The sequence below is a fragment of the Bos mutus genome, chromosome 16 (assembly GCF_027580195.1).
Source record: "Bos mutus isolate GX-2022 chromosome 16, NWIPB_WYAK_1.1, whole genome shotgun sequence".
NCBI classification, from domain to species: domain Eukaryota; kingdom Metazoa; phylum Chordata; class Mammalia; order Artiodactyla; family Bovidae; genus Bos; species Bos mutus.
Genome location: NC_091632.1, coordinates 31,933,745 through 32,005,435, shown reverse-complemented (window position 1 = coordinate 32,005,435; position 71,691 = coordinate 31,933,745). Strand labels below are relative to the sequence as shown.

Genomic DNA, 71,691 nt, shown 5'->3' with positions numbered 1-71,691 from the left:
ATTTGACCTCACATCAGGGATCTAGGATCCCACACAGTTTGTGACCAAAAACTCAAAACATAAAACAGAGGCAACATTGTGGCAAATGCAATAAAGACTTTAAAAATGGTCCACATCAAAATCAGTAAGTAAATGAATAGAGTTGTAAAAAAGAAATGAATTTAAAAAAAAAAGAAATCCTTATTGAGTGTTACCACTGTATACCAAGCAGGATGTGGGTCTCCTCTGGGCGAACCAAAGATAATAATAATTGCTACTGTTTAGGGATCAGACACTAAACTGGGTACCCTATGTGTGTGAACTCACTGTAACCTCCAGCCACTCTGTTGGGGGGTGGGGTGTGGGGAGTGTTATTTTGTTCCCATTTGACAGGTGAGAAGTCTGAATCCTAGAGGGCGGTGAAGCCATGTGCCGAGTTGCCCAGTTCCTATCATGGACAGTTTGAAGAAGACCTGTCTGTGCACTCCAGTGCCCAAGCCCATGATCACCACCCTGTCATGGTGGTGGGAAGAAAGTTGACGACCTAAATCCTTTGGCTTTGCCCTCAACCTTAAGATGGGTCTGCCAGGCCCGGTGAAAAGGAATCGGCTTGTCATCACCTCTCTCATCTGTAATCTTTAAAAAAAACTCAACAAATGGAAGATGGATTACTTGACGAAAAATTCTTCATTCCAGAGAGAAGGTTATCAGAGGTCTGACAAGCTTGAAAAACAGAGCTCATTAGGAGACCATCTGAGGCCAGATTAAAGGAACCTCAGAAGCTCACCAGAAGACCACACCAGACCAGGTTAAAGGAATGCAGGTTCTGCACACACCCTGATCCTTATCAGCAACCCCACCCTTGACCCATTGCTGTTAAACTCTGCCAGGGTCCAGCCCCTGCTGATCCAGGGAGTTCTAAGCGGGGACGGCATCTGAGAGGATCAGGATACAATAGTTTCAATTAGATATTAATTAGAGATGTAAAGAGTAATAGAATGAGGATAGCTCAGCAGGAAAATTCAGCGGACAAAAGAGGCTGAGTAGCTTGGTTTACGAGGGAAACCAATAAAACTTCAAGACAAGAAGTTTGCACCACTTACGTAGGCTGCAGGCGTCCTTCCGTTCTCCCAAAGGAGAGGAAACACAGGCCTCCCCAGTCGGATCTTAGAAGCCCAGGCATAATTAGTAAGCATGGCGGGCTCCACGCTCCAGATGGAGACTCAGCCAGAGTTTGAGAGAGAGAGCGACATGGGGAGACCAGTCTTTCGAGGAACTGATCCCAATTCTTTATTTTCCATGGTCTACTTTTATACACTGAGATGTTATGCAAAAGTCACGTGGGGTCAGCACTCCTGACTTTTATCAAAGTCAGGTGCTTCATACAAATGTATACAGAGGTCTTAGGGGTGTTACATCATCTTCTGGCCAAGGGGCCTGCTGACAATTTATGACCCTCTCCTTGTGACAGCGGTCAGTCAACCAGGACACTTATTTCTCCAGGGGTGATTATTCTTAAAACAGACACCACCCAAATAAAGTTACATTCCTATAGGGTGACAGCGGTCAGTCAACCAGGACACTTATTTCTCCAGGGGTGATTATTCTAAAAACAGACGCCACCCAAATAAAGTTACATTCCTATAGGGTGAGGGTGTAGTGGGTTTTAGTTAAGGAAAGAATTTACTTAGCCTAAGGTCTAACATGATTAATATCAAAGGTTAATACTTATTTCTTCTATATATTCATTAATGTGTATAAGGGCAGGGGATGTGGAGACTTAGCAACAAACATTGGCTCAACAAATGAAAAACCCTTCACCAATACAATTTCTAATCAGCCCACTATACTTATACTAATGGTTTTCTAACTTTTCTAAGGAACCTGTTTTTAGAAGGTTTAAAGCATCTCGTGCCTCTCACGGTTGGGAGGCTGTGAGCAATCACATGTGGCCGGACAAGCCTGTCAGGCAGGCTAGAGAGCCTTCAGAGGAGTTTGTAGGCTAAAACACTCTTGTCATGCCCAGGAGTTTTTATTAACTGGAGCTCTAAGTTAACTCCTTCTCCGAAAGAGGTGGTGGGGGACAGCCCCCCGTAAAGTCAGAGGTGTAGGTGAGAGCACAAAGTAGTAAAGTAGGCAGGCTCTGGTTATGGGGGTAGATGCTCGAGGATTTCCAGGGGGACTCCTGAGGCTCGATCCCACCTTTGCGTATGTCGAGCCTCCTTCCTCATGACCTTTGCCACGGGCGGAGTGCCTCACGCCGGGCCCCAACAAAACTCCTCACCAATCACTCTCAGTTGGAACACACAGGTTTTGAGGGCATCAGCCCACTGTGTCCCCCTTTGCCTGGTAAAGTAATAAAGCTATGCTATTTCACCCAAAACTCTGTCTCCAGGATTCAATTTGGCATTGTTGCACAGAGGCTGAGTTTGAGGCATCAATCTCTTTGTTGTAGTTGTTCAGTCACTAAGTCCTGTCTGACTCTTTGTAACCTCATGGACTGTAGCACACCATGCTCCTCTCTCCACTATCTCCTGGAGTTTGCTCAAAAGCACATCCATTGAATCGGTGATGCTATCTAACCAGCTCATCCTCTGCTGCCCTCTTCTCCATTTGCCTTCAGTCTTTCCCAGAATCAGGGTCTTTTCCAATGAGTCGGTTCTTCGAATCAGGTGGCCAAAGTATTGGAGCTTCAGCTTCAGCATCTGTCCTTCCAATGAATATTCAGGGTTGATTTCCTTTAGGATTGACTGGTTTGATCTCCTTGCAGTCCAAGGAACTCTCCAGAGTCTTCTTTAGTGCCACAGTTCAAAAGCATCACTTCTTCAGCATTCAGCCTTCTTTGCCATGTGGCAAAGCTCTCTATAGTCACCAATGGCAAATGGCTCCCCACCAGAGACTTAGAGATGGTCTTATGCTGTAGTCTTCTTATAACTGAAAACCAGAATTGACATGCCATGAGCTAGTGGTCGCAGGAACCACCTCAGTATGTGTGGAAGGGGACATGGTGAGAAATTCAGGAGAAAGAGAACTGGGGGGTGTCTTGGAGGCCAGCTTCCACATGGTTGTGAAATAGGAACACTGGCATCTTTAGAAAATCAACTTGTGAAGCCAGTAATTACTCCCCCAGCTTGAGATCCCCAGACTGCAGATCTCGGGAGGTTTCAGGAGTCGAACCCTTTCATGCCTGATACATGCTCCATGGATGGGCTCCCCTCCTGTTCATTTAAAGTTGAGCTCTGAGTGGTGGGGTCTTTGTCTTGTCACCCATTCAGCCTCACCTATGCTGTTATGAAAGCCAACATATTTCATTAGTGGTTTGGATACAACATCTGAACAGCAAAAGGCATGACTGGTTTCTCACCCCTCCCTCCACCAAAGGACTCTTTTTAAAAAATATTTATTTATTTGACTGTATCAGGTCTTGGTTGCAGCACATAGGATCTTCATTGCATCATGCAGGATCTTTTGTTGTGGCATATGGACTCTCTAGTTGTGGCACACAGGTTCTGGAGAGCACGGGCTTAGTGGTCGCAGCAAACAGGCTCTCCAGTTGTGTCATATGGGCTCTTGAGCACATGGGTTTCCGTAGCTGCGGTGCTTAGGCTCAGTTACTCCATGGTAGGTGGGATCGTAATTCCCCAAACAGGGATCAAACCTGTGTCCCCTGCATTTGCAAGGAGATTCTTAACCACTGGACCAGCAGGGAAGTCCCTGAAGGACTCTTGAGGAAGGAACCTGTTAAAACCTGGGACTGTGTTGTGTTTCATGTAGCAGCTGAGGTTGTTGCTGGGGGCTGCTGCTTATTTGGTTTCTTACTTAAGATCTTTAAACCAGGTATCTAGGGTGAAGGGGGAAATATACGAAACCTAGGGTCATCCAGGGAGAAGGCAATGGCAACCCACTCCAGTACTCTTGCCTGGAAAATCCCATGGATGGAGGAGCCTGGTAGGCTGTAGTCCCTGGGGTCTTGAAGAGTCGGACATGACTGAGCTACTTCACTTTCACTTTTCACTTTCATGCATTGGAGAAGGAAATGGCAACCCACTCCAGTGTTCTTGCCTGGAGAATCCCAGGGACGGGGGAGCCTGGTGGGTTGCCGTCTATGGGGTCGCACAGAGTCAGACACGACTCAAATGACATAGCAGCAGCAGCAGGGTCATCCAGACCTAGTTTGAATTCCAGCTTTGCCACTTTCAGTTTGAGTGTGGGTTAGTTGCTTTATCTCCCTAAACTTTATTATTGCATAAAAAATGGAAATAATGATACCTAACTCACAGGACTATTATGGGAATTAGATTAGATATCGTGTGAAAATGCCTCACTTGGTTCCCCAAACTTAGTTACTACCTAGGAAATGGTGGTTGACATGGAAACTATTGTACCATATAGAGAAATAACCCTAGCTATTTTATTTCATGTTTTTTCAGCTTTTTTGAAATGTAATTGTTTTAATATAAGAAAATGGTCAGTTTTAGCTTAAAAATGTTCATATTAAAAAGTTTTCTTCAGCCTTAGCTGGGGTTTTATTACACTCTAGAGCTTAAAATATTCTGTGGACCCATTTTTTCAAGGAAGGTATTGGAAAAAGCATGATTGAGGTTGTAAAAATTCCAATTTGCAGTTAACTTTCCAGAAATGCGTCTCTTCCCTAAGTGAGGAGCATGTGTATCCCAGATGAGATGAAAAATTCCCTGTTCCCTTTTTGTCCCTCCATTTCCTCATAATCAGACACTAGTTGTCTTTTGGAAAATAGTTGCCTGTTGACAGGCACAATTTCTCAGAATCAATTGCCTCAAAAGTTCTTTTTCTGAGAGTTGCATTGGCAAGGTGCTTTCTCATCAAAGATACATTTCTATTTTCAAGGCAGCAATTCTGCCTTTTTTTTTTTTTTTGAATATACATTATCATTCTGTGAAGAGGGCTCCCTCCCTGAATTCTGCACTTCAGGATATTGAAAATCCCCACAACTCCAAGGCAAGTATCACCCATCAACAGCTCTGGAATAACTAATCAGGAGTGGGAGATGGAGCATCACCATGCAGAATTCATTTTCTTCTCTTACAGGGCTCGTGATGAAGCTGAGAAAAAGGCCTCGAGTCACCCTCTGTGTTTATGTGTGTGTGTGTGTGCCTTACATTTGCAGGTGGAGGGTAGACCAGATGACCAGAGGGACTTAGCTTGGAGGGCCTGGAAATGGGATGGAAAACTAGTAATTAGGTGTCATTTCTTATGAAACATTTCCCATATTTTCTTCTCATATTTTCAGGTGATAAAATCCACCCTCCACTGAGGTCATTTGCTCCCTAAAGAATCAGACAGCTGGCCTCCTAATAGACACTGGAAAATTTCCAAACGTAACATCTCCAATCTGACTTAAGTGGCTCTGCCTTAAGTGCTTCTCTCAGTGATGGTTCAGAGCATTTCCACGATAAACAATCTACCTGAAGATTAGACTTCGTTGACTTTTGAGAACCAAGCACTCACACCTGTGGCTCAGAATTATACCTTCCCTTGCCTTCCTCTCCTTCTGACTGAATACCTGGTCCAGGACTGGTTTAGGGCTCTGTGTGCACACAAGAGGTGCTTAGTGAATGCTTACCAAGTGACATGGTTCTTTATACTCACACATATATAGCTTGTTTAGCTTATTCTGTTCCTTTCCTTGAGTGATTGCAGCTTTAACTGTGTCCATTCACCTTTCCATTCCACCACCCTGGTCACTTTTGAAATCTGTTCCATCTCATTCATTGATAGGCCTGAATATACCATGCGTGTAATCTGCTAGATGTTCAGTCGCTCAGTCATGTCTGACTCTTTGCGACCTCATGGACTGCAGCACACTAGGCTTCCCTGTCCTTCACTATCTCCTGGAGTTTGCTCAAACTCATGTCCATTGAGTTGGTGATACCATCCAACCATCTCATCCTCTGTCATAAACTGCTAGGGAGAAGACTAATGTCAACAAAAAATTAATCAGAAAGCTCTGAGAACTCTTCCATCCCTTAGAGGCAAAGCACAGTTGTGTAGGTTTTTGATTCAGAGGGCTGTACATGAAATAAAATAAAGTTTGCACAATACACATTTGTAAGTACAAAAGTGGTGAGTCATCATGACTGCTTTACAAGATCAAGAGGAAATATTTTTTAAGGACTTGTCTTCTTGATGATTAGGAGAATATTGCTCTTTATAACTGAGCAGGTATTTCTGTTAATGGCGAGGTTTGTTTTTCTATATTTAAATTTTTCTTGCCTTCAATTATAGTTCCTGAACTCAAGTTTTGTTGCTCACTTCTCAAGAGCCAATGCTCAAGAATCAAGTGTTGGTTGGAAAGGGAAGTCTGCTTTATTCAGGAGACTGTCAACCTGACACCTTGTTCACCTTGGTTTCTCTGGGGAAGAGAAATCAGAAGTGAGTGTGTTCCCTGGGACATCGTTGAAGTCAATTTCTGATCTCTTGAGCAGATTGCAAACTGCTAGTCATTAATATCATGTTTATATTACTTGGTTAATTGACTAAAAGTTAGACATCAATGAAAGGAAAATTGATTAAAAGTTAAAAATCAACGAAAGGAAAATTAGCTAAAAGTTAGAAATCAATGAAAGGAAAGACTATAATGAACCCTCTTTTATGTCTCTGGTGTTTTCCCAGACAGCTAGCACACAGTTCTCCAAATCTTTGAACATCAGCTGTATACCTAGCTATTCAATTCAATTCTGACATTATCTACATGGAGATCTTAAGTCTCTCCTGAATGTCTCTTTTTCAAAACATTTATTTATTTATTTTTGCTGAACTAGTCCTTCATTGCTTTGGACGAGATTTCTCTAGTTGTGGTGCGTGGCCTTTTCCTTGCAGAGGCTTCTCTTGTTGCGGAGCACGGATGGGCTCTAGGGTGCTCAAGCTTCAGTAGCTGTGGCACCTGGGCTTTGTTGTTCAGCAGCATATGGGAGCTTCCCAGATGAGGGATCAAACCCGTGTCCTCTGAATTGGCAGGTAGTTTCCTATCCACTGGACTACCAGGGAAGTCCTCAACTGAACTTCTGATTGACTGGCTATAAATCTGGATTCCCATGACTCCCTCAGGTTTGACAGTTTGATGGAACAGCTCATGGAACTTGGAAAAACACTTCTGTTTACCAATTTATTATAAAGGACTGTGGATCAGATCATGAACTCCTTATTGCTAAATTCAGACTTAAATTGACGAAAGTAGGGAAAACCACTAGACCATTCAGATATGACCTAAATCAAATCCTTTATGATTATACAGTGGAAGTGACAAATAGATTCAAGGGATTAGATCTGATAGAGTGCCTGAAGAACTATGGATGGAGGTTCATGACATTGTACAGGAGACAGGGATCAAGACCATCCCCATGGAAAAGAAATGCAAAAAAGCAAAATGGCTGTCTGGGGAGGCCTTATAAATAGCTGTGTAAAGAAGAGAAGTGAAAAGCAAAGGAGAAAAGGCAAGACATACCCATTTGAATGCAGAGTTCCAAAGTATAGCAAGGAGAGATAAGAAAGCCTTCCTCAGTGGTCATTTGCAAATAAACAGAGGAAAACAACAGAATGGGAAAGACTAGAGATCTCTTCAAGAAAATTAGAGATAGCAAGGGAACATTTCATGCAAAGATGGGCTCGATAAAGGACAGAAATGGTATGGACCTAACAGAAGCAGAAGAAACTAAGAAGAGATGGCAAGAATACACAGAAGAACGGTACAAAAAAGATCTTCAGGACCCAGATAACCATGATAGTGTGATCACTCACCTAGAGCCAGACATCCTGGAATGCAAAGTCAAGTGGGCCTTAGTAAGCATCACTATAAACAAAGCTAGTGAAGGTGATGGAATTTCAGTTGAGCTGTTTCAAATCCTAAAAGATGATGCTGTGAAAGTGCTGCACTCAATATGCCAGCAAATTTGGAAAGCTCAGCAGTGGCCACAGGACTGGATTTCATTCCAATCCCTAAGGTAATGCCAAAGAATGTCCAAACTACCCAACAATTGTACTCATCTCACATGCTTAGCAAAGTAATGCTCAAAATTCTCCAAGCCAGGCTTCAACAATATGTGAACCATGAGCTTCCAGATGTTCAAGCTGCATTTAGAAAAGACACAGGAACCAGAGATCAAATTGTCAACATCTGTTGGGTCACTGAAAAAGCAAGAGAATTCCAGAGAAACATCTATTCCTGTTTTATTTATGCCAAAGCCTTTGACTGTATGGATCACAAAAAACTGTGGAAAATTCTTAAAGAGATGAGAATACCAGACCACCTTACCTGCCTCCTGAGAAATCTATATGCAGGTCAAGATGCAACAGTCAGAACTGGTCATGGAACAACAGACTGATTCCAAATCAGGAAAGGAGTACATCAAGGCAGTATATTGTCACCCTGCTTATTTAACTTATATGCAGCATGAGAAATGCTGGGCTGGATGAAGCACAAACTGGAATCAAGATTGCCAGGAGAAATGTCAATAACCTCAGATATGCAGATGACACCACCCTTATGGCAGAAAGGGAAGAAGAACTAAAGAACATCTTGATGAAAGTGAAAGAGGAGAGTGCAGAAGTTGGCTTAAAGCTCAACATTCAAAAAACTAGGATCATGGCATCTGGCCCCATCACTTCCTGGCAAATAGGTGGGGAAACAATGGAAACAGTAACAGACTTTATTCTTTTGGGGCTCCAAAATCACTGACGATGGTGACTGCAACCATGAAATTAAAAGATGCTTGCTCCTTGGAAGAAAAGCTATGACCAACCTAGACAGCATATTAAAAAGCAGAGACATTATTTTGCCAACAAAGGTCCATCAAGTCAAAGCTATGGTTTTTCCAGTAGTCATGTATGGATGTGAGAGTTGGACTATAAAGAAAGCTAAGCGCTGAAGAACTGATGCTTTTGAACTATGGTGTTGAAGAAGACTATTGAGAATTCCTTGGACTGCAAGGAGATCCAACCAGTTAATCCTAAATGAAATCAGTCCTGAATATTCATTGGAAGGACTGAAGCTGAAACTCCAATACTTTGGCCACCCGATGCGAAGAACTGACTCATTAGAAAAGACCCTGATGCTGGGAAAGATTGAAGATGGGATGAGAAGGGGATGACAGAGGATGATATCATTGAATGGTATCACTAACTGGATGGACATGAGTTTGAGCAAGCTCTGGGAGTTGGTGATGGACAGGGAAGCCTGGCATGCTGTCCATGGGGTCACGAAGAGTTGGACGTGACTCAGCGACTGAACTGAACTAATAAAGGACAATCCAGAAATAACCCAATGGGAGAGATGCATAGGGCAAGGCATGGGGAAGGGTGTGCAGAGCTTCTGGGCTCTCTCTGTGAGCACCACCCTCCAGCAACTGATGGGCTCATCAACCCAGAAGCTCTCTAAATCAACTTATTCAAAAAATTAAAAAAAAATTTTTAAAGTCGTGTTTATTGAAGTTGAATTTGCATTCAGTAAAACTCACTCTGAAATTTGACAAATGTCATCAGCACCATAATCAAAGTGTAGAACTGCTCCACAAACTCCCTCCACCCCCAAATCCATGTGCAACAAGCTCCTCCACTGTTTCCTGTCAAAGGGGTCAAATTTAATCATCAAATGATTTATTATAGAAAAAAACTGTAAGCAAAGAAACCCAAGGTTTTAAAAGGATACTTGGAAACATACAATGTCTAGAATAGACAAAAGAATGGGATTTAAAAAACAACCTTTGTAAATCAAAGCAGCTGACAAAGTTGTCTTAAGGCCGTTGTAGAATAGCTAATCTAGTTACCATGTCAAGCTTCAGGCTGGGATTCATTGGCAGAAAAATTATTTTAAATAATGGAATTGAATTCTACAGAAATTCTCTATGAGGCAGATATATATTCTTACATATTCTTGGTGCTTTTTCTAAAGTTCACTCCAGCTACCACCATGAGAAAGACAGTAAGCAAAAACCTCTGTTCTGTGTGTATTATTGACACCTCTAGTTACTTGGTCTTCTGGTGACCAGTCCCATCCTAAGGTGGTCTAGGGGCCACACCCTAAGTCATTGCATTAGCAAAAACTCAGGTGTGATCTAAAGAGGCTTGTGTCAGAATCGAGTTGGATTGTTGGGCACACAAAGAACTGGAGAACTGTGTGGCATCAGAGAAAACACACCAGAGATACAAAAGAAGATTTTGTTATGAATAACAGAAGACACTCCCATCACTCATGGATTTCCAAGGGTTTTTGAAGCTCTGTGCCAGGAATGGGGGACAAAGTTTGAATATATTCTTATTACACTATAATACCCAAAGGTGATTTTTTTTTTCAGCCTTTCAGCCCTTCATCTGTGCAGCTTACATGGGATGATTTTTCTTTTTTCTTTTTTTTTTTAATTAATTTTATTTTATTTTTAAACCTTACATAATTGTATTAGTTTTGCCAAATATCAAAATGAATCCACCACAGGTATACATGTGTTCCCCATCCTGACCCTCCTCCCTCCTCCCTCCCCATACCATCCCTCTGTTTCACATTGAAACATGTGAAATGTCATGTATGAAACGAGATGCCAGTCCAGGTTCAATGCACGATGCTGGATGCTTGGGGCTGGTGCACTGGGACGACCCAGAGGGATGATTTTTCTAAGGGTTCCCAGGATCTGTTTCCCCAGGATCTCGGCAGATCAAAGGCACTGACTAGGGCTTCTCTGATGGCTCAGTGGTAAAGAAGCTGCCTGGCAATGCAGGAGACACAGGTTTGATCCCTGGTTCAGGAAGATTCCACATGCCATGAGCAACACAACTATTGAGCCTGTGCTCTAGAGCTTGGGAGTCACAACTGCTGAGCCCACGTGCCCTACAGACCGTGCTCCACAACAAGAGAAGCTGTTGCAATGAAAAGCCTGCACACCAAAACCAGATAGTAGCCCCTGCTGACCACAGCTAGAGAAAGCCCATGCAGCAATAAAGACCCCGGCACAGTCAAAAACAAAAAAATTAAAATTAAAAAAAAAAAGGAAAGGCAGACTTTATTTAGGACTGTAGCAATTGATATACGGTTCGGGTTAGGGAATGGAGCCAGTGCTCTGAACCTGCAGAAGAGTGGTGCTCAGTCCCCTGAACTGCTGGGGAGGTGAGTGGTTAATGTGAGCTTGTTTCATGTATTTACCCAGCATGGCCACTCATTAGAAGGTACAGTTACTCGAATAACTGGGTTTGCCTTTTGGTGGGTGATGAGCCAAAAGACACAACCAAGGTAAAGATGTGGAGAAGGAAGGATTTATTCCTTGCAGCAAATAAGGAGAACACCAGGGATCTCTCCCAAAGCAGCATCTCCCTGAACTGCACAATGAGGAAAGTTTTAAGCTAAGAGTACACGCATATTCATGAAAAGGCTTGGGCGGTTCAGAGTCCAAGCTTTGGTTGATGGAAGTCATGAGGGTCAGAAAAGGACCACATCATCACCCCTCAGATTCCAGTTCATCTGGTAGTTGAGCACCTGGGGGTGGGAGTTGGGGGTTTAAGTTCTGCAAAACAGCTCAAGAAAGTGCTCTAGGCTTGTCTTTATCATTGAAACGGAACTCAAGAGTCTTTGTCATCTTTGCTTTTGTTACTTCTCTTGTTTGATAGAAATTTGTTCTCTCATTCCCTCAAGATCATTTTTACTGAGATCTGTTCAAGGACAAGTGTTACGACCAGGCGTAGGTTACAGAATGGCTTAGGCCAAAAATGCCTTTTCTTCAGTCAAGAAAGCCATGTCTGGTTCTCTTTCTCCAGGGGCCCCCTACCTTATTTGTTTATAGAACCTCGGGAAAGGGACATTAGGCACCATCTAGCCTTGGAGTTTCATTTCCGAGATGAGACCAAGGATGAGAGAGCTTTGTGGCTTGCTCCAAATGACAGTGAGTTAGAGGCTGCAGTGACTCCACAACACAGATCTGCTGGCTCAGAGTTCAGAGCTCTGTCTCCTGCCTGAAGCTGGCTGGAAGGTGACAGCCTAAGGTGCCCTGGAACCAGTACATATGCATTCCCAAGAGCCAATCATTAAATATTCAGGAATTTTGCAAGCTGGTTAGTAAAATAGTCATTATTAAAAATCAAATGCTACAAACATATTAAAAATGAAGACAATTACAAGTGTTCATAGCAGCACCTTCCACAATAGCCAACATATAGAAACAACCCAAATGTCCATCCACAGACAAATGGATAAATGAAATGTGGTAGATCCATGCAATGGAATATTATTCAGCCATGAAAAAGAATGAAGTATTGACATGTGCTACAATATGGATTTTGAAAACATTATCATCAGTGAAAGAAGCCAGACACAGAAGACCACACATTATAAGATTATCTTTATATGAAGTATCCTCTGTAAACAAATCCACAGAGACAGAAAACAGATTAGTGTTTGCTAGGGTCTAGGGGTGGAGGTGGGGGCATGGTGATTGGTATGGGATTTCAGATGGGGTCCTGAAAAAGTTCTTTAAATAATGGTGATGGTTACATAACAACATTGGGAATGTACTTACTGCTACTGAATTGAGTATATTAAAATGGCAAAAAAAGGCAATAAATACTCAAAGCTCATCATCTTCTAATTTTTAACTACATTTAATTATTAATATCTATGCTCAAGAGTTTATTTACATCTAAGATGTCTGCATGGTAGAAAGTCTATTAAACAATGTTCTCCTACTGTATATTTATTCTCAGGTCCATATTCAAGATTACCATGAGAAATAACAACCTCAGATATGCAGATGATACCACTGTAATGGCAGTAAGTGAAGAGGAACTAAAGAGTCTCTTGGCAAGGGTGAAAGAGGAGAGTGAAAAAGCTGGCTTGAAACTCAACATTAAAAAAACTAAGATCATGACATCCGGTTCCATCACTTCCTGGCAAATAGAAAAGGAAAAAGTGGAAACAGTGACAGATTTTCTTCTCTTGGGCTCCAAAATCACTGTAGACGATGACTGCAGACATGATATTAAAAGACTCTTGTTCCTGGAAGGAAAGCTGTGGCAAGCCTAGAGAGCATATTAAAAAACAGAGATATCACTTTGCCGACAAAGTTCTGTATAGTCAAAGTTATAGTTTTTTCCCAGTCATCATGTATAGATGTGAGAGTTGGACCATAAGAAAGGCTAAGTGCCAAAGAATTGATGCTTTTGAATTGTGGTGCTGGAGAAAACACTTGAAAGTCCCTTGGACTGCAAGAAGATCAAACCAGTCAATCCTAAAGGAAATCAACCCTGAATATTCATTGGAAGGACTAACACTGAAACTGAAGCTTTGATACTTTGGCCACCTGATGCGAAGAGCTGATTCATTGGAAAAAACCCTGATTCTGGGAAAGATTGAAGGCAAAAGCAGAAGGGGGCAGCAGAGGACAAGAGGGTTAGATAGCATCACTAGCTCAAAAGACATGAATTTGAGCAAACTCTGGGAGATGGTGGACAGAGGAGCCTGGCATGCTGCAGTCCATGGGGTTGCAAAGAGCTGGGCATGACTTAGCGGCTGAACAACAACAACAAACCACACTCAGTATCATCACGCTGGTAGCAAGAGGTTATCGTGATGGGAGTTTGCACCACAGAAGCTGGAAAACCTTTGCAAATCAGGGCTTACTTGGCTGGGCTTTTGAAAAATTTGCATAGACTTAAGAAAGTGATGGGAAAACACTAATAATGCAAAGTGCATTGTGTCTGTGGTTATGACATTGAGACCAGTCAAAAAAGTAAGGAAATATTCTACTATTGGAAAACTGTTACCTGATTCAGCAAAACGGTTGCTCACATAATTAATGAAATATCACATACTCCTTCATTGCTTTACTTTTGCCTTAGTTATTAAGGCAAATGAAGAGATCGATTAGTATTCACATTAGAACTACACTCAGTAGCCAGTGACATGAGTAACCAATTAGCTGAATTAGACAGTGATTGAGAAGTTATTTGTAGTTTGATTTTGCCAAATCATGGTTGAATTGTGACCAGAGGTTTGCTACAAGCTCAAGAGTTCTACAAAAATCAGTGAAAACATTCTGTGAGAATGACTTGGGCTTATGGAATTCAAAAGAAAAGGTATTGCATAATTTTAGAAATTTTTAAAATTAATTAATTTATTAATTTTTGGCTGCCCTGGATCTTCGTTGCTGCACACGGACTAGTCTCTAGTGGTGGGCTTCTCGCTGTGGTTGCTTCTCTTGCTGTGGAGCCTGGCCTCTAGGGTGTCCGGGCTCCAGTAGTTGGGGCTCGCAGGCTCTAGAGTGCAGTGGGCTCAGCAGCTGTGGTGTGTGGGCTTAATTGCTCCACGGTATGTGGGATTGTCCTGGACTAGGGATGGAACCCGTGTCCCCTTCATTGGCAGTTAGATCCTTAACCACTGGATGCTTAGGGAAGTCCTGGTATTTCATAACCTATTATTAGTCATAAATTGTGTGCTGTGTATCTTTTATGTCAGTGAAAATTTTAATTTGTTTATGCATATATATATTTGGAATATGTGGTTTTTTTTTTTGGTAGAGGCAGATGGTTAAACACAGCACATCACTGGCTACAATGTGATTGATAGGGCCTGATTTAAATGGGTAAAGCGCTTCAAAGATTCCCCCAAACGTGACAGTCCCACTAGGGCTATCATAAATTACCATCAAGACCCAGAAACAGAATGTTGGCAGTATGGAGAATAAGGGGAACTGGTATTTTGGGGGGAAAGTAGGATAAATTAAGAGACTTCTTGCTCAGAATTAGTTCAGTTTATTCCCACCTGTGAGCTGAAATAAGAATGTTTTCCCCACTCAGAGAACCAGTCTGCAGTATATTCTTTCAAACTTGCCTCCAAGAATTCAACTGGGAAACCAAGTTGTTTGCTTCAGTGAACGAGAAAAAGGACATTTATTTAGAGCATGTTGCATAAAGTTCAGAAAAAAGTGTTTTGGCACCCCCAAACCTATTGGTTGCTTATGTGCTTGTCAAGAGAAATACAAAATCTTCTAGGGATGTAAGCTTATAGGATTCCCACCAAAGGACCAAAGTCCCCCTAAAGGACTCAGAACTCATCTGATTTATCACACCATCCCAGGAGGGGAGCATTCTCAGTGAAAAAAGGGTGTGTCGGACTTCTCAGCTCTTTCATATTTGAATGAAGAATGGCTAGATCGCAGTTTCCAGGGGTTCAGGAAACTGAGGGCCAGATATTTGTGAAGCTTTTTAGAATAAATCAGGAGCTTCACAGATGCATCCCATCTAATCCTCATGGCAAATTTGAAGGGAGTCATGTTGTTGACATAGTACGTGAGGCAAGGAAACTAGGGTCCAGAGAAAGGAACTGGGACCCGGAGAGAGAAAATGGTCTAACCTCTTACGACTTTAGGAAAATCAGATTTGAACTCAGCTAGGAGACAAGCAAGGGCCAACAGATTAAATAAAAAAGGGAGGGAAATAGCACTGTGGATTTTCTATTGATTTTCAGAAATGAAGAGGGTTGCTTTGGGGAGAAATGGTTAAAACTAGTATCTGGGCGGCTTAGAAAAGTAAAACGTCATCCGCACGGATTAGGCTTGCCTGGAAGAGGCTGAGCAGGGACGTGGTGGGATTCCAAGTGGCCTGATAAGTACCATCCTTGTCCCCACCTGAGTTCCGGATCAACTGAGAAACAAGAGAACTGTCAGTGGATAGAGGTCTGGAACATTAATCTTTATTACTAAGACTTTGGAGAAGGTGGCTTAAATTTGACAGCAAGTGGACAGCCCACAGCGGACGGGCAGATGAAGGTGCCAGGTGAATGCAGAGCTGGGCCAGCGTGGTGCCACCTCTGTGAACCCCCAGCTTGGAGGCACATGGCTCCCAGGAGAGAGAGATGAGAAGGGCTGGGTCAGCCAGGCTCAGTTTCTCTGAGCTGCTCTTCTCTCCCTGTGAGGGATGGGAGAACCGACTGAGCACAGCTCTGTCCAGGTTGCAGGAGACATGGCCCACCATCCGGGGCTGGGAGCTGTGGCTGCCATGGCCTTGGAAGGTCTCTGTGTTGCATGGCGCCTTTCTTAGCCTTGAATCTTCAGCTCACCTATCACGTGACAATGGGCATTCCAGCACCCGGAACTGGAAATTTCTTTCCCACCTGCACAGCCTAGCAGCTAAGGAATGATGGCGTATCTGCCTTCACAGCACTTTCTCTCCATCTTCTTTGGGAGGGTTCTGTCCTTTCTATCTTTCCTGGGCTTTTGTGATACCAAATTGGGACCATGAGTGGGGAAGAGCAGGAGACAGGATGGGAAAGGCAAGCGGGCTGAGGCTACAGAGAGCGTGGAGAGTGAAGGATTTGGAGGGTTCTGGGACAGCTGTGTGGATTTTTGCTTACATGTGAAATCTAAAAGAAATGGTACAAATGAACCTATTTATAAATCAGAAATAGTGTCACAGATGTAGAAAACAAACTTATAGTTGCCAAGAGGGAAAGTGGCGGGGGTGGGGAGAGGGATAAATTGGGAGATTGGGATTGATATATACACACTACTAGATATAAAACAGCGAACCAAAAGAACCTACTGAACAGCACAGAGAACTCTACTCAAACTCTGTAATGACCTGTATCGGAAGAATAGAATCTAAAAAAAGAGTGGATATGTCAATATGTATAACTGATTCACTTTGCTCTACAGGAGAAACTAACAGAACATTGTTAATAAACTATACTTCAATAAAAATTAATTAACCAAAAGAGAGAGAGAGAGTTGAGAAGAGAATGAGACAGCAGAGATATCTAAAAAAGTTTCCCTGGCTTGTTACTTGAGAAATGGCAGCAAGGGTTTAAATTGTATTGTAATTACTTTCAGGTACAGGATGGCACTTCTTTGAATTTGACACTACAGAGACTCTTAATATGTATTCCTGACTTAGGGTTGGGACGCCCTAGGTATTAAAATGACAGGCTTCTACACCTGAAATGGGACGGGAGCTGACAGGGTGAGTCTTGGAATCTCTCTTTTCGGAGCTCATGGTTTCATGTGAGAGACAGACAGGTTAGCAAAGAATCATAACTCAGTGAGGCTAGAGTTGCATCAGAGGATGTGCCAAGGACCAGAAGGACACAGGTGCGTGTAGGGGCCATTCTATCCTGGGGAACAGAACAGGCGGAAGGGGGCCCTGGTGCGGAGGTGATACAGAGCAGGGAAGAGCATTCAGCAGGGAGATAACAGCAGGATAGAGGCACAGAGGACCAATGACCACTGCATTCAGAAGCAGGAGGGAGGCTGGCCGGAGACTGAGACCCAGGATGAGGTGGCTTTGGAACACTGAAAACCTTGATGTGTGTTCAGACTTTCTGTAAGGACAAAGGTAAGCCACTGAAGGTTTTTGTTTTGATTTTAATACCCTTTTCCTCATTCAGTTCAGTTCAGTCCAGTCACTCAGTCGTGTCCAACTCTTTGCGACTCCATGAACTGCAGCACGCCAGGCTTCCCTGTCCATTATTAACTCCCGGAGTCCACCCAAACCCATGTCCATTGAGTCAGTGATGCCATCCAACCATCTCATCCTCTGTCGTCCCCTTCTCCTCCTGCCCTCAATCTTTATAAAATGCTAATTAAACTGTTCTGTATTGGAGAAGGAAATGGCAACCCACTCCAGTATTCTTGCCTAGGAAATCCCATGGACAGAGTCTGAGCCTGGTGGGCTACAGTCCTTGGAGTCACAAAGAGTCAGACACGACTTAGCAACTGAGCAGAGAGCACACTTTTCCTCATTATAAAATGCCAATTAAACTGTTCTATTTTTTTTTCTCTGTATGCATGGCTGTGAAACAAAATTGGGACTATCCTACACATAACATTTTGTAAACAGTTTCTTTTCACTTGATATTTTCCATATCATTGAACAGTCTTCTAACAATAACATTTCTAAGAGCTGCATAGTATTTATTTAGGTGGGCATTGTATGATTTATTTATTTTTAAAATGATTTATTTATTTTTAAAAATTATTTATTCGCTCATTTCTTTCTGGCTGAGCTAGGTCTCCATTGCTGCTAGCAGGCTTTCCCTAGTTGCAGCGAGTGGGGCTACGCTCTTGTTGCAGAGCACGGACTCTAGGGCACATGGGCTTCAGTAGTTGCAGCTCGTGGGCTTAGTTGCTCCACGACACGTGGAATCTCCCCAGACCAGGGACTGAGCCTGTGTCTCCTGCATTGGCAGTCAGGTTCTTCACCACTGGACCATCAGGGAAATCCATAAACTCAACTTTTCAACCTGATTACTGACTTCAGCTTTGTGGTAGGCAGTAAGATCTGTGATATGCCTAACTTGTCCAGTGTGCATCAGGAAAGGAAGGGTTGGGGCATCTGGGGTTCAGAGGGCAGGTCAGTGGGACTGTGGTGGACAAGACCTCCTTCCACCCTCCCCATAGCCTCCTTCTGGCCTCTCATCCCCCATGGTCAAGATCCTAGTTCAGGACCCCATCATCACTCTTGTTTTAAAACACTTTACTGAAATATAACTTACATACCACCAAATTTGTTCATTGTAAGTGTCCAACTCAATGATTTTTAGTAAATTTATAAGTTCTGCGACCATCACCGTGATTCAGTTTCAGAATATTTCCACCACCCCAAAAAGTTTCCTTATGCTTGTGTGTGTTAATCCCCACTTCTACTGTTGTCTGTGGGCAGTTCTGCTTTCTGTGTAAGGATTTGTGTATTCTGGACAATTCATGTGTACGCAATCTTACAATATGTGGTCTTTCTCATTGACTTCCTTCACTTAGCATTGCAAGTGCTCGGTCAGCTGCTCAGTTGTGTCTGACTTTTTGAGACCCGTGGACTGTGGCCTACCAGGCTTCTCTGTCCATGGCATTTTCCAGGCAAGAATACTGGAGGGGGTTGCCATTTCCCCCTGCAGGGGAACTTCCCAACCTGGGCACCCAGTCTTTGTCTCTTGCATCTCCTGCTTTGGCAGGTGGATGATTTACCACTGAGCCACCTAGGAAACCCTCATTTAGTGTAATGCAATATTAATCCATGTTGTACCACAGACCAGTAGTTCATTATTTTTTTAATTACTAAATACTATTCCATTGTATGGACATACCACACTTTGTTTATCTGTTCACCAGTGGGTGAACATTTGGGTTGTTTTGTTTTGGGGCAATGATGAGCAATGCTGCTGGGAGCATTAGCTTAGATGTTTTGGGGTAGATTCGCCTTGTTCCTTCTCTTGGGTAGGTAGAGTCCTCGGAGTCCTGGTGATATAATCACCCCCTTGAATTGCTGTGAAAGAGTCTTGCCATCCCCCCCACCTCAATCTCTATGCTGTCCTCACAGTCTTCTCTCTAAAAGGTACACCCAATTATATTTCTTCCCAGTATAAAACTTTTCAAAGGCTCAGAACAAAGTCCAGACTCTTGGCCTCAAAACGTACTGTGGCCTTCCTGCTGCAGCCAGCTCTCTTCTCTCAAGCCCCTTTCTCATGTTGGGGATCAGGCCTCAGGGTGTCACTGTGTCCCCAGTGTTTGAGTCCCTTTAGGATGAATGCGTTCAGTCATTCCCATTGCTGGGTGAATGCACGGGAATAGAAGCTCAGTAATCAGAGCTTTAAAAATCCTTGTATAAAACCCCAAGACTGACAGTCAGACCCTGGGACAACTGCAAAAGAAGGTCCCAAACTAGTAAACTAGGAATCAGGAGGCCTGGGTTACCTCCCAGCAGTGATTTTAGAGGTTTAGTTGTTGCTGTCATTGTTCAGTCACTAAGCTGTGTCTGACTCTTTTCAATCCCTTAGACTGCAGCACACCAATCTCCCTGTCCTTCAGTATCTCCTGGACTTTGCCCAAGTTCATGTCCATTGAGTTGGTGATGCTATCCAACTCTCTCATCCTCTGCTGCCTTCTTTTTCTTTCAATCTTTAGTAGCCTTTCTCAAACATTTATGGCCAAACTCTAAATTATTTCATAAGACCTCTGTGCTTTTATGCACACAGCTCTTTCTTGTTGGAATAATATTCCTTACCTGGAACAGAATCCCCAACTGTTTGGAGAACTTCTGTTCATCCTTCAAAACCTTAGTCAACTATATGTATAGTAACTGAATCACTTTGCTATACACCTGAAACACTGTAAGTCAACTATACTTCAATTAAAAAAAAAAAAAGACAGAAAAACCAAAACCTGAGTCAGCTGTCACTTATTCTGTGACATCTTGTCTGATCCTTCCCATCTACGTAGAATTATCATTCCCTTCTTTCTCAATACCACTGTATTTTGTACACAGTTTAATTATTATTTGCTTTACAAATCATTAATGTGTCCACTTCTGCCACTGGCTGGCACAGATGAAGTGGATTCACCTATTAATTGTTTGTTTCATGAACTTGGTGTGATGGCTTTGAGAAAATACATGCAAATATATGCAAATTACATGCAAACTCACACAAAAATAGCTCTCTTGTACCTCCACATTTACTAGAAAGAATTCTAGTGGCTTTATACCCTGTTCGGGTTATGTCACGTTCTGTTCCTCATTTACACTCTCAGAAAGACACACCTGGCTGGAAGGAGAGGGTGTGTGTGCAGGTGGGGGTCTGCACATATTGGCAGGATGGTGGCCCCGAGGGCAGAGGTGGCTAGTGAGGGTGGCTTAATACTGCTCTGCAATCAGATACATGTGACTTTACAAAAATAAACAACAATTTCAGACTCTGAGGCTATAGCCAATCAGTCCACCTAATCAGCAGCCATCTAACCACCTCCCATCATTATTAGTAATTAACAGCTCCCATTTGGCCACAAGAGTTGCAAAAAGAGCACAGGGAACTTGTTCCTGGAGTGGGAGTGTCAAACATCCTTGGAGCTCCCCAGCTGTGCAAGCTGACTGTTCAGTGAGCCGTCCAAGGCTAGGTTTCTGTAAAATGGATACAATGACATCTGGTCTGCATCCCTGACAACTGCTTTGAGATCATGGGTGTAAAGGGCTTTGCAGTCCTGTAAATGGTTAATGAGAAGGCTTGGGGTCACTGTCATTATTACTGGGGTGGGGTGGTGGCAGTGAGCAGGGAGCAGCAGCCACAGGGCCACAGAACAGGCATGTAGTACTAGTAGGGTTGAATGAACCGTTCTGTGGTGTAATTACAGATATCTCATACCACTTGAGCTTTCCAAAGCAATTCAGACTTCAAATATTCTTTGCCTGAGTATCATTCGAAATGGCAGAGTCATTCATTTATATAGGCCTACACTCATTTATTCATCAGGCAAAGATATGGAGCAGCTGACCTGTGCTGGGTTCCAAGATTTAAAGATGTAAAAGACACCCACTTTGTTCACAAGGACCTTTTCCTGTAGTCCTTGTTCCTAAGGACCTTTCTTCTCACACCAGAACTCACTAATATCCAGCAGGGGAGACAAACATGTCATCAGTAAATGTCCCAGCACATGCAAGGGACAGTGATAGAAGCCTGGAGAGCAAGAGAGGTGAAGGAGGCTGCACCTGGGAAGGGCAAGGCCACCTAAAGAAATGCACAGTGTCTTGAAGGGCGAGCAGGCACCTGCCAGGTGGACCGGCAGAGGGAATGCCGCATGCCAGAGTACAGGGCATGAAGCCAAATGTGCTCCAAAATCTGATTTAGAAAATACTGTTAATGGTGTCAGATGTACATTTCCCCAATCATACCAACCCGAGCTTCCTTGGTTCCTCCTGATGCTCGTGACATTTATGAACTCATGAGGCTTGTTGGCAGTTATCACACAGTGAGTCCTTGAGTTGTCTGCTCTCTGCTGCTGCGGTGTGTCCTGTCTCTTCAAAGAGATTGTGAGTCACCTGAGAGCGGAGGCAGTCTACTCTATCTTTAGCTCCTCAGAACCCAGGTCAATGCCTTTCTTGTGAATATTAAGCAGGCAACAGACGTTTGTTGCAGGAGGCATCTAAACAGAGGACAGGTCAGGTGTTGCTACTCTGAACACCTGGTTGATGTGTTAACTTGCTAATTTGTACATTATCTCATTTCATCCTCATGGTGACCCTATGAGGTGGATACAATTAGGCTCCATTTTACAGATGAAGTCACTGGAGCTTTGAGAGATAACCTGCAGAAAAGATGCAGTCTAGAAGTGATGGAAGTAGGATTGGAAAGCATCCTGACCGGCTCACAGGCTGATGCTTTTAGCTCCAACTCTATCCAATTTATTGCCCATTTCAGTGGGTTAACAAAGCAGCATGTGTTGGAGTTTTCAGACAGACAGGTAAGTCCTGAACTGTAACCAAATTGTGGTTATCTCTTCCAACGGCTGCCTCCTAAGTTAGGGGCTCCTTGAGCATGGGGCCATTCTTGCTTCATCCTTACCCCCCATACCTAACACAGCACCTATTCTCCCGGGATGGATCATAAGGGACCAGGGAATTGTTCAGAACAATTCTTGAAGGTTCCCTGGAGGAGGCTAACTTTCCTTGAGCCAAATTGCGAACAGAGCAAGAGGCAAGCAGGAAAGAGAATGTGTGTGAAGACTCGAAGGTAAATGCAATAAAGTGCTGTGGGCTTTGATGGGGTGGAGTGTAGCTAAAAATGTGTTTGGGGGAGCCCAAATTCCCAGGCTACTTCAAGCATACAGCTGGCACTTTGTGTTCCACATATGAATCCCTCTCCCTCCATGAGACCAGAGCTGAGGTCACCTATGAAGGGATGAAGGTCCTTGCTCCCTCTAGGAGGTGGGTGGGCATCTCCAGGTGAAACACCACTGGGAGCTATGGAGAAACTGGTGGCCTAGTGGAAAAATATCATTTGTAGATGGAAATTAATCAAGCATTTTCCAAATGCCTATTATATTTTGGGGCTGATTCTAGGAACTGGGGCAATGTAGTGTCCTCATACTGTCCATGGGGTTCTCCAGGCAAGACTACTAAAGCAGAAGCTCCAATACTTTGGCCACCTGATGGGAAAAGCTGGCTCTGGAAAAGACCCTGATGCTGGGAAAGACTGAGGTCAGGAGGAGAAGGGGGAGGCAGAGGATGAGATGGTTGGATGCTATCACCAACTCAGTGGACATGAATTTGAGTAAACTCTGGAAGATAGTGGAGGACAGAGGAGCCTGGTATACTACAGTCCATGGAGTCACAAAGAGTTGGGCATGACTTAGCACCTGAACAACAACGACAAAATGTCCTCTTAGAAGTTCTATTTTAGTGGCAGGAGGTAAAGTGAATAAGTAAATTATCTAGCAGGCTAGGTAATATCAGGTGGTAAGGAATGCTCTGAAGAAAACAAAACTAGGTGGTAGCACAGAAGTGATGCAGGGGGAGAAGGAGCTCAGCGGAGGCCAGTCAGAGGAGGTGACATTTGGGCTGAGAATATCTGAATGACCAAATGGCACCAACCATGCCAAAAGCTGGGCGTGGAGTGGGGCAGGAAGTGTTCCAGCCCGAGGGCACAGCACATTCAGAGGTCCTGGGGTTGGAACAAACATGATAAATTAGATGTACAAAAAGACCAGAGTGGCTGGAGGGTGGTGAGCCAGGGGGAGAGGGGTCCAAAATGGGCGAGAGAGGCACGTGGGGCAGAGCATGCAGGGTCTGGTAGAGTTTTATTCCAAGTGCCAAGGTGTATTAGCTAGCTCTTGCTGTGTAACAAATGCCCCAGAAATTTAGCGATTTAAAACAAAACAAAACATAAAAACAGGCTTCCTTGGTGGCTCAGTCATAAAGAGTCTGTCTGCCAATGCAGGAGACATGGGTTCCATCCCTGATGTGGGAAGATCCCACATGCTGTGAAGCAACTAAGCTCATGCTGCTGCTGCTGCTGCTGCTATTAAGTCATACCTGACTCTGTGCGACCCCATAGACGGCAGCCCACCAGGCTCCTCTGTCCCTGGGATTCTCCAGGCAAGAACCCTTGAGTGCATTGCCATTTCCTTCTCCAATGCATGAAAGTGAAAAGTGAAAGTGAAGTCGCTCAGTCTTGGACAAGCGATTATCAGGCTATCAGGACAAGCCTATCGGGCTCCTCCGTCCATGGGATTTTCCAGGCAAGAGTACTGGAGTGGGTTGCCACTGCCTTCTCCAACTAAGCCCATGAGCCACAACTATTGAGCCTGTGCTCTAGAGCCCGGGAGTTGCAACTACTGAAGCCTTAGCACCCTAGAGCCCATGCTCCCCAACGAGAGAAGCCACTGCAATGAGAAGCCCAAGCACTGCAACTGGAGACTAGCCCCCCAACTCCACAACTAGGGAAAAAAGTCTGTCCAGCAACAAAGACCCAGCACAGCCAAAGACAAATAAAATTAAAAAATAAAAATAAAACAAAAACCAAGGACTTCCCTGACAATCCAGTGGTTAAGACTCCATGATTCCAACATAGAGGGTGTGGGTTCGATCCCTGGTTGGGGAACTAAGATCACACACACTGCATGATGTGGCCAAAACAAAAAGATCCCTCAAACATTTTAATCTGATGGTTTCTGTGGGTCAGGAGTCTGACAGGCCTTCGGTGGGTCTTCTGCTTAGTCTTGTTGACAGGCTGCAGCGAAAATGTTTACTGGGCTTATGTGGTTGTTGGTAGGACTCAGTTCCTCGTGGGCTGGTAGACCTGAGCCATCTTTAGCTCCTTGCTATGCAGGAGTCTCCAACATGGCAGCTCGCTTCATCAGAGCACATGAGCCAAAGTGACGGCAGAGAGGATCTGATAGCAAGGTGGCAGTCACTGTCTCTCATGATTGAGTCACAGAAATGGCATCCCTCACCTTGGCCAAACATGTCAGGAGCAAGTTATACGGGTGGGGGGAGAGTTAGGGAGTTCGGGACGGACATGCACACACTGCTCTATTTAAAATGGATAACAAACAAGGCCCTACTGTAGAGCACAGGGAATTCTGCTCAATGTTATGTGGCAGCCTGGGTGGGAGAGGAGCTTGGGGGAGAATGGATACACGTATGTGTATGGCTGAGTCCCTCTGCTGTCCATCTGAGACTATCACAACATTGTTAATCGGCTATGTGAAAGTGCAAATCGCTCAGTCCTGTCCGACTCTTTGCGGCCCCATGGACTATACAGTTCATGGAATTTTCCAGGCCAGAATACTGGAGTGGGTAGCCTTTCCCTTCTCCTGGGGATCTTCCCAACCCAGGGATCGAACCCAGGCTTCCCGCATTGCAGGTGGATTCTTTACCAGCTGAGCCACAAGGGAAGCCCTTAATCGGCTATACTCCAATATAAAATAAAAAGTTAAAAAAAGAAGCAAGTTACAAGTCATGCCCTCATTCAGGGATTAGTGGGGATCACTGGGGGTTTCCTTAGAAGTCTGTTTACCACTCGCAGGAAGCCATGGGGGTGTCTGGACAGGAAGGTGATGTGGTCCAGTGTATATTTTCAAAGGCTTACTTTGACTTTCTGGAGAATGAGTGGGGATTGGGCAAGGCTGGAAGCAGGAAAGGCCAGTGGGGGCTTCTGTAAAAGACGATGCCTGTCTGGGCGAAGGAGGTCCCAGCGGAAGCAGAGACATAGCACCAAGGGGCCTTGTCAGTGGACAGGAGGTGGGTGTGAGGGGAGAGGAAGCCTGAATGAGTTCCGAGCTTGCTGTGACCTGAGCGTCCTGCCTGTGGGATGATGGTGCCCTTGACTCGTGGGATGTGTGCTCCGTGTTTTTCTCCTGCGGGAGACAGGGTGGCACCATCTCCATCCTCCTTAACCAAGGTCACACATTTGCTGGATGGCTGGCCAGCACTAGGAGCAGCGGCCGTGAGCAGAGAACAGATGTCTCCTTGTGCCGGGCTGAGGGACTGACCCCGTGTCCTTGGTCTCATTAGTCTGCCCACGCTCAGGCCAACCAAGCCAGGATGCTGGAAGCTGCTCACCTACAACTGGGCTCGCAAAGTCAGCCAGAGCTGGAGAGGTCTAAAGGAGTGTGTGTGTGTGTGTGTGTGTGTGTGTGTGTGTGTGTGAGATGCTACATTTGGAATAAGGTTCAGGGCAGGGAGAGTTATTAAAACTGATTCTAGAATGTTAGGACAAATATACATATATACCTGCAGCAAATATGAGTTTCCCAGGTGGGTCAGTGGTAGAGAACTCGCCTGCCAATGCAGGAGACTCAAGAGATGCAGGTTTGATCTCTAGGTCAGGAAGATCCCTTGGAGTAGGAAAGGGTAACCCACTCCAGTATTCTTGCCTGGAGAATCTCATGGACAGAGGAGTCTGGCAGGCAAAGTCCATGGGGTCGCCAAGAGTTGGATACAACTGCATGTGCACAACAACACACACACACACACACACACACAGAGGCAAATATATTTCAGACAAACACTATTCTTTAACTAAAGAATACCACCTCCATTAAATATTTATGTGCTATCGGTGAAAAAATAAAGAAATAGATAATTAAGTGGCCATTTATCATGTCAAACTCACTGCTAAGCACTCCACAGATACGCCGTTTAATCCTCATAACAACCCAGTGAAGTAGGTACTAGTGTTATCCCATTTCATTGATGGGAAAACTGAGGCTTAGAGAAATCAAGCAACTTGCTAGAGGTGACTGAGCCAGGGAACAAGTTTGACCCGATTGTGTGACTCCAAATCCATGTTCTTAACCACAACCATCCCTGTCCGTGGGATTTCTCAGGCGAGAAGACTGAGGTGGGTTGCCATTTCCTTCTCCTCGGCATCTTCCAGTCCCCGGGATCGCAAAGAGTCAGACACGACTTAGCGACTAAATAACAACCACCACAAGCACCATCTGCCTCCCACTGTGGCTGGTTAAGGATCCGTTTCCCAGTTCCAGGGTTGAAACAGGGGCAAGAGCTTTTCTTCCAAAAAGTGGGTCCAGACTTGCCAGAGAGGAGCAAAACAAAACTGTTCCTCTCACCACCCCAAACTAACCGAGGACACAGCTGGCGCCTTGAGAGAGGAAGGGTTCAGTTCTCACCTATACAAGCGGTGGATGGAGCCCCCTGGTGGTGATAGCTGGGAAGGGCAGCGGGTGGGAACAAAGAGCTTGGTGTTAGTTAATGGGGGCACAGATACACAGCAATGTCCTGGGGCAGAAAGCCAGTTCCCTGGAGTCAGCCTGCCCCCAGGCAAAGGGCCAGGGCACATCTCCGTTCTTGGGGTCCACGGGGTGCCAGGTCAGCCAGGCGTTCATCAGAGGTGATACGTGCCAGTAACCCAAATGACATCACCAAACAGCAGCCACGCTCTTATCATTCAAACCTAGCGCCTGTACCCAAATTCAGACTCCAGCACATACCATACTGGGATCATCTTGTTTACAATTTAGGGCCTAGGATGTGGACTAATGTAGAGGTCAGTCTAGCAGCCAAGAGGGCTGATCTCACAACCAGATGGTTTTTGCTTAGGGACAAGATACCATGTGGGGGATTTCCTGGGGACCCCACCCACATTATAGTTGCTCAGTAGTGTCTGACTCTTTTGTGACCCCACGAACTGTAGCTTGCCAGGCTCCTCTGTCCATGGAATTCTCCAGGCAAGAATATTGGAGTGGGTTGCCATTCCCTTCTCCACAGTATCTTCCCAACCCGGGGACTGAACCTACGTCTCCTGCATTGCAGGCAGATTCTTTACTGCCTGAGCCACCAGGAAAGCCCACTTACATAGCTTCCAAGGCCCAATTTCAGGGGGAGTCAGACCAGGGGCCACTTATAGGCAGTGCTCCGTAGCTTGGGGAGCTCAGAAGAGGAGCCAGGGTTTCTGCTTGGTGACTTGGGGAACGTGTGACATCAGGTTTTGAAAACATGATACCTTGGGTATTTGTCCCCCTGTTTTGAACCTCTTGATCAGGAATCACAAAGTGTGTTGACTCTGGGCATAAATATAGAAAGGGAGTTGACAAATCGAGTCCCTGAAGATCTGTCCACATCACTTGCAGTGTTTTTTCCTGGGGTTGTAAGAGGCCCCCTTCAAGGGGAGGGAGCTGGGGAGTCGGTTGCCTGTGTTCTATTTCCAGCAGCTATCTCCGACTCACGGTGTGACCTTGCTGAGGTCACAGCTATGTTTTCCTTGCTGGGGGAGCATCAGAGGTGGCAAACCTTGCATTTTCCCAAGGAATGAGAGTCCTGGAATATGGGGAGGGGTTCCCTGCATCCCACGAACCCTAGTCATGTCTGTTCCTGCTTTTATTCATGAAAAATGGCTTTTGATTTAAATTCAAGGCACCTTGGGGGACACTCAAAGCAAGAAGCAAGGCGTTCCTGCCACAGCAAGACTTATGGCCATTTTTATATGCACTGTCTCTCCAAACACTTTCCAGCTCACGTTCCAAACCAATATTTCCCCACGTGGCCTTCACATCAGCTGTGAAAGGGGAGAGGGAAGGTATTTTCTCTCTAGTTTCAAGAGGAGGCAGTCAAGGCCAAGAGTGTCATTTCTCAGCATTCTCCTTACCGAGGACCCTTTTATTATCTTACCACTGCACATCCCCGTTTTGCAGGCCCTTGCTAAAGGCTCTGCATTTATTAGGTAGAAATTCACCTGTTTCCATTAATCAAAGTCACCAGTTTCTGCTCAGTGCAAAAGAACTAGGGCTATCACTGACTTCATTGCCAAGAACTGTGGCATTTGCTCTGGGTGACCTCCTCATAGATAAAGCCTCAATTCTCACCAGAGTTTTTGAAATTCTGCAGAGTTGATCTTCAGGCATCCCAGGCTGGGTAGTATTTCCCCAGAGAGATCGAGCAGCCTGTGGAAAGTTCTATAGCCAGTAGTGGGGCCAGGACCAAGTCCAGGAGCTTGACACTCAGGCCAGGGCTCCAGCCAACCAGATCAACTGGCAGGGAAGGTTGATACACACTCAGACACACAGGCACATGCAAAATGGCAGCCCAGTCAAATGCAGGTGCCCTGTAGCAGTGATGTTAGGGGCTCAAACCAGTAAGAAATAGGTTCCCCTCTATGCTGGAGTGAGGAATCAGAGCTGAGCTTGAGGTTCGAGGAGTGGAGAGTATAGCAGATGCTTCCAGAGTGGTCCTGGATTGTTGCAATGGGGGGGACCTGTTTGTTCTGTCACTGGCCTTTGCTTTGACACTGCAATAACGCATCATTAACACCGCCAGAGACCAGAGTCGGGGCTGAGCTCTTGCAGCTGGGGACGACAAAGACAAGAGACCCCAAGAGAGTGGGGACAGACAGGAAACTCAGCAGGTCTGGCATGGAGGCTGGGGGTGTAAACAGGACCCCAAGTCCCTCAAAGCTTCCCCCAGGGCTCTGTACCCCTTCTTTCCCAGGGTTCCTGCAAACACTCATTCTCTGTTGAGCCCTTGGCTCAATCCCAGAGGCTCAGGGTTTTGATCCATTGGAAAGCATCAGGCCTCACATACCTTTGGAAAAAGGCCGAGGGCTTAGCTTTGCGGCTTCAGAATTCAAGCCTCCACCAATCTGCTTGGGGCCAGGGGCCAGGGCCCAGGGCAGGGTATTGGGGGCCTGCTGCCCAACAGCTGTTGCTAGGTTATTTTGGTCCAGTGGGAGCTTATCAATTACAGGACATTTGGACCAAAATAGCCAACAGCAGAACCATCTCTTGGTGGCTCTGTGAGGACTTCTCCTTAGAAAAGTTTCTAAAATGGGGCTGGAGAGGGAAGGGAGTTTGATTTGAGGGGTGGGTGAAGTGAGGAGGGCTAAACTCACATACTACTTGCTGTCCTCTCTGACCACCTACCTTTGGGGACCAAAGCTGGGGTTTTGCTGGGGAGAGGGTAGAAATTAGCAGGGAAGAGCTCATCCTTAAACTCTTTCTCTTGACTCTGTCTTCCTCCCCACAAGCTGGAGTCATACATATTACTGTCTCGCATTTGACAGACGGGGTGCACGGGGTCCAGAGAGGAGGAAGCACAGGTACCCGGGCCACACAACGGGAAACCCGGGCCTCTGAGCCCAGGCCAGGTGGCCTCTCGGTTAGGCCTTGGTTAGACCAGCAGAGGATCCGCGCCCGGTGGCTGCCAGGTCCCCTACACACTCGGGCCAGCGTGGAAACTGCTGACTGGTCCTGGCTTTCCTTCGGGCCACAGCGGGAGCCCTGGTAGCGCCCGCCTCGGTTGACCCCGCCAGCCTCCGTGAGAGGGGTTAAGTGCCAGAGGAAACGAGGTAGGAAGGTCAGCCACCCTGAAGCTCCCTGGAGCCCGCTGGAGCCCCGCCCAATGCCGGCTCGGCAGACCCGGGCACGGCGCCCCCCCCTCCCCCCGAGAGCCTGCCAGAATTGCACCGGGCGCAGAGCCAGAGGGACACAGGTCGCGCTCCCGTTTGCAGCAGGGGTGGCGCGCGGGGAGCGAGCTTTGGCACCTGGCGGGCGGGGGGCAGGGGGGGCACGCCCCCGACACGCCCTCAGAAATCCACTGGGGTTGGGGGCTCGTGGGAATTGAACTTGGTCGTCGAGTGTCCCGCGCCAAGTCTGCGCGACAGGTCTTATCGCCCGGTGACGGAAAGAAGCTGCCCGGGCGGGGCCGCGTTTGGCGACGGCCACTCCGCTACCCTTACCGCTCCCGCCTCTCCTCCGGGATTTTCCAGCGGGTTAATTTCCTGTTCGGGTAAATCCTTCGCGAGTCCGTCGCCCCTCCCTCCGTGGTCCCCAGTTCCCCCACCTCCGCCCCGGCCGCTCGGGCTCCCGGGGTAGGTCCGCGCTGCGCTCCATCGCCCCCGCTCTCCCGGGCGCACGCCCTCCCGGCGCCCGGCCTCCGGGGTCCCGCGAGCCGCCCCGCGCCAGGGCTCAACCCGAGTCGCGTCCGCGTCGCCGCCGATCGCGCGGGCCCAGGCCATGCGCCCCCGCGCCGCCCCCCGCGCCCCCACCGGCGCCGCCGCCGCGGCGCTGGGGCTCTTTAGCTTCCTGCTGCTGCTCCAGCCCGGACACGCGTGCCCCGCGGGCTGCGCCTGCACCGACCCGCACACCGTGGACTGCCGCGACCGCGGACTGCCCAGCGTGCCTGATCCCTTCCCCCTGGACGTGCGCAAACTGCTGGTGGCTGGTAACCGCATCCAGCACATCCCCGAGGACTTCTTCATCTTCTACGGCGACCTGGTCTACCTGGACTTCAGGAACAACTCGCTGCGCTCGCTGGAGGAGGGTACGTTCAGCGGCTCGGCCAAGCTCGCCTTCCTCGACCTCAGCTACAACAACCTGACCCAGCTGGGCGCCGGCGCCTTCCGCTCGGCCGGGCGGCTGGTCAAGCTAAGCCTGGCCAACAACAACCTGGCTGGTGTGCACGAGGCCGCCTTCGAGACCCTGGAGTCGCTGCAGGTGCTGGAGCTCAACGACAACAACCTGCGCAGCCTCAACGTGGCCGCCCTAACCGCGCTCCCCGCGCTGCGCACCCTGCGCCTCGACGGGAACCCCTGGCTCTGCGACTGCGACTTCGCCCACCTCTTCTCCTGGATCCAGGAGAACGTGTCCAAGCTGCCCAAAGGTGAGTCTGCGCGGGGGAGTGGTGGGGGGGGGGGGCGGGGGGAGGGGGACAGAGGGACAGCGCAGGGAGAGGCTGCGACAGCCGGATAGCCTCGGGGCAGCCCTCTGGGGCAGAGACCTGGTCGCTCATGGCCACTGCCCTGAATGAGAGCTGCTCCAGGTGTAATCCTCGCACGTTCCCAGCCTGAACTTTTCCTGGGACTCTCCTAGGGAAGGAGAGTGGGGAGGGACACATTGGAATTCTCTGGAATTTCTGGGCCTTGTTGCTATGCTTTTCCCTTTGTTTACCTCCAACAATGTTTGGAACCTGGGTTTCCCAGATCGTCTCATGGGGCTTGGGCCCTAGCACTGGTGGAGGTAGAGGTTTCTAGGTGGCTCAGTGGTAAAGAATCCGAGTTTGATCTCTGGGTGGGAAAGATCCCCTGGAGAAGAAAATGGCCACCCACTCCAGTATTCTTTTCTGGGAAATCCCATGAACAGAGGAGTCCGTGGCGTCGCAAAAGAGTTGGACAGGACCAAACAACAACAATATCAATGATGGATGTGCCTTATTTCTGGGCCCCTCCTAAGTGGAAAACTCCCTACTGTGTGAGCAGCGACTCAGCACTCTGAGTGACACTCAGCACTCTGAGTGTCACTCAGTACCCTGAACATGGAGAGAGAGTGCACCAGTTCTAAGAGCTCTCTAATAGCTTCTGGAGCTCAGTGGTTTTGATTTCTCAGCTGCCAATTTGCTCTTCTGCCTAAAAGGGGTAAGGAATATTCCTGGTGAGGAATAAGAGCAGCCTGCAAAGAGCCAGTGATGCAGTAAAGATTTGCAGTAGCTTTTCAGTCCAGATGTGAAATTGCTGAACAAAAATCTCCTGGGCTGGGACACCTTTTGCTTGCCTGGTGCACTTTTTCTGTTGGTGACATAGACATACGTGCCCAGCTGGCAGACAGGAACATAAGGGCACAGTAGGTAAGGGGCCCTGTGAAGGCCAGGAGGAAGGAGGCAAAGGCAGAACTGGAAAGAGGGGACCCCAGCATCCATAAGGATGAGCCCTGAGCAGGTGGACTGTCCTTACCTTCAGTGGATTCCAGGCTTCCACTGGTGAGCATATGAGCGTGGTCCCAGCAGTGAGCCCTCAGAGCCAGACTCCGCCTCCCACCTTGCCCCTGGGGCTTGGCAGAATAGGAAGCAGAGCTGTAAGACCCACAGTAAAAAAGGTGACATTGATGTGGATTTATCTTTGAGAAATATATATATATATATATATATATATATATATATGTTTTCCATTTATTGAGAATTCAAGGATGCTGCTCATCTATGTCCTGAATTCCTGTGCTCACTTATTCATTCTGAACTGTCACTAAACACACATCCCAGGCAATCATTTCTCTCCTGAGCTGGCACTTTCAGCCCAGGCTGGCTCTCCCACTCCAGCAAGTTCTAAAAAGACCTGATGTGCAGGGTGCAGAGTCCCCCAGCTTTACACTTTGCCTTCATTTGCTGTCTGGCTCCCCAGACCCTCCCCACCAGAAGACTGTCCCGGAGACAGGAAGGTCCAGGTGCAGACCTCATTGTGGAATGGGGGTTCACCCTGGGTTTGACAGCTTCTGCCTTTGCTTCTCGGTGGTGTTGGCATCATGAACCCCCATTGTCAGTTGAGGGAGTATAATTGGTTCCCACTGTTATTCACATGAGGACTTGGTGTTATGGGTCAGGAGCTGTGAATTTCAGTCTCAGTTCTGCCATGGATGGCTGTGACCTTGACCAGGACATGTGTCATGTCTGGGTCTCAGTTTTTTTGTTTCTAAAGTACTTTAATTGACCTCTGAGGTCTCTATAGAGCCCTGGATTTGGAAGGCATAGATTGGAGTTCTGGCTTAAAAACTGAGTGACTCTAGGCAGGTCACTTAAGTTCTCTGAGCCTCCCCGCTCTTTCTTCTGTGTGAAATTGGGACACAGGAATGCTGACCAATATGTCCGACTGGTGATTGTCAGTATCAGAGTCATTTAATGTGGGTAAATGAATGAGCAGTAAAAATAGAAAGGGCTTTCCAGGTGGCTCAGAGGTAGAGAATCTGCTTGCCAATGCAGGCTATATGGGAGAGGTGGGTTCGATCCCTGGGTAGGGAAGATCCCCTGGAGTAGGAAATGGCAACCCCCTCTACTATTCTTGCCTGGAAAATTCCATGGACAGAGGAGCCTGGAGGGCTGAAGTCCATGGGGTTGCACAGAGTCATACGCGACGAGGCAACTAAGCACCCATGAGCACGCAAGAATAGCAAACGTTATTCTTCCTCTTGTCCATAATATAGGAAAGCAAAGAGCCACCAGATGGAGACGTGGGGGTTAAGGATGGACAGGTCCAGACCAAGGAAGAGTGTCCAGGCCCTGGTAGAGGGTTGGTCTCATTCAGGAAGGGAAGATGGAGGCAGCAGGAGGTCAGCTTGGGGGCTCCCGGCGTCTCATGGGGTGAAGCACTGAGAACATCTGTGACCTCACTGCCCATGGCCTGTGGCCAGAGCAGGGTCTTAAGCTCTGTGAACCAGAGCGGGGCAGTGGGTGGGGTGGGGTGGGTGAGTGTGGATCACCTAGTCTAGGCCTTGAGGCTAGAGAGCTGGGTTCTGATGTAGACTCAGATTGTGACCCTAGGCAAGTCCCAGACCTCTCTGTGCCTCCGTTTCCCTGCGCTAACTTCAGACTGAAGAACAGAATCCGATAGCAGGTTTGTGGCCAGGGTTATGTGAGGTCCTCTCTATCAAAGGCACAGTGATTTTAGCAGAGTAGGTGATGGGCAGGCATTAATCACTCCTTTCCCTTCTCCTCATGCATTCGGGCCTCTCCTATTTCACAGAGGCGTCTGGCAAGGGGCTGAGAGCGCAGGCTCCAGCCCAGACCTGCTTGGTTCAGATGCTGTCTCCCCCTCTCACTGGTTGTGTGTGCTTCTGCCTTCCAGTTTCCTCTCCTGTAAAATGTGAATCATGCTAGTACCCACCTCACAGGGCTGTGGGGAGGATTAGAAGGGTAGCCTCTATAACAGGGTCCCCAGCCTCTGGGATCTAATGCCTGATGATCTGAGGTGGAACTGATGTCATAATAATAGAAAAAGTGCACAATAAATGTAAATGCACTTGAATCATCCCCAAACCATCCCATCCCCTGCCCTCTGTCTGTTGATAAATTGTCTTCCGTGAAACCAGTCCCTGGTGTCAAAAAGATTGGGAACCATGGATCTACAAGGTATACACGGGAACTACCAATAAGCATTAATGCTGTTATTACCCTGTTTTGTCCAGAAGGCCTGGAGAGCTGATGGGAGTGACTTGCCCAAGGTCATACAGAGAGTTAAATGCAGTTGAAGGAGGGGTGCATCAGGACCTCTTGGCTCCTGGCCTCCCGGAAGTTGGAGGCCATCCACTTCCTGCCAAGGAAACTAGGCGCCTTGGGGCACAGGCTCTAGGGCTTTCTAGGCAGGGCCTAAGTAGGAGAATTCAGAGGAAAGAGCAGAGACCTGCCACCCTCCCAGCAAAGCCCTTGCCATCACCTCCTCTGTCCCTTCCTCCTCCAGAAAAGCAAACCAGGCTGAACCAGTGACCTTGACGAGCTCTGACAGCACAAAAACACGATGCCTGCCAGGTGAGCCTCTGCGCGGATGGGAGCGCTTGGTCACTGGTGGAACACCACGGGGTTGGCCGGTCCCCTCTGTGCAGACTCCTGCAGGGCTCTGCTTTTGGGGGCAGAGGGGTCTGGGGGAGCCAGCCTGCCAGGGCTGGATCTGAAGGAAGGCTCACCGGCCAACTTGGCAACAACAAGCAAGCAAACAAACCCCAAGCAAGAAAACAAAATCCCAGGATGGTAATTCACTCTGAATTTCAGGTAAACAAATGCATAACATTTTAGTATAAGTATGTCCTGTGCAACGTTTGGGATATTCACACACATAGAATTATTTGTTGTTTTTGAAATTCACATCACTGGCCATCCTGTGTTTTATCAAGTGGATTCCCTGATAGCTCAGCTGGTAAAGAATCCACCAGCAGTGCAGGAGACCCCGGTTCAATTCCTGGGTTGGGAAGATCCCCTGGAGAAGGGATAGGCTACCCACTCCAGTGTTCTGGCCTGGAGAATCCCGTGGACTGTATAGTCCGTGGGGTGGCAAAGAGACAGACACGGCTGAGCAACTTTCACTTTCACTACCTTCTGGTGGCAGTTTGTGGTTTACCAGGGCTGTCTTTTTTAATAAAAATACCCATGCCTGGCAAGTTACCTTTACCCACAACTGGCCACTGGGTGTGAGGTGCAAAGAAAAGAAGTGGTTTGCACAAGTTCACGCTGTTAGTGGCTGAGATGAGCATGCACTCAGGAGTGTCTGACTCCACTCTTGATTCTTTGTGATGGCCTAGAACAGGAGGGTGGGAATAGCCCCTGCTCTGTTCTACCGTCCCTGACTCCCCTGGGGGACAGCTGGCTGCCCTTCCAGCCCCAGAGTCTGCTCCTGCTCTGGTGGTTCTCCCAGGAGCCAGTAGCTTCTGGGCCAGGTAGGACACTGTGCCCTCAAGGGAACAGTGACCATCCTTCTTTGAGTCCACCTGCAGACTCAAAGGAGCTCCAGACCTGGAAGATACAGACATGGGAATTCGCTCAGGTGACAGTGGGGTAGAGAGGGAGAGAAGGGGAGGGTCTGGGAGACAGGGAAGTGGCAGGACAGCACCCTTCTTGGAAGATGAGTCCCTCCCGTTGTCTTCTGTTCACAGCAGCCCAACGAGGTGGTCGGAAATGAAAACACCCAGGTGATGAGGAGCCTCTGTGTGCTGACCCCTGGGGAATTTGTTTGACATGCAGATTCCTGGGGCCCCAGACCCACTGAATGTTGGCCTGGTGGATGAGGCCTGGGCATCTGCATTTTAGGTGCTGCCACCTCCTGGAGGGCTTCCCAGGTGGCTCAGTGGTAAAGAATCAGCCTGCAGTGTGGGAGAACTGGGTTTGATCACAGGGTCAGGAAGATCCCCTGGAGAAGGAAATGGCAACCCACTCCAGTATTCTTGCCTGGATAATCCCCATGGACAGAGAAGCTTGGCAGGCTACAGTACATGGGGTTGCAGAAGAATTGGACACGACTTAGTGACTAAACAACAATATTCCCTGAAAGGGGCTTGCAGTGCACACTCTCTAAGCTTGAAAACCGCTGCTGGAGGGGGCAGGCTTTGTGCGGCAGCTGTGGAAATGCTGTGTGACGTTGTAGGACTTTCCTGTCTCTCTGTGCCTCAGATTTTTCTTGTATAAACAAAGGCATGTGAGTGGGAGGATTTTAGGGTTCCTTCCAACTCTAAAATTCTATGGTTTCAAGGGAAGGGAAGATAGTCTGTGTCTTAAAGGTTAGGAAGCTGAGGCCTGGGGAGATCAGGCCCCTCCAGAGACCCCACTGCTAGAATCCGGGGGCCGCAGCCTCTGTGCGGTAGGGGAGGGGATAAGAGCACCTAGGAAGCCTGGAGTTCTGGGCTCACAGTTCATCCCACGTGACCCAGCCTTGCTCCTGGAGCCTCGGGCAGGAAAGGCCACTGGGTATAAGGAATCATGATTCTTTACCATGAGTGATAAAGAATCTGTATGCCAATGCAGGAGATACAGGAGATGGAGGTTTGATCCCTGAGTTAGGAAGATCCCCTGGAGTAGGAAAAGCAACCCACTTCAATAATCTTACCTGGGAAGTCCCATGGACAGAGGAGCCTGCTGGGCTACTGTCCATGGGGTCGCAGAGTAGGACACGACCGAGAGACTAAGCACACGTACACACATCTTACTGGGGCTTCCCAAGTGACCCTAGTGGTAAAGAACACGCCTGCCAATGCAGGAGACATGAGAGACGCAGGTTTGATCCCTGGGTTGGGAAGATCCCCTGGAGGAGGGCACGGCAACCCACTCTGGAGAATCCCATGGACAGAGGAGCCTGGCGGGCTACAGCCCACGGGGTGGCAAAGAGTTGGAAGCGACTGAAGCGACTTAGCAGACACGCCCAGAGTGCACATTTTCCTTATGCTTACACACCTAAGAGAACCACGTTCCTGGCAGAGGCAGATCGAGGTCTCACTCGCTCTTTCAAGTGGCCTGCCTCCTGCTGTCGACAGGTCTGTGCGTGTCCTGGTGCGACAGGCGCTTGTGTTTCTAACTTGTCTCTTAATTAGAGTTGAGTCCTCAGTGTCACTTTTCAGCATTCCCAGTGTCCTGGCTGGGTGTCAGCTTTTATGGGCATCGCGCTCTGGAGTCCTGGGGAGAGTCGGCTGTAGACGTGACCCAAGACAACCGCTTGTCTCTTTTCTTGCTGGAGTGCCCCACCCGGTCCTGCTACTCTGTCCCAAATGCTGGATCTTTCTGGAAACGACACCTTCATCCTGCTGCTGTTGCTGTTTAGTTACTAAGTCGTGTCTGACTCTTTGTGAGCCCGTGGACTGTAGCCTGCCTGGCTCCTCTGTCCATGGGATTTTCCAGGCAAGAATACTGGAATGGGTTGCCATCCCTTCCCCAGGGAATCTTCCCGTCCCAGGGATTGACCTTGCGCCTCCTGCATCACAGGCTGATTCTTTACCTCTGAGCCACCTGGGAAGTCGGGGTGCTCTATCAATTAACTCAAAGGGCGACCTCATTGCTGGGCCAGTGGGTCAGAGGACCTGCCTCTCTGCCTGGCTTGGACAGCCCTGGGGGAGCAGTTGGCAGTTTGCTCTGGAGAGCGCAGTGGCACTGTTACCTGAAGCTGACCAGCTGCCAGCTGTCTCAGATCCCAGAAGATTTAGGCCTTTCAGCCAAGTGGCTGTCCATTGCCCACTGTCCCAGAATCCTGTGGTCCCCGATGTAGCTGAGAATGAGGTGCTTGGCCGGCCTTGTCACTCCCGGGCTGGCGGTGTGATGGTGGCTCAGAAGGACCTCCATGTAGGCTGGTTGTCATGAAGACCTGAATCAGACGTATTTGTGGTTACTTGAGTCAAATCGTATCCTGAACATGGTCACTGTAAGATCACAGCAGAGTGTGTCACTCTAGTCCTGGGACTGTCCTGGGCTCCTGCCCTCAGGTCTTCGCCCAAGCTGTGCCAGCCACTTCCCCAATTCTCCCCCCACCCCCCCCACCTTCCCATCCTCATCTCTACTTCTCTGCCTTTCTGGTTCCTACTTAACCTTCCAGCCTCCAACCCTCTGGGCCTCGAGGCTTCATGGGAGGCTGGCCTGTGCAACCTGATTGGATCCTGTATTACCTCTATGATCACTGCTCGACCTGCCAATTTGCAGGTCTGGCTGGTTTTGAGGGCACAAAGTGTGTCTTTTTCTCCTTGAACCCCCAGCAGTTGGTGCACTAAATGACATGTTTGGAAACCTTCTGACGGCTTGCATTGTACTTGGAACAAACCAGCTCCTTCCTGTGTCCTGAGAGGGTCCATTCACAGCCCAGCCACACCAGCCTTCTTCTGTCCTGGGAATACAGCAGGGGCTGGTGACCAACCAGGACCTCCTAGATTATGGCTTTCTCTCCTGCTGAGGCGGTCCCACCTTCCCATGGCTGTGTCTCCCTCATCATCAGGTCCCCATGAGATGTCCCCTTCTCAGAGAGGCCTTCCCTGACCACCCCACCCAAGCAGGACCATCCCCACCCTGCTCATTGTTGTCGTATCTCCTTGTTGTGTCTGTGGCGTCGTGCTCATAGAGTCCACATTATCTTGGTCACAAGTCTTGTTGCTCTAGAAGCATGAGCTCCAGAGCCACACATTCCCTGCAGTGTCCCCAGTAACTGGGCCGTGCCCGGCGTGGAAAGGGCTCTGAGGGGCTGCAGGCATGTGTGAGTGGATGAATGCACACTCCTGGGGCCTCTGTCACAAGGGCCATCAGGGGATAGGCCAACATCACTGCCCTTGGCTTTTACCCCCACCAAGTAACCCCTGCCCGCCTGTGGTCAGCTAGAGACACCCAGATTACCTTTCAGCAGGGGCAGAGGCCTGGAGTAGGGGTTCTCTGGGCTCCATTAGCAGATTCTGCTCAAACCCTCAGGTGGTTGCTGTGAAGGAGGGAGGGGGCCAGCTGCACCTACCCCATCTGTGAGAGCAGTGCTGGCAAGACAGCAGGGCCGCCTTCATCCCGGGAGTCGGTGAGCCTCTGCCCTGGCGAGGTGCAGGGTGAGTGGCTGGGGGAGAGGGTTCAGGACACCGAGACCACAGATCTGTTTACCCTGCTTATCAGAAACCTGCTTCGTCTGGCGTAAGCAAACAGAAAGGTGTCTTATAAAGATGTGGGTGTCGCCAGGAGCCCAAAGTCCTAAACAGTCAGGCCCAGGGAGCTCGCGGTGAGACCTAGGAGGCTGCAGGAAACACAGCACCTCACTCTTTCACTCTCTGCTTCTCACACCATCTCTCTTTAACTTTTTATTTTATAGTGGTGTGTAGCCAAAGGCAATGGCACCCCACTCCAGTACTCTTGCCTGGAGAATCCTATGGATGGAGGAGCCTGGTGGGCTGCAGTCCATGGGGTCACGAAGAGTCGGACATGACTGAGCGACTTCCCTTTCACTTTTCACTTTCATGCATTGGAGAAGGACATGGCAGCCCACTCCAGTGTTCTTGCCTGGAGAATCCCAGGGACGGGGGAGCCTAGTGGGCTGCCGTCTATGGGGTCGCACAGAGTTGGACATGACTGAAGTGACTTAGCAGCAGCCGATTAAGGCCTTCCCTGGTGGCTCAGAGGTAATGAATCTGCCTGCAATGCAAGAGTTGCAGGAGATGCAGGTTTGATCCCTGGGTTGGGAAGATCCTCTGGGGGAGGGCATGGCAACCCACTCCAGTATTCTTGCCTGGAGAATCCTATGGACAGAAGAGCCTGGTGGGCTGTATACAGTCCATAGGGTCTCAAAGAGTTGGACACGACTGAAATGACTTAGCACACATGCACACATGGCCGGTTAACAATGTTGTGATAATTTCAGGTGGACAGCAAAGAGACTCAGCCATACATATATGTGTATCCATTCTCCCCCAAACTCCCCTCCCATCCAGACTGGCACGTAACATTGAGCAGAGGTCCCTGTGTGCACATCGTCTTTTATTCTCCTCTTCATATATTAATAGGCTTTCTCAGTTTTTTCCATCCATGTGACAAAATAATATGCTGCTCCATTCATGGGACCAGCTGAGGCCAGGCGAGACTGTGCTGTCCTGGTTCCAATTTCCAGATCTGAGAGGAGGCTCTGGGGGGCGGAGCTTAGGGATGGGGGCTGGGCAGACCACCCACTAGGCATCGAGCTTGGCATCCATAACTCTGGCCGGGCTTCCTGTGAGCTCATCCTGGGCCCTGGTGTCCCCTCTGTCAAATACAGGTAATAGCATCTGCCCTTTGACCTTGAGTGACATCATATGAAGATGCTCAGAGTACAGCTTCCTCCAGCACCGGACATAGAAACTGTTGTTTTCTTCCTTATCCAATTCATAGAAATGTGGACAAACAGGCTTATAAATCCCTCTGGATTTAAGCATTGCCTGTTAAATCCCAGATGTCCAAAATCCATGCAGACGGACATTAGTCGTGTGTTCACAGCACGTCCTCCCAGGGGCTCTCAGCCTGTCCCCTCTGCTTCAGAAGGTGCCCAACAAAGACTCCCCAGTGCCTCATCTCCTTCATCCTCCAGGCTGGCCATAGGGATAAATGCCAGAAGCAGGAGTCAGGACCTCAAAGGAGCTGTGGGCCACTCAGGATTAAGGGGCAGCTTCCCAGACATGAACCCAAACCAGAGATCTAGGAATTGGGTTCCTGTCCCTAATTCTTTGTTGGCCAGCAGTCGACCTGAGTGTCCTCTTTCTCAGTTGCTCTCGATAATGAACAGTGACCCCAGATGCCCCTGGGGGCTGTAGGTGGGAGTCCTCAGAGGAGGTGGGGCAGAAGGAGAACCATAGGCACATTAGAAAGAACTTGGAGCTCTGGGCTGACTAGACTCCCCAGAATATAGTGGTGTCTGAGTTCCTCTGTCAGCTGCAGACCCGGGGGCTGGATGACCTGGAAGGCCTCTTCTAGCTCTCATTCTGGCTGGCTCTGCATCCTCTCCAGCCAGCCTCCTCCAGGTCATGGAATGAGCAGGTCTGACAGCCCCTTGTCCCCAGCGTCCAGCAAAGGTCTCCTGGGCGGGCTCCCTTGATGCTGGCCCCACCACCCTGGCAGCTCTCTTTCAAATCAGCAGGTACAAGAGTATGTTCTCTTCTCCTGCCCCCACCACATTATTAGAAAGAATGGCATTGCTTTTTCACAAAACAGCAAGGAGATGATATCTCTTTTTAATATAAGCTTCCCTGGTGGCTCAGATGGTAAAGAGTCCACCTGCAGTGAGTGAGGCCTGGGTTCGATCCCTGGGTTGGGAAGATCTCCTGGAGAAGGGTGTGGCAACCCACTCCAGTATTCTTGCCTGGAGAATCCCCATGGACAGAGGAGCCTGGTGGGCTACAGTCTGTGGGGTTGCAAAGAGCTGGACACAACTGAGCGACTAAGCACAGAGAATCATGAATGATTATCTGCATCAGAAACGAAGATGTCACATGGTCCTGTTCAGGGCCTGAGGACTTAGAGCTGAAGGTCAGGACACCTGCTGCCACGTCCTTGACCTGGGCAGGTCACCTGACTTGTCTGGTATGTGGTTCCTTCATCTGTAACCGTGAGGTTTGTCAGGAACATCAGGGAAATCCTGATGTAAAAGGGCTTTAGGAAAAAATGGGGGTGTGGAGACATGGATATGATTGTCTTTTATTTTTTTTACTTTGCTTTTTTCCCATGTGTTATATTATATATTGGAGAAGGAAATGGATATCCACTCCAGCACTCTTGCCTGGAAAATCCCATGGACGGAGGAGCCTGATAGTCTTAAAATTACTAATGGAAAGCTATTTAGATTTTTTTTTTTTTTGAGTCTTAAAACCAGATTAGGTGCTATTTATTTATTTTGTCTGTGTGGCATGTGGAATCTTACTTCCCCAACCAGGGATTGAGCCTGCGCTCCTGGCATTGGAAGAACAGTATCTTAACCACTGCACTGCCATGAAAGACCCCTGAAATGACTATCTCTAAGGATGAAGTTTTATACTCACAGATGTCTAGAAACAGGAGAAATGGAAGCCATGCAGGGCCACACGGGGAAGCAGCAGGGATGGTCAGGAGGCAGATGAAGTAAAAAGAAAAACAGATGAGGGTCTTTATTGTGGTTTTTGCAGGAAGGAATGGGTGAGGCAGGGTAAGCAGAGGAGGCAGGTTTAAGGTTGGCTAGTTTGAGTAATTTCAGGAAGCTCTCATTAAAAGGGTGATCCCTAGCTATCTAGTACCTGGCCCTGCAGTGTTTTAGGGCAGGAAGATAAGAGTCTGGGATTGCAAGAATCTGATCAAAAGAGGGGGGTGGGATATCAACTGTGGTTGGTAGTTTTGCATATCAAGGGTGTGCTCATTGCCAAGGATTTAGGAACTGGACAGCACTGGGAGGGACAGTCCTTCCCCAGGTGGCAAGGCCCCAAGATGCCAAAGCTAAATAAAATATAGAATGTAAGAATCATGATGAATATAAGGGTCATTGGCGATATAATTGAGTGGTATTTTATTTAATCCAACATATCCAAAATGTTATATTTTCAACTTGTAATCAAAAGAACACTCAGTTATTCATGAGCTATTTTCCCATTCTTTATTTCATACAAAGTCTTTACAATCTGGGTGTGTTTTATACTTACAGCACATCTTAGTCCAGACTGGCTGCGATCAATTTCTCAACATGTGGCTGGTGGCCACTGTAGTGGACAGTATAGCTCTAAGTCTACTAGTGTCTTCCAAAGGAATCAGCGCCAGACTTACTCACTTTACAGGTGAGAACGTCAAGGCACAGATGGGTTAACCTAACTTGGCCAAGGTCACCAGCCAAGAAGTGACAGAGGGAGAGATGAGCCGGGGTCTTTGTCACTAAACATTGCATGACTTATCAAATCTCATGTCAGAACCAGGTCCCTTAGGCACAAACCCACTCTTTTGTCCACAGCTCCTGCTTTAGGCTTAGAACCAAACTTAGTGAGCCTTGCTAACTCAGAACCTTGACTTGGCTGAATCAAAGGTGACTTGAATATATTAGTGGAAGTCAGAGTAGACCTGTTGAAAGCAAGTACACCTCCTACTTTAGGCTCTTCTGAGACTTTATCTGGAACAGTGACCCCTCCCTGCTTGCCAGACAGATATCAAGTTGTGTCTTTGCTTTGCTCAGAACTCTCCAGTAACTCCCATGTTGCTGAGATTAGAAGCCAAGTTTCTTCCAAGGGCTTCCGCACCCTCTCTGCAATCTGACCTCCTTTCTTTCTGGCTCATTTCCTACTACTCCCCTTTCATTCACTCTGGTCCAGGCACCCAGACCCTGTGTTGTTTCCCAAACGTCACAGGCATATTCCTGTCTCAAAGCCTTTCTGTTCCCTCCACCTGGACCGCCCTTGTCCTGATGTCCACATGACGTTCCCCCGGCTCCTTTTAGCTGCTTGCTCAAATGCTCGTGGAGCCTTTGCTCCCAGCCCCAGTGAGCTCTGAGACCTGCCACCTCCAGTTGTCTTTCTCTCCCTACTCTCCTTTTTCTTTATTACACCTGTCACCTCCTGCTGCATAATACATCTTACCAATTGACTTGTGGTCTGTCCGTTTCCCCTCACTAAATTGTAGTCATAAATTATTTTTTCCACTGTTTTCACTCCAGGGCTGGCATGTATTAGGTACTCAATATGTATTTTATTTTTTTGACTGTGCTGTGCGACATGTGGGATCTTAGTTCCCTGACCAGGGATCGAACTCATGCCCTCTGCATTGGGAGTATGGAGTCATAACCACTGGATCACTTGGAAAGTTCCCTTCAGTATGTATTTGTTGAATGAATGAATGGCTCATTGATGGGTGCTAACACCAGGCGAAGGGGAGAAGAGCAGAGAGGAGGCAGTCTCTAGGATCACCCTCTTATTTAGAGGAACTAGTTTGGTAAACTGATTTGCATCAACGTGTTAGTGATTTGTGAGTTAACCAGGAATAGACACAGTAAAGGCAGAAGGAAGGGACCTCTGCTTACCACGGAGACATAGTCTGCATAGAATTTCAGACATGGGGATGCTCAGATGGAGGAGGCCTCATGGGAAGGTCAGAACCCCAGGCCTCATCAAATTACAGCTTCTGAGCAGTTACCTGGGCTTCCTGTCTCTTAAAAGATGCCAGATATTCTTTGTATTTGGACAGCAAGAGCATGTTGACATAGGAAAATGGATATTTAACTAAGGAGAGATGTGGAAGGACATAATCCCTGTTGTCAGATGTTTGAGGATCTGTCCTGCAATGTAGGAGACTTGTTTTGGCCTCAGAAGATGGACCTGTGGCTTTGAACTACAAGGAGACTGATTTTGATGCACTGTAAGGAGGAAGAGCTAGCGGTTAGGGCTCTGCAAATGGGCTGCCTGGGTACAGAGTGAAATTGCCATCCTTAGAGGCATTCAAGCGGAGACCAAATGACCGCTTGTCAGTGGTGCTAAAGGGAGCATTAAGGAATGGGTGAGATTTCTGTCCACGGTGCTTCAGTCCTCTGAATCTGGCTTTCTGAGGTTGTTTTCCTTTTCTCCTGGTTCTCTGGCTAGAGAAGCATGTCTTGAAGGAAGCTCCAGCATGCTGGAAGTCCAGTGACTGTGTCTGTCTTGATGCCTGGAGCAATTGCTCCACCTTTCTTTATTTCCCTTCCTCGCCCATGCTTCTTTCTTTCTTTCTTTCTTTTTAATTTAATTTTTTAACTTTACAATATTGTATTGGTTTTGCCCTCTACTACAAAGCCATAGTCATCAAGACAGTATGGTACTGGCACAAAGACATAAATACAGATCAATGGAACAAAATAGAAAGCCCATGCTTCTTTCTGAACCTAAATAGACAAAGTTTTTAAGTCGTGCAGCTGGAGAGAGAGTCAGAGCTCCTAGCCCCTTGCTTATTGCAGGTCTGGCTCTGCTTACGCCAGTCACTGTAGGAAACCAGATCAGTTGCCAACTATCAGAACTGGTTTCCAAAATGTATCATGTATGTACAGTTCAGCTGGCTTAGTGGTAAAGAATCCACCTGCCAATGCAGGAAACATGAGTTCAATCCCTGGGTCAGGAAGATCTCCTGGAGAAGGAAATAGCAACCCACTGCAATATTCTTGCCTGGAAAATCCCATGGACAGAGGAGCCTGGCAGGGCTACAGTCCATGGGGTTACAGAATTGGACATGAATTAGTGACTAAATAGCAGCAACAACAACAACACCATGTCAGTTCATGTTCAGCTCCCTTTGAACCAGGATACTGGTCTTTGGGGGCTCTCTCCTAAGCCCACATAATCCAAGCTTCCAGACACAGCAGGAATGCCCCCTGTATATGCCACCAGCTTAGTCCCTTCACTCACCTGTGAATATGTGTCATCCTTCTGCTCTATGCTCCAGAGAGCCCGGCTCCAGGGGCTCTGTCACTAACCATCACGTGGCTTCCCAAATCTCGTATCAGAAACCAAGGGCTCTTAGTTACAAACTTATCCTCTTGGGTCCAGAGTCTCTAAATTACTCAGTGAGCTTCCCTGATCCAGAACCTAGTTTTGGAGGGTGTAAACCAATGATGACTTGAATAGCTTAGTGGAAACCAAAGCAAGCTAGACACCTGTGAGGACAAATTCAGCTCCCAGTCTCGAGGACATAATAGTGCACCTGATAAGGGCTCTGACCTCTTGGAGTGAACATTCCAGAAGACTCAGAAAAGCTTAGATAATAGGATTATCTTGTCTACTTTTCTTTCAGATAGGAAACTGTGGCTCAGCGACACTGAGTGACTTGCCCAAAGTCACACAGCAAACTAGTGAAAAGCCAAGACAAGTGCCAAAGCCCCTGTCTCCTGGGCTGGGTGATTCCCTCACCTTGCAGGGCAGGCACTGGAGGGGGTTCTGCATTTAGATCCACTGTGACTGGAACCCTGACCCTTTATTTACTAGCTGTGTGAGCCTGGGCAGATTGCTTAACCTTTCTGTGCTTCAGTTTTCTCATGTGTAAAATATGTGCTTAGTCACTCAGTCGTGTCCGACTCTTTGCAACCCCATGGACTGTAGTCCGCCAGGCTCCACTGTCCATGGGGATTCTCCAGGCAAGAATACTGGAGTGGGTTGCTTTGCTATCCTCCAGGGGACCTTCCCAACCCAGGGATTGAACCCAGGACTCATGCATTGCAGGTGGATTCTTTACTGTCTGAGTCACCAGGAACTCAAGAACTCTGAACTCAAGAACTCTGAAGTGGGTAGCCTATCCCTTTTCTATGGGATCTTCCTGACCCAGGAATCGAACCGGAGTCTCCTGCATTGCAGGTGGTTTCTTTACCATCTGAGCTAGTATTCACAAGTCTGTCATATGGGTCAAAGCGTATGGGTCAAATAACCCCTGTCACAAGCTTAGCACAGTGCCTGGCAAACAGAAAGCTGTTCATAAATGCTGACTGTTACTATTATCAGCTGTAGATGAAGGCCTGTGTTACCGCCATAACAATGTGCAGTTCCAGAGGCTCACCCTGAGCCACAGACATGGCTATCACTGCAGGTGCTGGATCCCGGGGTTCCCTGTGGCCCCTGCTGTCAGAGGAAAGTGAAAGAGAAGTTGCTCAGTCGTGTCCGAGTCTTTGTAACCCCATGGACTGTAGCCACCAGGCTCCTCCATCCATGGAATTTTCCAGGCAAGAGTAATGGAGTGGGTTGTCATTTCCTTCTCCAGGGGATCTTCCTGACACAGGGATCAAACCTGGGTCTCCCACACTGCAGGCAGATGCTTTACCATTTGAGCCACCTGAAAAGCCTTCCTCTGCTGTCAGAGGAAACATAAATCTAACAACAACAAAAAAAACAGTCTGGTTCACGACTTCCTAGAAAATTGGTAAATTGTTTCAGAGCCGTTTGGGCATAGAAAGAATGTTATGGCCTGAAAGGGAAGGGCCAGCACTCATGGGGAGATGTCCTGGAGTGGGCGTCCCAAGCTGCATAGATGGGGATGGCCACCATGTCACTCCAGAGAGATACAGGCAAGTGAAGTCCAACCAGTGATGCGTGTGTGAGCAAGGCCAGTCATGACTGAGTCTGCTGCGGTGTCATGGAAAGAAGATGGTCTTTGGTGACGGCCAGGCCTGCCCTTAAGTCCAGACCCGCACAGATGAGTTGTATGACTTCAGGCAAATCATACAGCTTCTTGGAGCCTTGGTCATTGCATCTAGAACCTACCCCATATTTGTACCCATGTTCGTAGCAGCATTATTCAAATGACTGAAAGGTGGGAGTGACACAGGTGTCCACTGATGGATGAATGGATAAACAGGATGTGGTCCATCCATACAGTGGACCACAAAGAAGGAAATTCATGGGACTTCCCTGGTGGTCCTGTGGTTAAGACTTCACGGGGTGCAGGTTCAATTCCTTGTCAGGGAGCTAAGATCCTGCATACCTTACTGGCCTAAAAGCCAGAACAAAAACACAACAGAAGCAATATTGTAATAAACTCAATGAAAAATGGTCCACATTAAAACAATTCTTTAAAAAAGCAGAAGGAAATTTTGCCACATGCTACAACATGGATGAACCTTGAGGACGTGATGCTCTTTGGAAGGGGCCAGTCACAAAAGGACAAATACTGTATCATCCACTTACTTGAGGCACCTTAGAATAGTCAGTTTCATAGACACAGAATGGTGGTTGCCAAGGGCTGAGAGGAGGGAGGGATGGAGGGCTCGTGCTTAATAGGAAGAGGGATTTAGTTTTGCAAGATGAAAAGCACTCTGGAGGTGAATGGTGGGGAGGGTTGTACACATCGTGAATGTACTTTATGCCAGTGAACTGTACACTTAAACATGGTTAAGATGGTACATTTCATATTATGTATATTTTACCACAAAATTTAAATTAAAAAATGGGACTGGAAAAACATTACCCCAAAGCAGGGCATCGCAGCCTTGATCATACTGGCACAGCATCCATGTGTGCTCAGTCGTGTCCAGCTTTTTGCAATCCCATGGACCGTAGCTGGCCAGGCTCCTCTGTCCTTGGGATTTCCCAGGCAAAGATACTGAAGTGTGTTGCCATTTCCTCCTCCAGGGGATCTTTCTGATCCAGGGATTGAGCCTGTGTCTTCTGTGTCTCCTGCATTGCAGGTGGATTCTTTACCATCAGGATTCTTTAGCCATCAGGAAAGCCCCTCCTGTTGGCATTATGGGAAAGAACCCACCTGTCAATGCAGAAGACATAACAGACGTGGTTCAATCCCTGGGTCTGGAAGGTCCCCTGGAGGAAGGCATGGCAACCCACTCCATTATTTTTGCCTGGAGAATCTCATGGACAGAGGAGCCTGGCCAGCTGCAGTCCTTGGGGCTGCAAAGAGTTGGACACGACTGAAGCAACTTAGTACACATGCATGTGATGCTGGCATTACTGAGGTCGTCGTGGGCACTGAGTGTTTAGCAGTGCCCTACCGTCTACCCACTAGATGTCAATAGCACCCCACCCAGTTTCGAGGACCAAAGACATCTCCAGCCATTTTAAGATGCCTGCTAAGAGGCAAAATCAGTCCCAGATGAGAACCACTTTTCTAAAGGGCTGTTGAGAAGAGGATTAAAGGACATGGTGATGCAGCACTTATCATAATTCCTGGTAAATGGTAAGAGTTCCAATAAATATTACTTCTCCATAGAAGTAATCTGAAGTACCCACTTAATGCACACACTTCTCATCACCCTCAGAACACTCAATGCATCTCTTCTTCCAACTAGCCAGTGAGCCCAATGGCAGATACTAACCAGGGACACTGGGTGCTCAGAGGGGTGGGTCCAGGAAGGGAGCTGCAGCTAGTGTCTCTGAGGAGCGTGGAGCATCGTCACCATGGGTGGTAGGAGGTACCAGCCTCCTGGGGCCAGTCTTAGATTTCCTCATGCTGGTCTTGCCAGAAAGATCTAACTATTTCATCAGTTATCATAAGTAGACACAGGTTGGTGACCTCAGAACTCAGCCCAGGGTCCAACTTGTAGCAAAGTCTGTTATTGATCTTGGAGGCGGCAGCAGCAGTGGTGGTGGTAGAAGCAGTGGCGGTGGGCATCAAGGTGGAGATGGTGGTCATAGGGGAGGTGGACGTGGGAGAGGTGGATATGAGGGTGGACGTGGTGGACATGGGCGAGATGGCCTTCAGGGTGGAGACGGTGGGTGTAGCAATGGTGGTGATGGGTCAAGATGACGGCAGTGGTCGTGGTAGCGGAAATGCTTGCATGCTTCCCAGAGAATAAAATTTCAAGCTATCAGTGATCATCTCTGTCATTTCTTACCAGGGGGAAGACAGGCCAGGAAAACTGCGTTGGGAGGCTGTCTGTTTTCCATGCTTATGTGTGTGACTGAGGTTGGTGTCCGGAGGTTCGGGGTGGGAGTCAGGCTGGAGTGGAGGGCCACAGACACAAGTCACAGCCCTGGTGCAGGATCCACCCTTTCTATAGGACGTGCTCTGAGGAGCCAGGACCAAGCAGGAGCCCTTGACCTGATGCTGCTGATGCATCTTCCTCAGGGAGAAATCAGCTGATTACTTAATCAGATGGAGTGTCTCCTGGATGAGATGGTGAAGACAACTGGGAACTTCCCCCATGTGGTGATATTTAATGAAAGTGGTGATGGGGAGCAAAGTCAGCACTATAAAAAATGAGAGCTGGTGTTCCCCAGTGCCCACTCCTCAGAAGAAGGAGTAGGCCTTGCCTGCCATCTGCGATGCCCCCTCCTGTAGTCTTCCTTTGTAGCACAAAGTAGCTGCAGCAGGGGCCACGAGCATGCAACTCCAGGTGCTGGTGGTGAACTAAGAACTAAGATGCCCCAAAAGAGCACCAAATGAGGAGTCAGAAGACCTGGGTTCCATCCAGACTCCGTGTGACCTCAGGCAAGTTGCCTAACTTCTCTGGGTGTCTCAGCTGTAAAGTAAAGGGGAGAGGTTGGGGAGGGGTACTAGAGGTCAAAGGGGCCTTTGGGTTTAACCTTCTATGACGCTGTGAAATCAGGAGGCCGAAAGTCTAGCCATGCGTGTGAAAGAACCTCAGCTGCTTCTGCTTCCTGGCCTTTTGGGTTGGGGTGCCAGGAGGCTGGTAGGGAGGGTGTTTGACTGGCCCAGGCTCAGCCCTCTTTCTCCAATGAGCAGGAGAGGAGAGTGACAGCAGTGGTGACTGCTGGCCAAGAGCAGTGGTACCAACACCCAGCAGTCCTGGAGAATGCCCTTCCTCCTGGTATGGGACAGGGGACTTCCTTCCTTGGGAGTTGTTGCTCCAGAGTGGGTTGGGTGGAGGAGTTCAGCCTGACTCTCTCCCCACTGCTCCTTGTCACAGGTCCTTCTCATCCTGGGTAGGACCTGTGGATGTCTTAGCATATAGGTCTTGGGCAGGCACTTTACAGAAAAACAACTCCCAGTAGCTGGTGAGCACACCATACATTGCTTATTTAGCTCTGTTGGTCGTCAGAGAAATGCAAATTCAGTTACCAGTGTGCACTTTTATGGCCTGTCAGGTTGGCAAAGATGAAAAGGTGACAAAATCCATTGTTGGCATTAATTCAGGGACTCTCACACGATCTGCAGTTTGGGGAGGGATGTGTCTTGTGGAAATAGTTAAGGATGTATATACATGGTGCTGGGAAAGATTGAAGGTGGGAGGAGAAGGGGACGACAGAGGATGAGACGGCTGGATGGCATCACCGACTCGATGGACATGAGTTTGAGTAAGCTCCGAGAGTTGGTGATGGACAGGGAGGGCTGGTGTGCTGCGGTCCATGGGGTCACAAAGAATCGGACATGACTGAGCGACTGAACTGAACTGATACATGGTGCTCATTGGAAAAGGAAATGGCAACCCACTCCAAGTGTTCTTGCCTGGGAAATCCCATGGACAGAAGAGCTTGGCAGGCTACAGTCCATGGAGTCACAAAGAGTCAGACACGATTGAGCGACTAAACAACAGCAACAACATTGTGTTCATAGCAGCTTTGCTTCAGGAAGGAAAAAAACTGGAAGCATTCTGGGATTGGGCAAATAAGTCAAGTTGTTCAGTTGCTAAGTCGCATCTTCCTCTTTGTGACCCTATGGACTGCTGCACGCCAGGCTTCCCTGTCCTGCACTATCTCCCAGAGTTTGCTCAGTCCATTGAGTCAGTGGTGCTATCCAACCATCTCATCCTCTGTCCTCACCTTCTCCTCCTGCCTTCAATCTTTCCCAATATCAGGGTCTTTTCCAATCAGTTGATTCTTCACGTCAGGTGGCCAAAGTATTGAAGCTTCAGCTTCAGCATCAGTCCTTCCGTGAATATTCAGGATGGATTTCCTTTAGTATTTATTGGTTTTATCTCCTTGCTGTCCAAGGGACTCTCAGGAGTTTTCTCCAGCACCACAGTTCAAAAGGATCAATTTTTTAGCATTCAGCCCTCTTTCTGGTCCAACTCTCACATCCATATCTGACTACTGAAAAAGCCATAGCTTTGACTCTATGGACCTTTGTCAGCAAGGTGATGTCTCTGCTTTTTAATATGCTGTCTAGGTTGGTCATAGCTTTTATTCCAAGGATGTAACCATTTCAAGTGATGTTTGATGATTATGTTGGTGGAGTGAAGGGTGTCCCCAGAATGTTTATCTATCAGAGTGGTGGAATGTGGATCTACTCTGGGGATTTATGTGCATGCACACAGAGAAGAACGTGAGCTTATCTTCTCTTGCGAGAACGGCATAATTGCAACTTGCTGCTGAACAACCATTGACAGGAGAATGTTGGACCCACCAAAAAAAGCATCCAAGCACAAAGGAGAGTACATCATGAGAAATGCTGGGCTGGATGAAGCAAAGATTGGAACAAGATTGCCAGGAGAAATATCAATAACCTCAGATATGCAGATAATACCACCCTTTTTGCAGAAAGCGAAGAGGAACTAAAGAGCTTTTTGATAAAACTGAAAGAGGAGAGTGAAAAAGCTGGCTCAAAACTCAATATTCAAAAAATGAAGATCATGGCATCTTGGCCCATTACTGTATGGCAAATAGATGGGGAAACAATTGAAACAGTAACAGATTTTATTTTCTTGGGCTCTAAAATCACTGCATATGGTGACTGCAGCCATGGAATTAAAAGGTGCTTGCTCCATGGAAGAAAAGCTGTGACAAACCTAGACAGCATATTAAAAAGCAGAGATATTACTTTGTCGACAAACGTCTGTCTAGCTAAAGCTATGGTTTTTTGTAATCGTGTATGGATGTGAGAGTTGGACTGTGAAGAAAGCTGAGCACCAAAGAATTGGTGCTTTTGAACTGTGGTGTTGGAGAAGACTCTTGAGAGTCCCTTGGACTGCAAGGTGATTCAACCAGTCCATCTTAAAGGAAATCAGTCCTGAATATTCATTGGAAGGAGTGATGCTGAAGCTGAAGCTCCAGTACTTTGGGCACCTAATGCAAAGAGCCAACTAATTGGAAAAGACCCTGATGCTGGGAAAGATTGAAGGCAGGAGGAGAAGGGGATGACAGGATGAGATGGTTGGGTGGCATCACCAACTCGATGAACATGAGTTTGAGCAAGCTCTGGGAGTTGGTGATGGACAGGGAAGCCTGGTGTGCTGCATTCCATGGGGTCGCAAAGAGTCAGACATGATTGAATGATTGAATTGAACTGAACACAGAGAAGAAAAAAATTCTAGACAGGTGTAAGCCAATGTATTAAACATGTATTTAAGGGTTCTTTTATCCACCTTCTTTTTAGTTCTGTTGTTTCGGTGGATACACAGGCTTTGCATAATAAGTGGAATTAGGAAGACAAAAATATATTTTTAATGACAAAAAGCACGTAGGAGAGCCTGGCATTAGCCAGGTCCCAAGACAGGCCAAATCAGGGGAGGGGCCCCTTGCGAGCCTCTGGCTGGCTGCAGGCCTGTTTGTTGGCAAAGGGGCAAGAGATTAATCTCAATCTGCCTTCCGCTGTGTCACCATCTATTTCAGGAGTGTGGCAGCTCTTCACCCTCTCCGGCTCAGGTGTCAGCTGCTGGGGAGAAGTCATCAGTCAGAGGAGAGGGCCTGGAGGGGTGGCAGCAGGCAGGGAGCCAAACCACCCTGCATGAGGACTGGCCATCTCTTCGGAGCGTGCCTGGCAGAGCAGGAGGAGGTGGTTCTGAAGTGAAGGAGCAGTGGGCTGCATTCTGCCTGAGCCTGGATGAGCCAGCACCCACCTTGTTTCAGTGGAAGGTGGATCTGGGTTGGAGGAAGGAGACAGAGGTAGGAACTCAGATTCCCATCAATTGTGCCTGTTCCCTGAGTTGTCTCCCTAGGCCAGGAGATGAGCTGCACAGAGTCATCCCTGCTCCCCCAAGAACCTGGAGCCACAGCATGTGGTTTGGTGGGACAGCTGGGCAGAGTGAGATGATTTGTGACAGTGTAACAGGTGTCCGGCTCATCCTTGAACTCAGTTTTCCTATAATCTGTTGGTTAATTGGGCCTCTGGAGTGTAAACAACAAAAGCCAACCCTGGCTAATGTAAGCAAGGAAAGTGCAAGGAAGTCAGGTAATTCACAGAACTGAAGAGAAGCCTTGGGAAGCAGACTCGGGAGAGAATTGGGCAGCCCTGGGAGTCTGGAAAGCAGAGATCAGTTGATGAGTTCTGCAGGGCGGGGCTGCTGGATTGAGTGGGCTCCGGCCTTGCTTTTGGTCAGTCCACACAAGATTCAGTGTGCTGGGTCAGAGAGACTTGGGCGAGGGGTCATGCATTTTAAGAAAGTCACATCAAGGGACTGTCCTGGTAATCTGGTTGATAAGACTCCACACAACCACTGCAGGGGTTGCATGTTCAATCCCCGTTCAGGGTATTAAGATCCTACATGCTGTGCAGTATGGCCAAAAAAATAAATGAAGAAAGAAAGTTGGACAAGACATATCCAGTGGGTAAGAGGTGATTGCCCAAAATGAAATCTGAAAGCAGACTCCATATGAGTAGAGATGGAGTGTAAAAAGCTGAAGGATGACTGTTAAATGCTAGACATCTCGATTGGGTGAATTGCATCCCCTAGAGGGATATGTTTAAGCCCTAATACCCGGAGCCTGTGAAGGTGACCTTATTTGGAAAAAATCTTTGCAGATTTTTTCTTGCAAGATCTAAGGATCTTGAGATGAGATCATCTTGGATTTAGGATGGGCCCTAAATCCAATGACAAGCATCCTTGTAAGAGAAAGAGAGAGATGTGAAAGAGACTGTTGTTGTTATTCAGTCCCTAAGTCATGTCCGACTCTTTGCAACCCCGTGGGCTACAGCAAGCCAGGCTTCTCTGTCCTTCATAAATTATGTTCGCACTTATGTCCATTGAGTCAGTGATGCCATCCAACCATCACATCCTCTGTTGCCCACTTCTCCTGCCCTCAATCTTTCCCAGAATCAGCATCTTATCCAGTAAGTCAGTTCTTTGAATCAGGTGGCCAAAGTATTGGAGCTTCAGATTCAGCATCAGTCCTTCCAATGAATATTCAGGGTTAACTTCTTTTGGGATTGACTGGTTTGGTCAGTCAAATACAGAGCAGAGAGGCAGAAAGAGTTACAGAGCAGAAAGTCTTGTGACAACAGCAGTGGAGACTGGAGTGATGCTGCCACAAGCCACGGAATGCCAAGAGTCACCAGAAGCTGGAAAAGGCCAGAAAGAATTTTCCCTTAGAACCCTCAGTGGAAGCCTGACCCTACTGGCACTTTAATTTTGGACTTCTGGCCTCAACTATGAGAAGATGAATTTGTTTTAAGCCACCCAGTTTGTGATAATTTTTATGGCAGCCCTAGGAAGTTAGGACAACACCTAAACCCTTAAATGACCTCTCCCCACTGAGGACTCTGGCCTTGGGCCTCCACTGGAGGTAGTGAGGGTTCTAGATTGAGTTTATAAGTTTCCTGTGCAGCTTTGGCTAAAGTCTGTGACCTACTGGGTCTCAGTATCTCCACAAAAACTTGTTCAAGCATTTTTAAGGCTATAGGGGAGGGTAATGACTCCAAATCCAGGCTCCATCATTTCTCTTCTGGGGAATCAGAAGCAGGTATCGTAAATAGTATTCTGTTTATTTGTCTGCAAACCGGAGTCACTACAGTACTAGCCATGGAGCTTGTTTTATAGATGCTGCTGCTGCTGCTAAGTCACTTCAGTCGTGTCCGACTCTGTGCGATCCCATAGATGGCAGCCCACCAGGCTCCCCCATCCCTGGGATTCTCCAGGCAAGAACACTGGAGTGGGTTGCCATTTCCTTCTCCAATGCATGAAAATGAAAAGTGAACGTGAAGTCGCTCAGTCATGTCTGACTCTTAGCGACCCCATGGACTGCAGCCTACCAGGCTCCTCTGTCCGTGGGATTTTCCAGGCAAGAGTACTGGAGTGGGGTGTCATTGCCTTCTCCCATTTGCGTGGCTATGCTATGCTAAGTCACTTCAGTCGTGTCTGACTCTGTGCGACCCCATAGACAGCAGCCCACCAGGCTCCCCCATCCCTGGGACTCTCCAGGCAAGAACACTGGAGTGGGCTGCCATTTCCTTCTCCAATGCATGAAAGTGAAAAGTGAAAGTGAAGTCGCTCAGTTGTGTCCAACTCTTAGCGACCCCATGGATTGCAGCCTAACAGGCTCCTCCGTCCATGGGATTCTCCAAGCAAGGGTACTGGAGTGGGGTGCCATTGCCTTCTCCAGTTTTATAGATTACAGAAGCATAGACAATGCAATAGAGGCTTCCCAGGTGGCTCAGTGGTAAAGAATCCGCCTGCCAATGCAGGAGAGGAAGGAGACACAGGTTCTATCCCTGGGTTGGGAAGGTCCCCTGGAGAAGGAAATGACAACCTACTCCAGTATTCTTGCCTGGAGAATCCCATGGACAGAGGAGCCTGGAGGGCTGCAGTCCATGGGGCCACAGAGAGTCGAACATGACTGAGTGACTGAGCACTCACACATACCCCTACAGACAATGCAGTGCTTGACAGACTATTCTATAAGGCTGCAGGAGTGAACTGATTGGCCCTCACTCTCTGTGGGTGCTCTGTTCTATTCCACCTGTTTCCAAAGAGCAGTGAATGTTTCCACCTCACAAGAGGGAAAAGCATGGGAGAAACTTCCTCTTTTCAGGCAGCTGCGAAGTATCTGATGATGAATTTAGGGAAAAGGACTTTTGTACTGCAAAGGGGGGCCCTGTGCTTGTCCAGCACCATTGGCCATTAGGTGGGACAGTTGGTCCCTTTGGAGAGATGGTTTAGGAACTCCTATGGCCACACAGGTGAGCCATGCTTTCCAACCCTGTCTTTATTCATGTTGTTGTTTTTCAGTTGCTAAGTCATGCTCGATGCTCTTGGCAACCCCATGGATTGCAGCACACCAGACTTCCCTGTCTTGGCAACCCCATGGATTGCAACATGTCAGACTTCCCTGACCTTCACTGTCTCCCAGAGTTTGCTCAAACTCATGTCCATCGAGTCGGTGATGGACCATCCATCACCATCATCCAACCATCTCAACCTGTCACCCCCTTCTCCTCCTGCCTTCAATCTTTCCCAGCATCAGGGTCTTTTCCAATGAGCTGGCTCTCCGCATCACGTAACCAAGGTATTGGAACTTCAGCATCAGAATCAGTCCTTCTGATGAATATTCAGGTTGATTTCCTTTAGGATTGACTGGTTTGATCTCCGTGCAGTCCAAGGGACCCTCAAGAGTCTTCTCTCTAGCACTGCAATTCAAAAGCATCAATTCTTCAGTGCTCGGCCTTACTTATGGCCCAGCTCTCACATCCATACCTGACTACTGGAAAAACCATAGCTTTAACTATATGGACCTTTGTCAGCAAAATGATGTCTCTACTTTAATGGTGTACAGATGTACAAATTTTATCTTTTATAAAATGATGATTGTGTGTGTGTGTGTGTGTGTGTGTGTGTGCTCGGTGTCCTAACTGAACAGAATTATCAGCTGCAGTCCTCTGTCAATCTCATCTATTTCTTACTTTAAAGTTTTTTACTACTATGTAAAATTCAAAAGCCTGAGGACCATAGCTCTAGACTCTAGGCTTCTAAGCAATCTTAGTCATGGGCTGATGGTTTTACCCTCAACTTCTGCCCATGCCTTGCACTTCCTGGCTGCCTCTGGGATGCAGGACATGTAGAAACCCACTGCCCAGGGGGTTACAAGCTCACATGCCTGCACAGGGGCCATCAGGTGACATGAATGAGTGAGCAGGCTTACGCCATGTGTCCTGTCTCATTAGGGCAGCCTGACAATTCTCTCTGTGTGACAGCATTGCCTTATCTCCTGATTTGAATGTTTTCTTAAGATGCTTAAAATAAAAGACCACTGTTGTTGAGTTGGAGTTTCCCACATGGCTCAGTGGTAAAGGATCTACCTGCCAATGCAGGAGACACAGGTTTGATCCCTGGGTTGAAAAGATCACCTGGAGAAGAGAATGGCAACCCATCCCAATACACTTGCCTGGGAAATCCCATGGACAGAGGAACCTGGAGGGCTACAGTCCATAGTGTCGTAAAAGAGTCCAACATGATTTTGCAACTAAACAACAATTGTTGAGTTGATTAAAAAAAAAAAAAGCTTAAAAAGCTATTGCAGCCTGATCCTGGCTCAGGGCTGCCTTCCTTTAATCTCTTAATCCAGATTCTCAATTCCTTGCAGTGATGCTCCAGTGACTCCACATGCAGCCACTTGACATCAACCGGTAACAGTCACTTGGGAAGATGTTGTATTTAGGGGGAGCTGTTCTAGCCCAAATGTCCCAGGTGGTGCTAGTGGTAAAGAACCTGCCTGCCAATGCGGGAAACCTAAGAGACACAGGTGTGATCCTCCAGGACTGGGCTTCCTCGTGGCTCAGATGGTAAAGAATCTGCCTGCAATGTGAGAGACCTGGGTTCGATCCCTGGGTTGGGACGATCTCCTGGAGGAGGGCATGGCAACCCACTTCAGTATTCTTGCCTGGAGAATCCCCATGGGCTTCAGGCTCCTCTGTCCATGGGGTTGCAAAGAGTCGGATGCGACTGGGCGGCTAAGCACACACACAGTGGCCCAGGAGGATGTATCTCATGTTGTTTCTCACCCACATGTCCAGATTCTACTCAGGCCTCTTACCTGCAGTACATTTCTCATTCCTCTCCAATGATCCTCCAACTCAAAGATAACTCGTTTATTCCATTAATATGGATGAATACTTATCCTATCTTCCAGACATTCAGCTCTTTATTCTCTGAATTTGTAAAGCCCATACTCAATTCTCAATCATGCATCATCTTCTCCATTGCTTGCTGTTTTTAAGTTTAGGCTCCTCTGTCAGACTATAGCTTTCCAGGTGGCCTAGTGGTAAAGAATCCACCTGTCAATCAATGCAGGAGACAAAGGAGGAGTGGGCTTGATCCCTGGGTTGGGAAGAAGCCCTGGAGGAGGAAATGGCAACCTACTCCAGTATTCTTGCCTGGGGAATCCCATGGACAGAGGAGCCTGGTGGGCTACAGTCCACGGGGTCACAAAGAGTAGGACACGACTGGGTGACTGAACACACAGGCATGCCAGATTATAAGCTTCTTGAGGCTGAATGTGTCCCTTTCTTCAGCATTACAGGCAACACAGGTGGCAGGAAAGGCTTTATGCTAGATACAAGGTGACAGGAAAAACACAGGCTTTGGAGTAAAACAGAGCTGAGAGGTAAGTTAATTCAGGCTTTCCTTATTCAATAGTACATGAAGTGCCAAGATTTCTGAGGCCTGCTTCCTCGCCTATGAATTGATGATAATGCCACTCACCTCCCCAAGGGAGGTCAGTTATAAGTGTCATGTGTTAAGGGGTGTGCACTGCATCAGAACATAGAAGGTGCTCAATAAGTGCTATCTCCCCCCTGCACACGCATTCTTCGCAGTCTGGGAAATGAGTGAGGGCTCACTGGATTGGGAGATGTGTATGTCTTTGTTTTTAGAAATCTTCCCAGGGTGCCTCTGGGTCTCCCCTGGGCTTTCTTAGTTCTGCTTTCTACCCAGTTTTGACTCAGTTGGGACCAGCCATTTGCAATATGGCACTCCTTCCTTTTTCTTCCTTCCTGCCTTTTTCTCCTTTCTTATTTTTTTTTTTATCTAGCATAAAGCCTTACCAGTTTTGTTTAATGCATGAATTAAAAAGCCATTTAACAACTAAATGTGTGCCTAGTAGCTAACAGTAGCCCTGCCTTAGAAAGTTATCTATTTAGCTGAGCATTTCAGTTGAAAGCAGCAGTTCTCAACCAGGAAATTCTGTTTCCTTCCCTGCCCTCCTCATGGGGACATGTAGCACTGTCTGGAGACATTATTGATTGTCACACTGGTTAAGGATGCTGGCATCTACTGGGCAGAGGGCAGGGACAATGATAACATCCTGCAGTGTGTAGGACAGCCCCCTACACCAAAGAGTTATCTAGGCCTGAATGTCAGTAGTACTGAGGTTGAGAAACCCTGGACGAGTAACTCCTGCTGGAGAGAAGAGGTGACCCCAGAGAAAGATGACTCCAGCTCCTGAGTTCTGCAGCCAGCCTTGAATGTGTCCTTAGACAGCCTGACAGCAGTGCCCTGCCCCCCTCCTCTGGGCCCTGCTGACTCTCATTTCTCTGCCCTTTGTGAAATAAAAAAACCCATTAAGTCAGTATGTCTTATCGTAATGGCTTCATCAAGCGTGTGTCCACAGCCTCCCACTCCTGGTGGGCTTGTGTATGGTGTTTTTCAAACAAGCCTGTTTTCTCTAGCCACAGAGAAATCGGAGATGACATTTTCTAAAAGTGTCTCTTTGTAAAAATGCCAAGTCTAATCTCAAGGCACAAAGAACTTACAGAAATCAGAATCGACTTGAGGAGTTGTGATCGGCAAAGGTGGATTTAAATGGCAGGCTTTGTGGACTTGTGTTGTTTTTTGGGGGTGGTTGTTGGTCAGTTAATACAGCTCATTGAAAAAAGGACTTCTGGACCTTTTCTCTGGGTCATAATGACCTATTATGGCTTTGAAAATTGCAAATATTACCTTGGTTTTAGAAACTGCCTGGGCTTCATGCAGTCCGTTGGTGTCCATCTTGTTTACTTTGGTAATATCTTTGGGGAAGGGTGGGGTGGATGCTAAGAAGAGGCAAATCAATTGATTTTCTCGATTTTCCGTTGAAGAAAACAGTGTCTGCAAGGGAACCTCACTAAAACTCTCTTTTAAAGTTCTCTGGTTTTGTTTAACTGCATTTAAAAGGCTTGCTGTTGCTGCTGTTAAGTCGCTTCAGTCGTGTCCAACTCTGCGTGACCACATAGAAGGCAGCCCACCAGGCTCCCCCGTCCCTGGGATTCTCCAGGCAAGAACACTGGAGTGGGTTGCCATTTCCTTTTCCAATTCATGAAAGTGAAAGTGAAGTCACTCAGTCGTGTCCGACTCTTAGCGACCTCATGGACTGAAGCCTACCAGGCTCCTCCGTCCATGGGATTTTCCAGGCAAGAGTACTGGAGTGGGGTGCCATTGCCTTCTCCTTTAAAAGGCTTAGAGGTAAGCAAAAGCTTGGCTTAATAAAATAAATAGGCAGAAACATTGTCAAGTGTAAATTGGAGAAACCTGCAGAGCTCTGGTCCAGGTAATTCCTTGGATATCTAAGGTAGGCACTGATTCAGGGAGAGGAGGGAACATGAATCTGGTCTCTAGGCAATGGTTCCCATTGGAAGGAGAACATCAATGGGTTGGCTACAGACTACATAAAAGGTGGGTGAGGGCAGAAGGAAGGTGACGCTCAGCCAGTCTGCCTCCATCTTCCATTTCTGAGATAGAAGGAGAGATACACAATAAAGACCAGCTAATTAGTGAGGTGTGAGGAAGTCCCCCATGGAGATGGATTGAAGGCAGCTTTCTGAAACCAGGAAGCACTGAAAAAGAGAACAACTGAAGTTTTCCTGAGAACGGAGAGGAAGTCAAAGGTAAACAGAAATTGCAGGCAGGTGAGCTTAATGTGAAAACAGTGTCTTCACATCTCTGTGAAACTGTGTTGCTGAAGGCAAGGTATATGGATTCTCTGTGGTTCAGTTTTCTCATCCATAAAATGGGCATAGTAATAATTGTGAGAATTCAGAGTTAATATGCATATAGTACTTAAAATAGTGTTTGCATGTAGTAAGGCAGTATGAATGTTAGTTACTACTAGTTTATTTTTCTCTCCTCTTCCAGATCAGAGACACAGCTGACCTTTTTATTCATTTAATATCATGCATTTTACTATTATACATTTTCTTATATTTGAAGTTTGTGAAATACGGCAGTAATTTGACTTTGTATTAATATACAGTTCGTATTAAATATACATCAGAATGTGTAGATTATGCTTGGTAATGAACAATTTTTAATTGTTTAATTTAACTTTTTAATTGTTTAATTAAAACAATTTAATTAAAACAATTTTAAATTGTTTAATTTAATTTTTAATTGAACAGTGAACAACTGTTTAATACTAACACAAGTCTATATCTTTTATTTGTGTACAGTGAGGATTGTCATTAGTCTACTAGGGCTGCCATAACAAAATAACACAGACTGGGGGGCTTAAACAATAGAGATTTATTTTATCACAGTTCCAGAGACTAGGAGTCCAGATCAAGGTGTGGGTAGAGTTGGTTTCTGCTGAGGTCTTTCTTCCTGACTTGCAGATGGACTTTTCACGCGCAGAGAGAGAGCACTCTCTACTGTCCCTTCTTATAAGGACACCAGTCCTGATCAGAGCCCCACCCTTATGACCCCATTTAGCCTTAATTACCTTCATAAAGACCTTAAAGGACCTGGTGTCCCAATATAGTCATGTTAGGGCTTCAACACATAAATCTGGGGTGTGGGGAGGTTTAGTCCAGTCCATAACAGGATTGCTGGTGGAGGTAGGCCTCAGTTCATAGTATTTATTTGGAGACCCGGGTTCTCGGGGGCTCAGCCCATGTCCATCTCTCCTACCCCAGCTCTTGCTAAATTCCCCTTGGCTCACTCTGCAGCCCCAGGTGAACTTTTCCCCATGTCTTGAGTTCTTTACCAGCTTCCTTCTTCTCTGTCTGGACTCTTCTTCCATGGCTGGTTCCTTCTCATCCTTTAGACCTTAACTGACCACCCCTTCTAAAGATGGTCCTTTGTCCCAGACAAGTCTCAGCTTTAGGCTCCTACAAGTAAGTGGAAGGGGTAAAATTCACCAACCTGCAGTTCTCTAGCTGTCCTCCCACTTTGCTTGATGGCAGATGGGTACCCCAGGAGGAACAGTTTACTGATAGGGGAGCAGTCCTCCAGAGGTATCTAAAATGTCATAAACCCTTACACTAAACGTGTCCCTCACCCCCAGGTGACCGACAACTTCTGTCGCCACCATTCCTCTTGGTGGCAATCATGGGAAGGCAGCATCGGCTTCCTGTGCCCCCTGGCCCGTGTCTTCTTGTCTATCTTTTCCAGCCCCACATCCCTTTTCTGTTCCTTTTGGAGGCATAGTGGCTATAGGCCAGGTATACTGGAGGCAGATTATTTGAGTTAAAGCTAGGCCGCTTACCAGCTGTCCTGCTTTGGACAAGTTACTTTACCTCTCTGAACCTGTTTCCTCATCTTTAAAATGGGGATGATGGCAGGGCCTGTCTCATGGAGTTGTGAGTATTAAATGATTTGTTATATGTGAGGTGCTTAGAACAGTGCCTGGCCTATGGTAAGCTTTGTGTGTGTGTGTGTGTGTGTGTGTGTGTGTGTGTGTGTTAGTCGCTCAGTCATGTCTGGCTGTGTCCCCATGGACTGTAACTCACCAGGTTCCTCTGTCCATGGAATCCTCTAGGCAAGAATACTGGAATGGGTTGCCATTTCCTTCTCCAGGGGACCTTCCCAACCCAAGGATAGAACCTGGGTCTCCCGCATTGCAGGCAGATTCTCTACTGTCTAAGCCACCAGGGAAGCCCCTGGTAAGCTCTAGACTGCATTTATTGTTGCTGCTATGCAGTCCATCCTAAAGGAAATCAGTCCTGAATATTCATTGGAAGGACTGATGTTGAAGCTGAAACTCTAATACTTTGGCCACCTGATGTGAAGAACTGACTCATTTGAAAAGACCTGATGCTGGGAAAGATTGAAGGTGGGAGGAGAAAGGGATGAGAGAGGATGAGATGGCTGGATGGCAACACTGACTCAATGAACATGAGTTTGAGTAAACTCCAGGAGTTGGTGATGGACAGGGAGGCCTGGCATGTTGCAGTCCACGGGGTCTCAAAGAGTCAGACACGACTGAGTGACTGAACTGATGAAGCACTTTCTTAGCACATATCCAGGTGTAATATTTTGGGGGGCCTGTGGGTTTGAAACTTCTTTTTAAATTAGCAAGCAAGATTAAAACTTCTTTTTAATCTCACTTTTCAAGTGAGATCTTAAAGGTACCCAATATAAGAGACAGAGATTGCAAGGACTTCTCTGGTTGTAGTGGGGTAGGTGTCCCAGGAACTCTCTCTCAAAACCCCTCACACTCTTCCTCATCAACGAGAAGATAATGTTTCTCAAGTGTGCCTTGGGGACCAGCAACATCAGAATCTCATGGTTATTAAAAATGCAGAGCCTAGGGTCCCACTCCAAACCTGCTGAATTGGATTTTCCAAGAGGTGGAGCCTGAGAATCTGAATTTCAGTATAGTCTTCAGGTGCTTCTGAAGCACACAGGAACTTCATCCCAGCTTCTAACTATATACTGAAGGTCACATTTGGATGTAGGCTTATTTTCCCCACTACTCTTCTAGGGTAGTGAGTGCAGTCTCTGTGATGCCTCACTGATTGTTCAGTTTCGCCTGGATAGCAGTGAAAAGGAGGCTGGCATTCTTCTTGGAAAGCTACCCTACAAACTAAGTGTGCCATCATTGGTTGGCATTGGCCCTATACATCCCACGGCCTCTGCCCCACCCGCAAGGTTGGATATTATCAGATCTGGATTAGGGTCTACTGAGCTTCTAAACCCTAAAAAGACGATATTCCCTTCCATCAACCATTCTTAGTGATTCAAAATCAAGAGTGCCATGCCTTAAAGCGGTGGTTCCCACCCTTTTGGCAATAGGGCCTGATTTCATGGAAGACTAATTTTTCCATGGGCTGATGGGCGGGGGTGGGCAAAGGGATGGATGGATGGTTTGGGGGTGATTCAAGTGCATTATATTCATTGTGCCCTTCACTTCTAATCCTATATTGCTGCTGATCTGATAGGAGGTACCTGTCCGTGACCTGGATGTTGGGGACCTGTGTCTTGAAGCGGGTCAAGGGAGACCAGCACATTCTGGATTCTACCATGTGATTACTGTGAGGCCTTTTGAAACAGTCTAAATTGCATTCAAGTCTGCTTTGTCCCCCTTTTGTGTTTGGGTGATGCGCCTGGTTTGCACTTGGTCAGCACTCACCTTGCTGACTTTTGGGCCATCCTGAGACACAGTCTAAACCTCTCTCTCATTCTTCCTGCCTTTTTCACAGGCCTGGATGAAATCCAGTGCTCCCTGCCCATGGAGAACAGGAGGATATTCCTGCACGAGCTGTCGGAGGCCAGCTTCAGCGAGTGCAAGTTCAGCCTCTCACTCACAGACCTGTTTGTCATCATCTTCTCCGGGGTGGCCGTCTCCATTGCTGCCATCATCTCCAGCTTCTTCCTGGCCACCGTGGTGCAGTGCTTCCAGAGGTGTGCCCCCAACAAGGACACCGAGGACGAAGATGAGGATGAGGACGACTGAGCCACCCCCAACCCTTCCTCACTCTCCTGAACCCCAGCTGGTGGCTCCCCTCCGAGAAGAGAGGGAAATGCTGAAAGGGAGGAGAACTGACCATCAGTGACCAGAGGAGCGCATGCTTCAAGCCTGGCCCCTGGGTGCATCTGGTAAGACCTCCGATCTTGGAGTTTAGAATCCGCAGAGTGGAGGAGCCAAGGAAGGATTCCCAGAGAAGAGCCTGCCTCGTGGCTTGAGATGTGTGCGCTGGGCGAAGACAGCTGAGTCAGGCTTTGGAGCTGACAGCTGAGAACAGCGTAGGGGATGTGAAGACTGGAAGGCCTGACCTGCAAAGATGACTTTGTCCTATCCATTTCTCCTACTTGGACTGGGAGACCAGGCAGCCTCTCCTTCATCCCCAGAGGCAGCAGCCCAGATGGTGGGGACTGGAATTCAAGTCCTGGGAGCAGGACTTCTGTTCCTAAAATAGGCTTTGGCCACCTTGAGATGTTTTGCAGAGAACAACCCATGTCTGGTTAAAGTGGCATTGAGGAAAAAGCTAAGACCTGGACAAAGGGTGTTTGTCATTCTATTTTGGTGAGTGGGTCAGGAAAACTTTGTTGACAGAACTCAAACCCTGATGGTTATCCTGAGATTACTGTTGTTGTTTAGACACTTGGTCGTGTCCAACTCTTTGTGACCCTGTGGACTGTAGCCCACCAGCCTCCACTGTCTATGGGATTTCCTAGGGAAGAATACTGGAGTGGGTTGTCATATCCTCCTCTGATCCTAAAAGGTAGCAATTCATAAAGGAAGGACAGTTGATTCATACCTTTGCGATCTGCTCAGAGTCTTCCCTCTAAAATACAGCCAGGTGGTTCCCACTTGCCCTGACACCTCCCCCAACCGTGAGTCCCACCTCCACTGAATATCACCTGTTCATTCTGTGCCAGCACCATTCCAGACTTGTCATCTCCAGAACTTTCAATAAACTTTCCTGGAGGCCAGGATTCCAAAAAGCAGGTTACCTTGGACCAACAAAATGTTAAAAAAAAAAAAAAAAAAAACCCTGGGACTTGGCTTCTGAAAAACCTACATCAGTGGCCTTAGGGTGTGTGTGACATTTCTTTGGAGCATAGGCTGTGACAGGCAGTGTTTTCCAGGATGTGGAATGCAGTGCTTTGACTCAGAGATGGTATGAAACGATGTCACACACCCAGCAGGTTGATGCAAGGTGATGGGTGTTAGCATCATCGGATCTTGCTGGGGACTAACACTTAGACAGGGGACTGGTGAGAAGCTCCTGGGATATTTCTGGGAATCATCTCTCCATTGTTTCCCATAATATATTCCTTATGTTTCTTTCTCTGTTGCTCCCCTTGAATTTTTTTTTTCACTTTTAGTTTTTACTGACATTTATTTTTTTAAAATTGGAGTGTAATTGCTTTACAATGTTGTGTAGTTTTCTGCTGTACAACAACATGAATCAGCTATGTGTATACGTATCACCAACTCGATGGACATGAGTTTGAGCGAGCTCTGGGAGTTGGTGATGGACAGGGACAGCTGGTGTGCTGTAGTCTATGGGGTCGCAAAGAGTCGGACACGACTGAACGGCCGAACTGACTGACTGATACATACAGCCTCTCCCTCTTGAGCTTTCCTCCCACCCGCACCCCCATCCTCCCCCTCTAGGTCATCACAGAGCACTGAGCTGGGCTCCCTGCGCTGTCCAGCTGCTCCCCACTAGCTGTCTGTTTCACACATGGTAGTGTATATATGTCGATGCTACTCTCTCAACGCGGCCCACCCTCTCCTTCCCCCAGTGTCCACAAGTCCATGCTCCACTTCTGCATCTCTATTCCTGCCCTGCAAATAGGCTCATCAGTACCTACGATGGAATATTACTCAGCCATAAAAAGGAATACCATTGGGTCATCTGTAGTGATGTAGATGAATGCAGATTCTGTCATACAGAGTGGAGTAAGTCAGAAAGAGAAAAACAAATACCACATATTAACGCATGTATATGGAAGCTCCCTTGCATCTTTGCCTCCACAGAGAATTACTGAGTGCTTGCTAAGTGTTCTGGCCCAGGCACTGCGGGTGTGCCTTTCATGATGAAGACAGAGCCCTTGCTGGCTTGGGCCTCATGCTCTTATGGGTGAAACAGAAAACAAACAAGTAAACAAAACAGTAATTGCAGGTAGTGATAAGTGCTGTGAAGGAAATAAATGAGGTCTTATGACAGAGTGACTACTTGGAGACAGTCGAGAGTGGATGATTGGGTGAATTAGCCAGGACTCTCCAGGGAAACAGCACCAATAGGAAATCTGTCTGTCTGTCTGTCCATCTGTCTGGATTATAAGGAATTGGCTCAGGCAGTTATAGAAACCAAGAAGGCCCATGGTCTGCAGCCAGTCAGCTGGAGACATGAAAAATGCTTGTGATGTGATTCTAGTCTGAATCCAAAGGCCTGAGAACCAGGAGAGCCAAAGGTTAAGTTCTAGTTTAAGGCAGGGAAATACTCAGATCAAGTGGTCAGGCAGAGGGCGAGGGAGAAGGAGACAGGCAGAGAGAGAGAGGGAGAGAAAGAGAGACAGAAATTCCTCTTTCCTCCACCTTTTTGTTCTATTCAGGCCCTTGATGGATTGGATGCTACCCACCCACTTTGGAGGGGGTGATCTGTTTACTCAGTCTGCAGATTAAAGTACTAATTGCATCCAGAAATACCCTCACAGACACATCGGGAAATAATGTTTAACCAAATATTTGGGTCCCTTATGACCTAGACAAATTGATGCATAAAATCAGCCATCACCCGGGGACCTCAGATTGGGTTGCTTTGAGCACTAAATCCTGCCTCCTCTTCCCACCTCCTTGCCTCTCTCCCTTCATCCCCTCTTTCCTTCTCTTTCACTCTCCGTCCCTACTCTTCTTTCTCTCCTTCATGCTTGAGGAGACTCCTGGTCACCCTTTCAGCCACCAGCATTGTTGGCTCCAGTGGAGGAGACCCCTGGCTCTGAGGGGCTGTCTTCTCAGAGTCTCTGCACAGGTGGAGCAGTGTGCCAGCATCTTAGAGTTAATAGCAACATCTGTGGGCTCCACCCTCAGTGCAGGTAATGCTTCCATTGGGAAAACAATATAGACAAACACACTGGTCATCCTGAACCATTAGATGCTGCTTGAATTCTTGTTGAAAGGCTCCAGCCATCACTTGTACCTTACTGTGAATGAAAGTATCTGGAGATGGTTTTTGATCAAGGGAGAGAACTCCACTGATGTTTGGCCATTGTAGGAAAGATAGAAAAGTTCATGGAGGAGGGGCCTGAGGGCTCAGAGGATGGGAGTTAGAGACACAAAACAGTTTATCACCAGCACCACCCCAGCCTGGCCACAGACTCAGATGAGACTTATGTGGTTTTAGACTTGCTGTCATCACAATCTCCAATCCCCACTCCTGGGAGTATCCTACCAGGGACATAACTGCAGGCCCTGGATCCAACTGTTATTTTTGTTGTTGTTGTTTTTTCCAACTCTTTGCAACCCCAGGAGGGGTAGCCCACCAGGCTTCTTGGTTCATGGGACTTTTTCCCCAGGCAAGAATACTGGAGTGGGTTGCCATTTCCTTCTCCAGGGGGTCTTCCTGACCCAGGGATTGAACCTGCACCTCCTGCATTGGTAGGTGGATTCTTTACCACTGTGCAATCTTGGTAGCCCAATCCAACTGGACCTCTACCAAAGTCATAGTGTTTTTCTCCCAGAATCCTAGGGAGGTGGTGCTCCCAAGCTGTGGAAACAGAATTACACCCTCGTTGTAATAGGTACTGGTAGATGAGTTCCCTCTTAATGAGTCTACTTTATTCCTTCATTCCACCTCCAGTGGTTCATTGTGGTCAGCAGACTCAGTTGTTTGCTCAAATATGAAAGCCCTGCAGAGTACAGAAGCCGGGGGTCATATACTGAATGAACAGGTGAGTGGGGGAGAGCTCCCTGGCTTTCTGGGTATCCATCAACCATCATTTCTGCCAACTGCAACCCAGAGTTTTGGAAAGAATATGATTCTAGAGAAGAAGAAGAATTTTAAAGTATGCCTGTTGAAGCAGTCATTTCCTGGATATAAAGTTCCCTTTAAGCACTGGGGACACCATGGGGGACCTAGGAACGTCTGTGGTCAAACCCAGGGAAATACACTGACCAGGAGCTTAGCGCAACTAGGGAAACACCTTTTGAGAAGTGACATTGCACAAACGGTAGGCGATGATTTAGTGCTCCCTGACTCGCTGTTATGTCTCAAGATATTATTAGCAATAGTGATAATTCTGCATACCAGTTGAGGGCCTCCTCTGCACCAGGAATGTCCCTCTCCCAAGTCTCCACAAGTGTCATTTGGGTCTCAAATGCCACCTCCTCAGAGTCACTTTCAACACACTGTCAACTACAAAGTGGCCCTTGCCATCTACCTCTACAAGGATTAAATCACGTGCTACCACAGCTGCTGATTTTCAATACCTCCTGAAAGGAGCTCAGGATGGAGAGCAGAAATGAGGCACTCTGCTCTGGGAAAAACTGGCAGAAGAGTTTTTTGGATAGATATTTTCAGGAGCTGATTCTATGAGCTCAGTTACTGTGTCTCCTCATGTCTAGAAAAGCACTAAAATTCTTCATGGTGATGACTGCTCCTCACGACTGGAAGAAAACTTCTGCAAAAAAATATGTGCTTCATTGCATGAACTCCCTCTTCACCAAAATCACATATATACTGACCTTTTTGGAGCAGTTTCTCAGGGCTATGTGGATGCTGTCTCCTGGGCTATAGTCCTCGTTTTGCTCCCAAGTAAAACTTGACTCACAATTCTCATGTTGTGCATTTTTTTAAGTTGACAACATTACCCTGTATTGTTTTTTGCACAGCACATACTATGGTCTGAAATTATCCCACGTATTTATGTACATGTTTATTGTCTACCTTTCTGGACTAAAGCATGAGCTCCCCAAGGGCAGGAACTCAAGCTCTTTTGTGTCTCCAGCATTTGAACAGAACCAATATGCATATGGGGTGAAAGTGCAAATAAATGAATTCCAGGCACCATGAACTATAAACTTTACAAACTTGAGTGCTACCAAAACACCTTGCAACTCCAGGAGTGAGCTGCTTATGGTTGTTCAGTTGCTAAGTCATGTCTGACTCTTTGCAATCCCATGGACTACAGCACGCCAGGCTCCTCTGTCCTCCACTGCTTCCACACTTTGCTCAAATTCATGTCCACTGAGTTGGTGATACAATCTAGCCATCTCATCCTCTGCCACCCGCTTCTCCTCCTCCCTTCAATCTTTCCCAGCCTCAGGGTCTTTTTCAATGAGTTGGCTTTTCACATCAGGTGGCCAAAGTATTGGAGCTTCAGCTATAGCATCAGTCCTTCCAATGAATATTCAGGATTGATTTCCTTTCAGATTGACTGTTTTGACCTCCTTACAGTCTAGGGACTCTCAAAAGTCTTCTCTAGCACCAGAATCCAAAAGCATCAATTCTTTGGCACTCAGCCTTCTTTATGGTCCAACTGTCACATCTGTACAAGACTAATTGAAAAAGGATGTGCCTTATGAAAGTTGAGAGTTATGTTTTATTCAGTGGGGATTTTTAGGACTTCAAGCTTGGTAGGCAGCATCTCAAGTAACCCTGAGAACTGCTCCAAGGAAGCGAGGGGGTGATCCAGATTATATATGAGTTTTGTAACAAAGAGCAAGTAGTCTGAATGTTAAATGATTATTTTAATTAAAGAAAGCCAGGTATCTCAAGGAGTTTAGCGCTGTTCTATCTATGGGAAGATACAAGAGTCTGGGCTCACTGAAATCATTCCTTTGATATGAGTTCTCTTGGGGTTCACCAGCTCACCATTGGCTGTGGCTGCAATCAGTGATGACTGTGATGTCCTTTGTTTACTGATATGGCAGGAAATATTCCATTTCTCGATTTCATAGATGAGGAAACCGAGGCTCAGGGAAGGTGGTAGATTATAGGACACAACAGAGCCAGGACAGATTTGTGGCTATTGGACTCCAAAGCTATGCTCTTGGTTAAAAGTTTATGTGTATTGAGAGCATTCTCTGGGCTAGATGCTGGACTAAGACCTTTGTGCAAGTCACCCCTGTAAGGCAGTATATTCATCAGGGTTCTCCAAAGAAACAGAATCAATAGAATGCATATATATATATATACACACACACACACACATATATATACACACATACACAGACACACATATATATGAACAGATTTATTTTAAGGAATTGGCTTGTGTGATTGTGGAGGCTAAGAAGTTCACATCTGCAGAAGGCTGGAGATCCAGGGAAGAGCTAGTGTATCAGTTCAAGTTTGGTGTCATCTGCTGCACATCCCCTCTTCCTTGGGGGTGGTTAGTCTTTTGTTCTATTAAGGCCTTCAACTTATATGACGAGGCCCACCCACATTATGGTGGGCAATCTGCTTTCCTCAAAGTCCACTGATTGAAATGTTAATTTCATCTAAAAACACTCTCATAGAAACATCCAGAATAATGTTTGACCTCACATC

General features: G+C 47.3%; 1 protein-coding gene across 1 annotated transcript; it reads left to right on the top strand.

Moving 5' to 3' along the window:
* Positions 1 to 30,316: 30,316 nt before the first annotated feature.
* Positions 30,317 to 66,415, top strand: LRRC38 (leucine rich repeat containing 38). The gene is made up of 2 exons (XM_070384454.1): positions 30,317 to 31,362; positions 64,891 to 66,415. The coding sequence occupies exons 1-2, from the start codon at positions 30,717 to 30,719 to the stop codon at positions 65,142 to 65,144; spliced, it is 900 nt and encodes a 299-aa protein (XP_070240555.1). The 5' UTR covers positions 30,317 to 30,716; the 3' UTR covers positions 65,145 to 66,415.
* The last annotated feature ends 5,276 nt before the right edge of the window (positions 66,416 to 71,691 follow it).

What these genes read in the sequence shown, in the direction of transcription:
- LRRC38 (XM_070384454.1), top strand. Translation starts at nt 30,717, where the DNA reads ATGCGCCCCCGCGCCGCCCCCCGCGCCCCCACCGGCGCCGCCGCCGCG. An exon ending in CGTGTCCAAGCTGCCCAAAG is followed by an intron (nt 31,363 to 64,890) that starts GTGAGTCTGCGC and finishes CCTTTTTCACAG; the next exon opens with GCCTGGATGAAATCCAGTGC.